General features: G+C 36.7%; 12 protein-coding genes across 14 annotated transcripts; 8 read left to right on the forward strand and 4 right to left on the reverse strand.

Annotated features, from left to right (window-relative positions):
* The first annotated feature begins 10,047 nt into the window (after positions 1–10,047).
* LOC106649256 lies at positions 10,048–11,312 on the forward strand. The gene is made up of 3 exons (XM_014366565.2): positions 10,048–10,207; positions 10,280–10,394; positions 10,455–11,312. Exons 1-3 carry the CDS (start codon positions 10,182–10,184, stop codon positions 10,914–10,916), a joined length of 603 nt encoding a protein of 200 aa, XP_014222051.1. The 5' UTR covers positions 10,048–10,181; the 3' UTR covers positions 10,917–11,312.
* An 887-nt stretch (positions 11,313–12,199) lies between these two features.
* LOC106649209 lies at positions 12,200–15,038 on the reverse strand. Its single transcript, XM_014366500.2, has 3 exons — positions 13,555–15,038; positions 13,450–13,491; positions 12,200–13,085 (listed from the first exon to the last, which is right to left on the reverse strand). Exons 1-3 carry the CDS (start codon positions 14,795–14,797, stop codon positions 12,409–12,411), a joined length of 1,962 nt encoding a protein of 653 aa, XP_014221986.1. The 5' UTR covers positions 14,798–15,038; the 3' UTR covers positions 12,200–12,408.
* A 329-nt stretch (positions 15,039–15,367) lies between these two features.
* On the forward strand, positions 15,368–16,192 carry LOC106649039. The gene is made up of 4 exons (XM_023458142.1): positions 15,368–15,481; positions 15,553–15,667; positions 15,757–16,030; positions 16,113–16,192. Exons 1-4 carry the CDS (start codon positions 15,456–15,458, stop codon positions 16,190–16,192), a joined length of 495 nt encoding a protein of 164 aa, XP_023313910.1. The 5' UTR covers positions 15,368–15,455.
* Positions 16,193–18,057: 1,865 nt separating this feature from the next.
* Positions 18,058–23,174, reverse strand: LOC106649205 (alpha-tocopherol transfer protein-like). 2 transcript variants are annotated; one of them, XM_014366497.2, is made up of 7 exons: positions 22,658–23,174; positions 19,755–19,909; positions 19,514–19,673; positions 19,239–19,419; positions 18,966–19,151; positions 18,744–18,849; positions 18,058–18,659 (listed from the first exon to the last, which is right to left on the reverse strand). In XM_014366497.2, the coding sequence occupies exons 2-7, from the start codon at positions 19,891–19,893 to the stop codon at positions 18,499–18,501; spliced, it is 933 nt and encodes a 310-aa protein (XP_014221983.1). In that variant the 5' UTR covers positions 19,894–19,909; positions 22,658–23,174; the 3' UTR covers positions 18,058–18,498. The 2 variants fall into 2 exon arrangements, with proteins under 2 accessions (XP_014221983.1, XP_014221982.1); XM_014366496.2 differs by having other exon boundaries at positions 19,755–19,906; positions 22,658–23,173.
* Positions 23,175–29,203: 6,029 nt separating this feature from the next.
* LOC106649305 (venom allergen 3-like) lies at positions 29,204–30,500 on the reverse strand. Its single transcript, XM_014366643.2, has 5 exons — positions 30,288–30,500; positions 30,027–30,197; positions 29,812–29,893; positions 29,598–29,733; positions 29,204–29,512 (listed from the first exon to the last, which is right to left on the reverse strand). The coding sequence occupies exons 1-5, from the start codon at positions 30,414–30,416 to the stop codon at positions 29,329–29,331; spliced, it is 702 nt and encodes a 233-aa protein (XP_014222129.1). The 5' UTR covers positions 30,417–30,500; the 3' UTR covers positions 29,204–29,328.
* A 211-nt stretch (positions 30,501–30,711) lies between these two features.
* On the reverse strand, positions 30,712–34,022 carry LOC106649307 (venom allergen 3-like). Of its 2 annotated transcripts, none has more exons than XM_014366646.2 (5): positions 32,165–32,360; positions 31,821–31,973; positions 31,497–31,578; positions 31,279–31,414; positions 30,712–31,205 (listed from the first exon to the last, which is right to left on the reverse strand). In XM_014366646.2, exons 1-5 carry the CDS (start codon positions 32,165–32,167, stop codon positions 31,025–31,027), a joined length of 555 nt encoding a protein of 184 aa, XP_014222132.1. In that variant the 5' UTR covers positions 32,168–32,360; the 3' UTR covers positions 30,712–31,024. The 2 variants fall into 2 exon arrangements, with proteins under 2 accessions (XP_014222132.1, XP_014222133.1); XM_014366647.2 differs by lacking the exon at positions 32,165–32,360 and adding an exon at positions 34,000–34,022 and having other exon boundaries at positions 30,713–31,205; positions 31,821–32,105.
* A 68-nt stretch (positions 34,023–34,090) lies between these two features.
* LOC106649306 (venom allergen 3-like) lies at positions 34,091–36,192 on the forward strand. The gene is made up of 6 exons (XM_014366644.2): positions 34,091–34,220; positions 34,990–35,192; positions 35,258–35,428; positions 35,504–35,585; positions 35,665–35,800; positions 35,880–36,192. Exons 2-6 carry the CDS (start codon positions 35,070–35,072, stop codon positions 36,061–36,063), a joined length of 696 nt encoding a protein of 231 aa, XP_014222130.1. The 5' UTR covers positions 34,091–34,220; positions 34,990–35,069; the 3' UTR covers positions 36,064–36,192.
* A 77-nt stretch (positions 36,193–36,269) lies between these two features.
* Positions 36,270–37,876, forward strand: LOC111693501 (venom allergen 5-like). The gene is made up of 4 exons (XM_023458208.1): positions 36,270–37,056; positions 37,148–37,400; positions 37,481–37,622; positions 37,696–37,876. The coding sequence occupies exons 1-4, from the start codon at positions 36,775–36,777 to the stop codon at positions 37,874–37,876; spliced, it is 858 nt and encodes a 285-aa protein (XP_023313976.1). The 5' UTR covers positions 36,270–36,774.
* A 5,088-nt stretch (positions 37,877–42,964) lies between these two features.
* Positions 42,965–45,123, forward strand: LOC106649040 (ancylostoma secreted protein-like). Its single transcript, XM_023458143.1, has 7 exons — positions 42,965–43,273; positions 43,351–43,603; positions 43,684–43,825; positions 43,909–44,287; positions 44,365–44,617; positions 44,692–44,833; positions 44,940–45,123. Exons 1-7 carry the CDS (start codon positions 42,965–42,967, stop codon positions 45,121–45,123), a joined length of 1,662 nt encoding a protein of 553 aa, XP_023313911.1.
* A 2,781-nt stretch (positions 45,124–47,904) lies between these two features.
* Positions 47,905–49,945, forward strand: LOC106649042 (venom allergen 5-like). The gene is made up of 6 exons (XM_023458144.1): positions 47,905–47,940; positions 48,015–48,347; positions 48,426–48,681; positions 48,773–48,920; positions 49,655–49,836; positions 49,917–49,945. The coding sequence occupies exons 1-6, from the start codon at positions 47,905–47,907 to the stop codon at positions 49,943–49,945; spliced, it is 984 nt and encodes a 327-aa protein (XP_023313912.1).
* Positions 49,946–51,493: 1,548 nt separating this feature from the next.
* LOC106649043 (venom allergen 5-like) lies at positions 51,494–56,112 on the forward strand. The gene is made up of 8 exons (XM_014366311.2): positions 51,494–51,571; positions 51,642–51,759; positions 53,011–53,093; positions 53,150–53,292; positions 55,121–55,226; positions 55,312–55,567; positions 55,648–55,792; positions 55,874–56,112. Exons 1-8 carry the CDS (start codon positions 51,494–51,496, stop codon positions 56,055–56,057), a joined length of 1,113 nt encoding a protein of 370 aa, XP_014221797.2. The 3' UTR covers positions 56,058–56,112.
* A 3,644-nt stretch (positions 56,113–59,756) lies between these two features.
* LOC106649044 (venom allergen 5-like) lies at positions 59,757–60,622 on the forward strand. The gene is made up of 3 exons (XM_023458146.1): positions 59,757–59,891; positions 60,086–60,221; positions 60,291–60,622. The coding sequence occupies exons 1-3, from the start codon at positions 59,757–59,759 to the stop codon at positions 60,620–60,622; spliced, it is 603 nt and encodes a 200-aa protein (XP_023313914.1).
* Positions 60,623–60,948: the final 326 nt, after the last annotated feature.

The following is a 60,948-nucleotide window of genomic DNA, read 5'->3' on the forward strand; positions in this document are numbered from 1 at the left end:
TCTCGCGTCCGCATAGGCCAATGCTGCTGCAGCGGGTGTGCGCGCAGCAGCGGTAGTAGTAGTAGTAGTAGTAGTAGTCGGAATTGCAGCACGCGCCGAGATTCTCTTATCTGTGTAGGTGTCTGTGAGTATGTGTAAGTACTTGTACGAATAAGCGAAAGCTCCGATGAATGAACCTGTGACCCCGCGTGTCACGTGTGCCACAATCGCACACACACACACATTTATTATAGGTATCGTATTTACGATAAAGGTAACAATTACAATAAATACATAAAGTAAGTTTGAACTTGTACAATTATTTTCACTTTGCCACTTGCAGATTTTCACGTATAAAGGTACTCGCCATCTAGCGGTGGCAGCTAAAAAGTGAAATCATCTTATTCGAATTTTTGTAACGTTATATTTGCTATCGTACCCGAAAAGTCCATCGTCGTGCGCTGATATTTTTCTGCAACGAGACGCGCGCAGAGAAAGCTTTATGAAAGTCGACGCGCAATTATAAAATTGCGAGCCGGACAAATTTCGGGTGACGACCTGTAATCGCTGCGCTGCTTCTTAAAAACTTTTGACTCGGGCCGAGTGGGACGCGATTCAAAAGGCTCGCTCGAGGCGACTATTGTACTCTATAGTCTTCAATTTAATAATCGTACACACAAGGGACTCGTATACCATTCAAGGGCGTTATACACATAAATTAAAATCAACTTTTGCAACGTATAATCGTAATTTTATTTTTTTTGCCATTACACGAGCCAAGTTATGAAAAATAAAAATAAAGAACTTTGTTCTGTCACGTTACGGAGCCAAGACAGTTTCTTGGCTATGCCTATATAGCTTTGTGCACTTTGTACAAATCAATAAAACATTCCCGCGCGGCCGAACTCTTTATACACACATACACTCGGTCTCATTCAGCGGCAGCGAGAGTCGGTTATATGAATGGAAATATGTGCTATATATAACTTGCATTTTGTACGAATCAATAAAATATTTCCGGCCGAACTTTACGCTTTCTCTCTCTCTCTTTCTCATTCAGCGTGTATATTATATAGGCAGCAGCACGGAGTCTGTTGCATGAATGGAAAAAGGCGTGCGTGCAGACCAACGATCGAAACTCATCGTTTTCTTCTCGGGCTGTTATTATATATATACATGCACATGCACACATCGAGCGCTTTGGCCCGATAAGACACGTGAGCTTGAAAAATTTTTCAAGGTCGAGACATTGCCGTGTGTGGCTTTCGTTCTCATATATATATTTTACAAACAGATATGTACGATATGCAGATTTAGGTAAGGAATTTTCGGGCAGTCGAGAATTATTGATCGAAATTTGGCAAAGGAGTTCACGTGTATAGATACAAGCATGTGAGTGCACGTTAGTTGCGTGTACATGGATCATAGTATGTCTTTATCATCCTCGCTTCCAGAATTATTTGTCGTGTGCGAACAATTATTTTCATAGCAAGGCAATGTTTACTTTGTTCACCAATTACTTGGCCTATATTTACTTTGAAACGTAATGGTAAAGAGGAAGCCATATTCGATTGAAAATCTTAAAAATTTTTTTAAAAATTAGGATTTTTCGTCTCTGCTCAAACTAGGCCCTTAGGCTTACAATGAACTTATTCAAAACCGTGATATAACTTATACAATTATTTTGACTTTGCCACTTGCAGATTTCACGGATTAAGATTCTCGCCATCTGGTGACGCAGGCTTAAAGCGATATCATCGTCTTTAAAGAGCTAAAAATAAAAATTGAATAATAATTATTTTTATTTTGAGTTCGAATCAGGGACAATTTCGTTTGATGGTAAAATAAACGGAAACGTAATCCTGACTGATCATATGGTAAAAGTTTCTGTATTTTCAAATGATGATTAATGATAAATATTCCGAATTTGAATGAAAACTTAAGCATGAGAAACCAAGTCAGGTTGAATGTAGAACGTCAATGAAATTGCATTTTTTAACTCAAGTTTAAAGAGCATCAAGAATGAACCCTTTTTCAAACTATGCTTTAACTGATACAATTATTTTAACTTTGCCACTAGCAGATTAACTTATAAAATTTCCATCTAGTCTGCCATAAGTTGTCCGTGTATGAACAAAATAGTTAACGCACTTTTCAAATTTAAGCAAGTATTTTTACTTTGTCACTTGCAGATTTACAGATAAAGGTACTCGACATCTAGTGGTAAAGGTTTGAAATGATTATATCGAATTCGAAGTTGTTGAAAATTAGTCTAAATTTCTTGAATTTTTAAGTCATTCAAAATGCGCTCTAAATTTGTGACAATTGTATCAAAGACAAAAATTCCAAAAACCGGTCAATTAATGGTCATTCATTTAAAATTTTTATATACTTTGTTTTTGGTCCTTTGGCCATTATTTACGTTGAAAACTTCTATCAAGGAGAGTGTCGATGTTTATAAAAATTTTATGTAACTGTAACTTGAATAGCTTCTACTATAATGGAGAATTAGCCCGAGTAATGTAAACAAACAAAATACCGAGGTTCGGTAAATTATTCAGTGTACGAGGATATTTTGCCGGGGCCAATGTTCTCTTCAAGTAGCTTCTCTCTCAGGCTTTAACATAAGTGACATGTGTGTTCCTTTATCTTAAATAAACACGTTGGCCATTTTTACGTTTTATTGTCCCTCGAAACTCTATTATCTCATAAAACAAGTAATTACTAGACAATTGAGTTTGATTTACCCCAGGCTAGATTCTCCAAAAAGGATCGACTCCGTCTGCTATATTAATTTGAAAAATTGTACGTCACACCATTATCTTGAGGTGATAACTCTCGCACCAAGCAACATCGTTAGAGCAACTTCTCTGCAACTAAAGGTAAATAACTATCCTTGTAATAGTCGAAAGTTGAGAAACTCATATAGTTATTTATTGGGCCGTACCTTTTTTCTTAGCAATTAAACTGGTCAGAAACGATCAAAGGTAAAATTAATTATCCGGGTTAGGAAAGTCAATTTGAAAAAATGTAATATTGCAGTAGTTAAAGACGGTATTGCTTATTGACTATAGAGTAAAAAATATGTGAATAGTGATCCAAGAAAAACAAGTGTCAAAAGTTAAATAGCTAGCATGCATGCTAATAAATGTAACGCCTAGAATGCAGCAATTCTTTTCGATTCTTTAAATAATATTTGATTTTTCAATCGATACTTTTGAGTACTCAATTTATTTTCGCTCTATAAAATCGGTACTTCTAGTCATTTTTGGTTTCTACTTCATTTGTATTAGTAAGAGAATTTTCCCTCGCAATATAACATTTCATTTTTTTCAAAGTTTATTTATTATATAAAAACAAAAGTATTTTAAAAATGATTGCCTGAATTATAAATCTGAGTCTGGATTTGGAAGTATCGGTAAATGTACAATCGATTATCGTATTACCTGAAATATCTCAATAATCTACAAATTAAAACGTTGACATATAATGAAATTAATGTATTATCGTTCACAGGTTTTTGTCTTTTCATACTCGAGTATTCTTTTAAAATCGTTATCTTCGATATGTATTTTCGATCCCTAAAAACGTCTTCTGTCAGCGATCAGCTACGAAATCAGCTGACGGCTGCGCGCGCAGTTTAGCAGTTTTTCACATGGTTTATAGCAAAGTAGGACAGTATGTGCCTGAATGAACTTGTCTATACTTGAGCATAAACTGGTCGAGATATGACGATGATATTTACGAGGGTGCCAGTATTAGAAAAAAAAACATAATAATAATTCTTTTGAATGAATGATAAAATATTATCTAGAGATATTTCATTACAGCTGTTCCCCATTTGTTTTCTGTGCAACCATAGATATCAAATTAATTAATATTTTGCAATTTAAAAAGTATGCGTATTCAATCAATAGTTTTTCCAATTATCAACACATTATTAATTTTCTTCAAGTAATTGAAAATTATCGATTATTACAGATGGAATCGGACATGCAAGACGTATTTCGGCGTCTAAATGAAATTGCTTTGATGGCTTTGAGTACTGACTATGACGATGTATTTGATGAGGTAAAAGCGGCAATTTCATGGCAAACTCAATAATGTTCTTTTTAATGCTTATAAATGATTGATTATTGCAGTTATTGGATGACGGCGAAATAATGGAATTAATGGATATTAGAGATTTGGAAGGATTTCAGGAGGTCATGGGCGCTATAATAGAAATTGCTAAGAATGCGCCTGACGAAAATGACGACGAGAAATTTAAAACGATAAAAGCTGCAATTTAGGCAAGTTATGAAGGAGAAGAAACAAAGGCGTAGTACCTGTGGCGGTAAAAGCTGCAATTTTGAAAAAAAGTATACGTAGATCGCGTGCCAACGATACGAGAAATGATCAACGTTCGTAAAAATTCGCTAGCGCGTAGACTTTTTTATAGAATTATTCAGTACGCGCACCGTCGCCTAATGTGATAGAAATTAAAATACACCGTAATGACAGTATAAGTGAGACTGACTTTGATGTAATTTTAGCCTATACCTATAAGCGTAAGGTATAGCCTACGATTTAGTCTAGTAAGAAACTAATAATTAAAAGAACATGATAATAAACACTGAACATTAGCATTCTAATTTTTGGCTCTGCCTCTTCCTCTTCCTTTGGCGCTGCCTCTTCCTCTTTTTTTATCTCCTTCCATCGTCATCTCCTCGCTCAGCATTGCTGTCAGGAATTTCGCGTATTGAATTTAAGTATTGTTTAATACAACGGTATTACGACTGAGACAAGATAGACCATTTAAACGATAAAAGTTTTTCTAAGCTGACGCGATGATAAAGGTCAAACCAAGATGTTTCCGCTGTAAAAGTTAATTTTGATAATGGGATCGAGATAGATTCTTAATCGCGAGAAATAGAAAAACAGGATACGCCATGATACATATTCCAAGTTTGAAATAAAATTTTGACATGAGGGTACTATTTATCAATTGAAATAGTTTTACGGTCGTGAGAATTATAAAAAAATTGAAAAAATTATCCGATATATGAGATCGACTTCATCTGCTATATTGATTCAAAAATTTTCTGTCGTACCATCTCTTGCAGTCATAACTCTTGCATCAGTTTAGTGTCAAGGGCCGCAGATAATGTTTAAATAAATCAAACAAATAATATCGACAATAGGCCCCGTCGTGTTAAAGTTTATAAGGCGATAAAATAATAACTAGGCTTACTAGACGTAATTTTGTGTAAAAGTGAAAGGATGTACAAGCTACAGGATGTACAAGCTAGACAAGCAGGATACGTGCATTGGATAAGCTAAGTTTGAATCTCAAGCCTAAATTAGAATATTTGAATATAATTAATTATAATTGGTTTGAATATAATTATGAGGATATGTAACGAAAATCAAAGAAACTAACGATCAAAACGTCATTCGATAGCAGGGCAAAAACAGCCTAGCTGAGAAAATGATATCGAAAAAATTACACGGTCGTCTCTGACGATCGAACGAGTCTTCCTCGAAAATTATTTATCAACGGTCGCGCGTTGATGGAGGTGGACCATGCGCAACGTACATTGCACGTATCTCGCAACAACTATCGTATTATAAACGAATTTTTCGTGGTGAGATCGAGGCTTCGACGATCCCACAGTAAAAAATTGGGAAGCTGGAAGGAGAAGTTTGCGATCCGTATAAATATAGGCCGGTCGGGTAGACTCCGTGTCATTAGATTTTTTTGTACGAGTACGAGTGCATACGTGAGAGTTGTATCTTTGAGTTTACAGTTCGAATTAATACCAGTCGTGTACGCTTCGATTAAAAATTGTGTAACTTATATTAGTGCAGTCAGTTCGCTCGAGAGTACAATCACTCGATATTTAAACAGTGCAGAAGGTCTAGTTCAACTGGAACAATTTCGTGTTGGGACAGTAGTTCTAATCATCGCCGAGCCTACGTTCACCTTAGCAAGCGTCGTTTGTGCGATAAATCATAAATGTAAGTTATCTTGTAAGATATTTTTTCAATTTTCTCTCGCAATTAATTTTTGAGATACTAATAATAACAGAGATTTATGTCTAGTCCCTTTTCGAATGACACTAAGAAGTAACATTGCTAGAGCAACTTGTAATAAGTCAAATTTAGAGTATATCAATTAAAAACAGATCAAAATTTCATTGTTTTACCGTCGACTGATTTTTTATTTATACCTTTGACACTCGTTAAAGATATTATTTAAACATTAGGCATCTAATCATAAAAGAATTGACAGTTCAAAATCGAGTATTTAATAAAAGTTTAATCATAAGAAGCAATATACTTTTTATAGGTATTTTCGATCTCTAAAAACGTATTGCAGCAATGGCCAGCTGCGAAATTAGCTGACGGCTGCGCATGCACTTAAGCAGTTTTTGACCATTTTTATTTCTAATATTATGTTGTTTTTTACATGGTTTACGGTAAATTAGGACAGCACGTGTCTAATAAACTGACCAATACGACTCAACTAAAAATTAGAAGCATAAATTGTTCAAGATATGCCCATGATAATTATGCGGGTATCAATATTAGAAAAAAAACATTATTTTGATGTTACATAATTATTCATAAAATATATATTAACCAATAATATTTCATTGCAGCTCCAACTCACTCGTTGTCTTCTACGTCTTTGGCGCTATAGTTTGACATTAGTTAATTTCTTGCAAACTTAAAGGTATGTGTATCCATTAAATAGTTTTTTAAATTGTAAACATGTTTTTAATTTTCTTTTAATAATTTAAAATAATGGGCTGTTACAGATGAAATCAGACATATCAAGCTTTCTTGAGCGTCTAAATGAAATTAGTAGGCTTGGAGCTATTGAACTTCAAGCAAAATTGGCGGCAATGACTCCCGAACAGCGAGCACAATATGACGCAGAAGAAGACGCGAAATTGAAGGAATTGGAGGCTGATCTTTGGGCGCAATATGACGCAGAAGAAGACGCGATGTTGGAGGAATTGGAGGTTGATCGTCGGGCGCAATGGGAAGAAGAACAAAAAAAAATTTATGATGATCAAATTCAGTCAATAATTAAAGAACAAAAAGAACAAGAGAGAATACATGATGATTAAATTTTCGCAATACTTAAATCAGAAGAAGAAGAAGACAGATTGAAGGCTATAAAAAATGCAGTTTAGGAAAGTTGCTAGTCGTGCCGAGACAAAGTTCACACAATATTTTCTATTCGTTAATTTTTTTCCAAACTAAATGACAGATCGAGCATATAATTGTAAACGAATTTTTTAAACAATCTTGAGCGCGACTCCGACCAATACGGACCTGAACTCGTTTCTCTGCATTCGTGCCACGACGCCTCCAGCTGTCCGTTTCCCCAATGCCTAAACAATTTTGTAATCAATGAAAATGTAAATTATAAATAATAATATACATATTTATTTATTTAAAACTATTGCTTCTAATTCTGTACCATTTATCTTGAATGATGTAATATTACAATACAATTTCCTAAAATTTTATCACTGATCCGAGGCGATCAATAGTTTACTATTTCGCCTCGTGGAAAGTGACCCCTCATCCTTACGACAATGAAAATGTACGCATCACCCGAGAATATTGTAACTATAACGACAACCAAAATATAAATTATAATTTACTAAAAAGTGCAGACAAGTTGTAACATTGAATGTCTATCTAATCAATATGAGTGAGTGACAATAGTCGTGTATTATCAACTCACAAGGAGAGCCTTTCATCTGCGGGTCACAGATCCTTTCCAAACTTGTTTGGGGGTCTTCTTGTCCATAATAATGAAGCCCCCTATGGTTACTTCATTCCAATAGGCCCTGGAAACCATTATAAAGCACCATAAAGTATATATAATATAATATAATGTTTAAAATACCACTGATTGGTATCAGGCCTTGTACGGTCAAGTCTAACTGTCTCAAAAATATTTGTACATGAACTTTTATGGATTCTAAATACTTTTGCAAATAATAAACAATTGAATTCAATTGGTTTGCTGAGTATGTTTTAAAGAGCGCACCAATTTGAGCTAAAATTAACGTACCAAACAATAAATATTGATGTAAATAATATGAAAATGTTTTTTATTTGTATAACTCATGTATCCCTTCTCTTCACCTATTCCTGATACTCATCTGGAGTGAATTTACATATGTTTTGAGTGCCAGAAATAGGTGATAAAGAAAGAACAGTAAAGTTTATAAATGAAAACATTTTTACATGATTTAATATAAATATTAGTTGATAAATGCATAAATTTTAGCTTGAATTGATTCGCTCTTTGAGAATTTCAGTAAACCAATTGAGTTAAATTGTTTATTGATTGAAAAGGTGTTTTGGACTCTAAAAACTCAAAGTATAAATACTTTTCAATCATTTAGACTTGACTGTGTAAACCAGATATTATTATACTTTAATATATGGTATTTTATACATTATATTATATTATATACTTTATGGTGCTTTATAGTGGTTTCCAGGGCTTATTGGAATAAAGTAACCATAGGGGGCTTCATTATTATGTACAAGAAGATCTCTAAACAAGTTTGGTAAGGATCTGTGACCCGCAGATGAAAGGCTCTCCTTGTCAGTTTAAAAAATATAAAGTCGTCATTGAAAGTAGTTATTTAGATATTGATACAAAATGTGTGAATCTATATACTGAAAAATCTTTACTGAATTATTTGTGCGAGGCAATGGTTTCATAACATATGTACATAAGATGTTATACAAACATTTTTTAACTGATACAAGTTATTCATACAAATTATTATAATAAATTGTTTTTAATTGCAATAATAAATTTTTCATGACTGCATTTTAATAGTTCATATCTAATCCTAAAATGATTTTTAGGGATATTTTTTCAAGAGTAGACGACGCTGACACCTGACGAATAAATTGCATTCGATTAGAGTGGGTTCTTTTTCACTTTTGTGTACATTTTTCATCTCATAATACTGTTACAGCCTGTGATGCAACCTTTTACTATAAAAAATAATTATAAAAGAAACCAATAAAACTGTGAGAAGCAGCTAGCTCAAATTTAATGTATCTCGCGCATCTTCTATGCATAATTTCGATGACACACACGACAGTTAAAAAGTAACATCATTTCGGACACGCGCAGCCAGCCGAGTTGAGCGGCCTAAAACTATCACCTATTTCAGAGGTTTCTGTTAATTAAACGCTTGCAGAAACTCTTACGAAAATACAATTCGCACGACAAAGAAATGTACACGTGCTGCCGCGAGATGAATGAATGTCGTAGAAAACCTATAAAACTGCGGTGGCCGCGGCTCCACCGATTTCGGGAAGAGCGTGGCCCTGGGGTTTTTTAAGGTACACGCGCATGCAAGATATGTGTGAATTATTGACACATATCGAGCTGACGATGTACGCTGCACCGCTAGGGCGGAGGCAAATTTAGTCGTATATAAGCTACGGTTAAAGAGGAACAGTCCTCCTTAATATCTACGAAATCGCACACTACCTGTCGAAGCTTGTAATCATTCAACTTAAATCAAAGTTATAAAATATATCACTTGTATTTGTAAATGCATTGTATGCATATAATTCGAGTAACGTCAACTGTGTAAATCAATTGTAGTAGCTTCATAATAACTGTGTGTAAACGAATTGTACTGTGTTTGTGTGTGCCACACCATCATCGGCGAATAAATAAAGAACTGTAAGTTTATTATTATATATCTCTCTGATATTATACTTCCTTTCGACCTACCCCTACGCAACAAGTTATAATAAATAAATAAAAGGGTTTTCTGTTATAATTCCGACTACGGAGTATGTAACAGTACATCGCACGCACGAGTATAGAAAATAGAGCGCCTGAATAAGAGCAATTTTCATTACAATTTTTGCGTAGTTTTAATGACAAGTGAGTGTCATTATTATAGTCGAAGGTAGAGGGATCTCCCTGCATGCACATAGGAGTATAGCATTCGCAAAGGAGCTATCAAAATTACGGGGTAACGGGTAATTGGGCGCTTAGTCGCTGACGAGGAGCTGAATTCCTGTGACAAGCACGAGTGTTTACAAATTATATCAGTAGTGGGGCTCTAAAATCGTAGAAAAGTGTTGACTACTCGAGGCGCATAACCTCGAATATTATTTAGGTACAGATCGTGAAAATTAATCATCATCAAATAATGGAAGACGGAAAAAACGCAATTAGGTATAACATTTGTTGTGCATGCCATGATATTTTTAAAGCGTTTGATTCATAAAACTTTATCATGCTTTTCAGAGTTAAGGATGAACCAAACGATACTTGGCCAGATGCAGGTAACGAGCATATTTTTGATTCGATGAACTTTTGCAAATCCGAAAACTTGAAAATATTCCCGTTTTATAAATCACAAGTAAGTTCAGAAATATGTAAATCCGCTATCGAAAAATATTGCACAATTTTAATTTTATAGGGTGTCAATCACGTGAATAAGGTTAAAGCATCAGAGGAAAAGTTAGGAAAAAATATATCAATAGAATTTGAGTGCAAATACGTTAAACCCGAAGTGAAGTTCTTATCGAAAACTATCTTCAAAACTGAGCAAGACAGTTGTCTACCCATTGTTAAGATAGAAAATCGAGTTGAGGTAAATCACTTGCCTGAAAAAAGTCTTGTGATTTTGATAAAAAAAGGGTTCGATTATTATAATAATTGCCAATTTCCAAATAATTCCCGATTGAAACTAGACGAATTCGAGGAATTAGAGGAAGGAAGAATATTCGATAAAATCACTTGGACCAAATTATCCCTTGATTGTAATTTGCGGAAAATTTATAAAAGAGATGAGAGTCGAAAAATACATATTAGTACGAAACAAGAGAACATTAGATCATATAAATGCAACATTTGTCGCGAAGCATTTACAGACAAATGAAACGTCGAAACTCACGAAATGACTGTACACAATCAAACCAAGCTCTTTAAATGTGAGATTTGCCACAAATCATTTCGACTCAGAGGTAACTTGAAAAGACATGTGAATGCAGTACATGATCGTAGCAAACCCTTTGAATGTGAGATTTGTCACAAATCATTTGGATACCAATGTGTACTTAAAAGGCACACGATTACAGTACATGATGAGAGCAAACCCTTTAAATGTGAAATTTGTCAAAAACCATTTGGATTCAAGGGAAATCTCAATCAACACAGAAATGCAGTTCATAATCGGATCAAACCCTTCGAAAGTGAAATTTGTCACAAATCATTTGGACTAAAAAAGATCCTTAAAAGGCACATAACTGCAGTACATGATCGGATCAAACCCTTCGATTGTGAGATTTGTCACAAATCATTTGGACAACAGATTAATCTCAAATCTCACATAAAAGCAGTACATGATCATATCAAACCCTTTGAATGTGAAATTTGTCATAAATCATTTGGACGCAAGAGTGATCTCAAAACTCATATTCATCAAGTACACAATCAGAATAAACCCTTTCGATGTGAAATTTGTCCCGCATCATTTGGATGCTCAAACCATCTTAAAAGGCACATAAATACAGTTCATGAACGTAGAAAACCCTTTGAATGTGAGATTTGTCACAAATCATTTGGACTAAAGGGTAACCTCAAAAAGCACTTAAATGTAGTACATGATCGGAGCAAACCCTTGAAACTACATAATCGGAGCAAACCCTTGAAACTACATAATCGGAGCAAACTCTAGAAGAGTGAAATCTGTTTTAAAAAATTTGGACGCAATTAAGCAATCGATATTGTGACAACCACAAACTGTGTACTAGCCAAGTACGCCATAAACACTATTTCGTTACACATTTGAGCTTGTAAGAGCTGCCCTAGGAAGGACCACATGATGATTGATCTTAAGATTATTAAAACGAGATATTACGCCAAAAAGTCTGTTCTCGAAATAAGCTATGACAACATCGATACAAAATGCGTCTATCTTTTGTCTCGAGTAAGCAGTTCTTCATGGAATGAAATAAACGAATCGGCGCAAAATTATGCCAATTTTTATGAGACTGTAAAGGCTATGGCATTATACAAGCTATTAATATGAATTATTAATAACATTCAATATGTAAACATGAAAGATTTTATAATTATAACTAAGAACAATTTACGTAAATAATTCATATTAATAGCTTGTATTGTTTGATATTATTTGTATAATTATATGCACACATGTAATAATTGAGTAAAAATTCATTCATTGGTACTAAAGATCTTGTACAGTTATGAATACAATTATGAAAAAATGTACAACTTTTTATGTTTAATGATTTCATGTATACTTATATAAGGAGAACTATTCTTCTCATAATAGATTAGATATAAACAATATTCAATAAATCATGTATAATTTCGTTGTCATTCAATACTTCAATAAAATGCCGCCTTCAAAATTTCGGCTCCATGTCCATGAGGTCCAGCAACTGCACGAACTGCTCGTACTCGTAGTCCCTCGGACTCCTTGCGGCGCTATTCGCCGGCAGCGACTGCGCCGCGCACAAGTTCAGCATGTCCTCAAGTCCGAGCTTCTCGACGATCATTTCGCCGGCCAGTATCGGCAGCGAGTCTCCCGTCATCCTCAGCAGCACCTGCACGGCGCCGGACCTCGTGTAGTCCGCGATGGCGCATCGATTGATCTGACCCAGCACGACCTTGTGCAGTATCGGAAATTTCTCCTTGAACTGGACCGACCAGAGGGTCTTGCGCCAGGTGCGGCTCGGCGACAGCAGCAGCAGCGACTCCTTCAGTCTATCGGGTCGGCTGCTGACGATGTGACGAACCGTCACCCCCGCGACTAGTGGCGTCCGCCCGGCCAAGTCCCACTCGTGCTTGAGTCGCTCGGAGAATTCTTCGCTCGTCGCGAATGTAGATTCTTCGTACATATCTAGCGTTTCCGACACCAGATTGTCGTAAAACGTCTTGAGCTCTGTGTCTTGGTAAACGCCGAGGCTCAACATCGCGCGATACTCGCCTAGGATCGGATGTAAGAACTGCTCCCAGGAGGGGTCGATTTCCGTATTCGGCCAGTGTCTAATGAAAAATTTGTAGATGCTTTCGGGGGGACCTATATTATTTTTTAAAAATTTCATCTGATTAACAATTCTCATTGGTTTTGAGTTAAAAAAAAAAAAACAATTCATAATCTTTTGTAATCTTTTAAGTGGACACACCAGTATTAAAACCTGAAATGATTAATTTGGTCCATTATGATTTTTTCCACTCAAAATGAAGCAAAAAAAACATGGAAAATTTCTATATTTATTGAAACTTGATTGATGCATAATTGTACACCTATTAATCATTTCAGATTTTAACACTGGTGTGTCCCCTTAAATACTTCAATAAAATGAGGTGTATGACAGTTTTTAAAAGTTTATAATAAATGTTCACTAAATCGATTTCGGCAAAAGTATCATGAATGATCTTACCAGAAAGTAGCAATGCCCAGACGTTGGCTTTCGTCGCAGGATCTGCGTGCAAGAAAAAAATTTCTCAGTTACTACCAACCACAATACATCGCACAATTTACTCACCGTGTAAATCCTCGTCCTCGATCTCGAGATCCCAGTCGTTCAGGAAGCCCAACGTCGAGAGGTACTCCGGTCCTTCCAATCGGTAATCCGCCTCCTTCGTCAGCATCTCGACTATAGACATGATATTCTGCGTCACCTCCCACGTTGGCAGCAACCGTCCTGACCTCCGTTGTCCGCTGAAGTACCCGAATTGGAATCGCAGCCGGCCGAGTTCCGGATACGTCCGAGCCCCGGCTCGTAGCAGAGCCTTGACCGTGCGCGGATTCAGACTGCAGCAGGCGTCCTCGAGCGGGCTCTTGTTGTACTGGTCCAGGGCGTTGGGATTGGCGCCGTGGCGCAGCAGATACTTCACGATCTCGGCGCCCTCCTCGTTCTTCGGGAAGTAGGCGAATCGCGACTCGTCGCAGGCGTAGTGCAGCGCCGTCTCGTGGGTGACGTTGTGTCGGTGCCTCACGACGGCCTTGTTGGCTCGCACGAGTTCCTTCAGCGCCAGCAGCTGATTGCCCAGCGTCTCCTTGTGCTTTATGTCGCGCCGGTCGAGTAGATGCAGTATCGGCGTCATCCCCGAGTGACATCTCACCATCAGCACGTGCCGAGCCATCCACTCGTTCGTCAGCAAGACTCTCAGAGTTTTCAACATCGGCTGGAATTTTTTCGGCTCCACGTCGCCGGCGAGCTGCCGACATATCGTGTGCAAGAGCCAGCAGCCCGTCGCGGGGTCGCGATAATCCACCGGGCAGTTGTGCTTCAGCAGCAGTTCCAGCAGCTCGGCGTGGAAATTTTTCACTGCGATCCTCACCGGAGACACCAGAGAGCTCATCTCGAGCCGAGGCTCGTGCTCCAAGAATCTCCGCACCGTCTCCAAGTGGCCCAGCTCGAGGGCCAACATGTAGTGAGTCTCCACGTCGGCCGGGGTCGATCTTTCGATGTCGAAGTGAGCGAAGAACACCTCGCAGGCCGCGGGGAAGTTGGCGTCGAAGGCCGCCTCGATCGCCTTTTTTTCCTCGTCGACGTGGTACAGACACGGCAGCCGCAGCTTGGCCAAATTTCGGACCACGCAGATATTTTTTTTCGACAGGGCTCGTTTGAGCATCCATCGGAGGCGATCTTGGTCGTGCAGGATCTCAGCCGCGTGGAGGTAATACAAGACGTTCGTCGTGGGTTGATCCTTGGAAAGATATTCGGCCAAATCCTTGTAATCGTCCATCATTTTGGATTCGTCGGCGTCCCTGTTATTATTCATCACTTCTACACTCGTTCACCGGATTATCGATTTTTTGGATTATATTTTACAAAACAGCTTGTATTTCACTTCCTTTATTCGGATTGCTTTCTCGTGCAATCGTTTTCGTGTAGATAGTATGCGAAGCCGAATGATTGCGTCAGCGATTAACGAGTTGCCTAGACTGATAGTATTATTGATTCCTTGTTTATTATTGTACGTAACAGAATCAGCGAACGAAAGAAACTTTACTCGTTGGAAATGGAAATCCAAAATTGATTATTTCGAAAATATAAAACTAGCGATTATAGCAAATTGAATCAAAACAAAATACATTATTAAATAGTAAATTGTGTACTGATTTTGATTATTTACAAAGTCAATTTGTGCAAAATATGTTTCGTTAAATTATTCAAAAATCGCACAATTTCGACGTAGTATCAACGACGAACGAGTGAGGGTACATTATCGCTGTACGTAACTGCGTATGGCTAATCGACGGTGGAGGGGGAAAGTATCCCCAAAGCATCAACCACAATCGCGGGATAACCTCACTTATATACGAGTAGTGCGTTCAGTGGGTGAAAACGTGGCACAAAGTTGACTACTCGTGGTGTATTTATCAGTGCGAATCGTGAGAATCACCAGTGATTCCGTATATATTATTAATAAGTGAGCGATGGAAAATGCAGAGGACATTGAAAGGTACGATATTTTTTTGTGCACTTAATGATATTTTTAAAGCGATTGATTCATCAAATTTCATTAATCTTCAGGGTGAAGGAAGAGCCGAACGATACTTTTCCAGATGCAGGTGACGATTACAATTTTAATCTGGTAGAATCTTGCAAAGCCGAAAACGTTGATACATCAACGATTTGTGAATCATTGGTGAGCTCAATAAATGATCAAAATTATGATCTGTTTTTCCAATAATTGACTATTATACTTAATTAAATATTATATAATTTTAATTTAAGGCAAATCACATGAATGAGACTATGGGGTTACCGGAACAGTTAGATGAAAAAATATTGATTGATGTTGAGTGCAAGCATGTTAAACCTGAACTGTCATCTCTATCGAAAAGGATCTGCAAAATTGAGCATCAAAATAGCCAATCGATCGTAAAAATGGAAAAAAAATATCAGACCAATGACACGAGTCAAAATATATTCACTGATGTTGAATGCAAGAATGTTAAACTTGAATTGAAGTCATCGTCGACAACAATTTGCCAAAATGAATATCAAAGTACTCTACCGATTGTGAAAATTGAAAACCATATTCAGACTAATTATTTATGTGATAATGATGTAATTTTTTTGAAAAAAAGTTACGATTATGATAATAATTGTCGATTTGAGGTTGATAATCGATTACAATCTGAAGAATGTGAGGATAGGGAAATATTAAGAAAACCCTTCGAACGTGAGATTTGTCATAAATCATTTGGACGAAAGCCTCACTTGAAAAAACACATAGAAACAGTACATGATCGTAGCAAACCCTTCGACTGTGATATTTGCCACAAATCATTTTCGAGCAAGGGTAACCTCGATACTCACATAAGCACAGTACATAATCGTAGCAAACCCTTTGAGTGTGAAATTTGTCGCAAATCATTTGGACGAAAAGGTGATCTCAAAACTCACATAAATACAGTGCATAATCGAAGCAAACCATTTGAATGTGAGGTTTGTCACAAATCATTTGGACACAAAGGTACCCTCAACTTGCATATAAAAACAGTACATGTTCGTAGCAAACCTTTTGAATGTGACATTTGTCACAAATCATTTGGACACAGGAGTGACCTCAAAATTCACATAAATACAGTACATTATCGTATCAAACACTTTGAGTGTGAGATTTGTCACAAATCATTTGGACGAAAAGGTAACCTTAAAAGTCACTTAAATGCAGTACATGATCGGGGCAAACTCTTTGAATGCAAGATTTGTCAAAAATCATTTGGACATAAAAGTAACCTCAGATCGCATATAAAAGGAGTACATAGTCGTAGCAAACCTTTCGAATGTGAGATGTGTCTGAAATCCTTTGGAGAAAAAGGTAAGCTCAAAATTCACATAAATGCAGTACATAATCGGAGCAAACCCTTTGAATGTGAGATTTGTCACAAATCATTTGGACAAAAATATACGCTAAAAACTCACATAAATGCAGTACATGATCATAGCAAACCATTTGAATGTGAGATTTGTCACAAAAAATTTGGACAAAAATGTAACCTCAAAACTCATATAAATGCAGTACATAATCTAATCAAACCCTTTGAATGTGAGATTTGTCTGAAATCATTTGTAAACCAGACTACACTCAAAAGTCACATTAACGCAGTACATAATCGTATCAAACCCTTTGAATGTAATATTTGTCAAAAATCATTTGGACAAAAAGGTCACCTCATTTCTCATTTAAATGCTGTTCATAATTTTAGCAAACCCTTTGAGTGTGAAATTTGTCATAAATCATTTGGATACCAGAATGTACTAAAAAATCACGTTACGGCAGTACATGATCGAAACAAACCCTTTGAATGTGAGGTTTGCCAAAAATCATTTGGATATCAGAAAAACTTAAAAAATCACAAATGCAGTACATAATGAAATCAAATACTTCGAATGCGACTTTGTCGCAAAATATATTCATGCGAAAATAACCTCAATAAATACAGTTCATTATCGCAAGTGAAAACTTTAAAAGCTGGACATCTTTCCAGAGACATTCGGACTCACTTAGTACTTTTGACATCGTACGAATAGGCTATAAAATTTACAAAAACATTCCACTATAATTTCCTTCAATTTTTATGAAGAACAATAAAGTATGTAATAATGCCATTCATTTTGTATTTATTATGAAAAAACCTCTCATTCATCTTTATTAATTGAATAAATATTACATACAACAAATATACAAAAAATATATTATATTTTCTTAGAACCGCCTCCCTGTCGATACTTTGTTAATAGTATCTTGTCCTAAAGCATGTATTTCTAAACCTAAATTTGTGTTGAATTAATAATCAAAGTAGTTACTTTTCTTCATAGAAAATCAATATAATATTGACTCAAAGAAAAATCATACTCACTCAGTTGTAGGAAAAGAAAAGCAATTAAACTATTTTTATGATTAAATAAGAAAAATGATGTTAGCACTGGGTGTAGTACGATGCACGTTTAACGTGCGAGCAAAGCGGGAAAACTGTTTTTAGGCTCATGTACGGAGGGAATTCCGAGATAAAAAGACGTCGATAATTTTAATGGTAAGATATACAAATGTTTTTATTAAATCAAGCATGTAAAGTTATCGTTAAGATTACTCGTAAATTTCTGTCTCAATGGAGTAGCAATTTCGATTTTTATTTTTTTTTGGATTTATAATTTACAATATAAGATTTTTTTGAAATATAGGTATACGCTGGAAAAATACTTGATAAATAATCTCCCACACTTCTAAGTACAAAAGAATATATTAATAAACAAAATTAATGATCTACATGATTATTATTTCTTTTTCCACTCGATTTAAATTTGAATGGCCTACAGCTACGAATTATCATTTACCGCTCGTTAGTCGCGTTATTGCTTCGAAATAAAATAAATTAAAAAAAAAAATACTACGTGATTTTACGTTCCATCGCTATCGATATCTGGACACCGATTAGTCTCTCGAAATTGGAAAACGTCATCGCGCGTCTAATCGATGTTCAATTTTCTAAAGGATCCCTGCACACCCTCTAACTCTTTCAGAATGGTCGATCGGCTGCTGGGCAGTCGGGCGCTCTCGTTCGTTTTGCTGAGTTTCTCCTCGCGCAGGAACCAGTCGCGATTCTTCTCGATCTTCAGTCTCCACGCCTCTGTTGGATAGAACAAAAAAAAAAAGAATAATAATAAGCGAATTTCACACAAGCGTATGTACGCGCATAAATGTGTGTACGCACCGTTGAGCTCTTGAAAGGTGCCGGCTTTGCCGCCCCACTCGCACGGCAGTATGTCCTTGTCCAGGTAGGCGTGCAACTCCTCGCCTCCACCGGTGTGAATTCGAAACTGTAGGCGCATCATCGTTGCAGAAAGAGAATGACGGGTTGGAAAAATTATAATCGGCAATCGTGAATCGAGCTTCCCATCATATAGCCCCGGAGTATATACAATAAAAACAATACCTTGGTGATGAGCTTCTCCTTCAGCAGCGGATAAAATATGTTGAGTATGCTGTTGATGAAGGCGGGCGCGTTGAGGTAGTGGACCCTGTGCAGCCTGAACGGCATACTGTCCTGCGTGGCGAGCATGGCCTTCTTTACGATCGCCTGCGTGGGACTGCATTTCGCAAAGTGGCCCGCTGTGAATCCCTGTTGAATAGGAGACAAAAACGAGTAATTTTCTCGTTGGTGCAAAAAATCGTGTCTCGCGGAGGCGATGCTAGCCACATTTATTACCTTCAGGTCGAAAATCATGATGTTGGACAGGGACGGCTCCTCCTGTAGACGCACGTCCAGCACCATGAGTATGCGTCGGGTTATCGCTGTGAGGGAGAATCTCTCCAGAGCCGTGTCGTGCAGGCGCAGTATCGTCACGCGGTAGCCGTCATCGGTCACTCTCGGCAGTACGAAGTACTCCCTGTGGACATTTTTCATTTTTCCAACTCATTCTCTCTCTCTGTGTTCGTTCGTCATTGAGCCATATAGAGGAAAGTATATACGACGATAATTACACAACGTCGCAGCTCTGCTGCACGTCCCGGGCGAGGGGATCGCGCGCCGCGAAGAATTCCGGCAGGGCCGTGCGAGCGCTGAAGTAGGTCTCGAGGATCTTTTTGCATCGCTCCACGCTGTTCTTGCAGCCGAACAGGAAGTGCTCGAGTCTCTTGTCATCTGCGACGATTAAAAAATGGTTCGCGCGAACGTTGAATTATTATTACGGGAAAACGAACGTGTCGAGAATTCGATGCATACCCATGTGGTCCGGCAGGTGAGGCTGCTTGGCGAGCCACTCGCGTATCGCGGCGATGTCCCTGCTCCGCATCTCGGGATCCGGCGGCAGTTCCTCGTCGATTCGCCTCTGCTGCTCCACGGTCGGCGGTAACAACGACATGATTCGGTTTTCACTGCTTACAAAGAATCACATTGAAATTAGTATATAAAATCGGAGGCATTTTTTTCTTGGCGAAGATAAATTTAAACTTATGTGAAAGCTTTTAAATTGTTGTAAAATGAGGGAAATCATGAAGATGAGTTTTTTGAAAACCGTGCTTTGACTTATACAATTATCTTTACTTTACTACTTGCAGATTTACAGAATAGAGTTACTCGCCAGCTACTGGTAGAAACTTAATCTTAATCATAATAGCTTAAATGGTAGCTTTACTGTCCTCTCTTAAATTACAAAATAAAGTTTGGATTATGAAAAGAGAGAGAAAAAAAAAAAGGGCAAACTATTCATACAGCGATTAATTCGTGCTTTGACTTATACAGTTATGTTTACTGGTCCACTTGCTGATTTGCAGTAAAAAGGCACTCGCCATCTGGTGATGAAGGCTGATATTAATAATGATTCAATTTCTATAAATTTTATGGGCCATTCAAGCAAAAAATAAAGCAATATTAAACCACCAATTTTCATCAAATTGTTCAAATTTGAGCAAAGAATTTGATCTTTGTTTGTCATTTTGCACTAATAATAATGAACGCAATTGCACGTTCCATGAATTTTTCGTGCTCTTATTTTACATTAAATCTGCATTAAAACATTTTTTTTAACAGTGTAGTTTTATCTACGCGCAGACAACGAGAAATGAGAAATTAATCATCGATACGCGATAAATCGCCGTACCCAGCGAATTAATTGTATACGCTTAAATACATAAGCAGTATGCAATTCACTTGGCTCGCGGATTTTGCCACACGAACAAAGGGTTATAATAAAAGAAGAAAAAAAAGATCTTCGCACGAGCGTATATATATAGTACGTACGAAGAATCGCACGACAATTAACGACGGCGCACCGCGCGAGCTCGTATAAAGACGCGTATGAAGCACACGCGGGGCAAGGCAATCGCGCGCGCGCGCTCGAGCCCCAAGGTTTACCAGAGACTATCCGCAGAAAGTCTCGTCTTTTTACCTTTTGCGGCCGAGGCGGCGACGTCGTTAGCCTCGTTCTTTCGATTCGATTTTATAACCTACTCCTGTGCAACGTACGTATATACGTGACTTGTGTATCGATTTTTGAGACTTCAGTTACTCAAGATTTTTTTTCTTTTTATTTTGTTATTTCATTCACGTGTCAACGAAAAAAAAAATGAAGATGCAATACCTGCCTACTATCGTCATTGTCATGCATCGCGCGACGAAATATACAATACACGCGTGCCGCATATATCGAGTAATTGCGGCGTATAAGATCGGCGTCGCGTTTCGATTGCAAAAAGTGAAATTGCACGTGCGCGCGCGCCAGCGAGGGCGTAAGCCACCTGCATAAGTATCGACGCCGATCGCCGCCGATCGATGCGTGTCGCGGCTTTTCGTTTCGATTCGAGTAATTGTATACTTAGCGCGGAGAGCCTGTATAAGGCTGTTCTTTCTTCGTCTAAATATGTTTAGTAAGAATTTGATTATAATTTTTCCTGCGATTATTGTTGTCGAGAGAATATAACAAAGGCGAAAATCACGAGTCGCGTTTAAGCCGTCTCTTACGTATTACACGATATTGACCGCGGGATTTACATACCCTCGTTGGACTATTACATATTCCAAGCACGAAATGTCTCTTCGTCGCTAAATGACTTTTTAGCGCTCGTGTATATTATGTAGAGGCACTTGCATCGACCACAGATATACCACGCGCTTTGCCGGTTTCGGGATGAATTTTCATTCGTATAAATAAATCTCTGGATGTGTACTACTACTTTACTGGCTAGCCTTCGATCGCGCGCCGTATTTGTTTTTCTATAATTGCCTAGACCGCGAGTGCATTCGTGAGGGAATTATTTATCTTTCAATTTAACGTCAGTAAAGCGTGACTGAAACATTCGAACATATTTATGATATGTTCATCGGGGAATAGCGTCGATTTTTTGGAGTGTATGGTATTGTCATAGTCAGTTGAATATGATGTATGATGAAAATGGCTATGATTGGTAGTCATTTAACTATCGTCTCTTATTATAAAACTATTTACTATAATTTTTTGAGAGTAACACAACATACAATTGCCCAATTCTACTATGTTGCATAGGAAAACTCGTGACATCGTTTAGATTGATAAATCGACAATAGATGGCGAACGACGATTTTTAGCGAAACCCGCAAGCGGCAAGATATGTTTGAAATGAATATATATATATATAAGAATTTTTAAGCAAATTGTAGCTCGTGTAAATTGTTGTTCTCAGACATTTTTTGTTATTCATTATTTGAAATTAAATATAAATTTCTCTCAGTATCACATAATTCTCGTATATTTCAATAGGCAAATAGTAAAAGCCATGAGTTTATTATGGGCATAATTTCATTACAAGCAAGTTTACAGTTGGACGAATTAAACACAGCTTGGCCATACTACACTGAAAAAACTGTTGTTGTGCTAAATGCTGGTTTATTTGAACTAAATACTTTTCTTTTGAATATTGAAGTTGAAACAAATATTTAAATAATTGAAATGGATATTTATTTGATATGAATTATTTTTCAGTTAATTAACAGGTCATTTTGACGTATGTCACTCACGAAGATTAAGTTCACGTCTGGATTACGATTTACAAAATGACGTTTATGACAGATAAATAAATGCATCAAAGCCTCAGGTATGAGGCTAAATCATAATTTTATGAATCGAATGAATATCTTGAGAACGAACTTACCCTGCTGCCAATTGATTAGTGTACCAAAAAAGATAATCGGAGATCAGCCGCGCGTCCGGTATACGCACTGATGACCCGAACGATCGCACATTCGCTACTCGCGGGCTCCTTCAACGATTCCCTCGTCGCGGATGTACGGTGTACAAAATTTTCACCGCCGAAAAATCGTAAACAAGCGACGCAACTCGGTCATCGTATTGTAACAATAATGATAATGCAATCGTAACGAGGAAACGAAATTTCGATAACACACTCGGTTATGATTGTTGATAAACTTTTTGACGGATGGACTCCCAGGACGGATACGCGCGCAGCACACACACCACCGACTCGGCGAGCGAACAAAAAGTCTCTGCGAGAAACGATTTGTTTATATTTTTTCAATCGCTCCGAGCTCACAGATGCGTCCGCTTGCACATAAAAACATACATACTCACACACTCGAGCGTATGTGTGCGTCGTCGTTCTCGGAAAAAAACACGTCTGCCTTGAGCCGCGAGTCGATGCGGAGTAACGTCGGCGCGCAACGAGCGAAATACTGCACACACGCAGGATCGCGTTCCGCGCTAAAAAGAACAAAAAAAAAAAAAAAATACCTCGCGCGACTCGTGCCCCCCCGCGTACGCGATGCATGAATGCAATTGCGCGAGACTCCTGTGTATACGAGTGTGTTGTCTCTCGTGGCTTCGTTGCGTTGCGTACATACTCACTCCCACCTGCGCGTAAACATGCACGTACTCGCGCCGCCGATCGCATAAAGTGCAATTTTCCATTCTTTCGGTGCGTTCCCGCGCGCGCACGGTGCAGACGCCAGACGCGCGACCGTGTTCAGAATCGGCGAACGATGTTTGGAGTAGATTTTAGTCCTTTTATAATTATTACTATTTTTCTGTATAATACGTTGAATGAACGATTAATTAATCAGTGATTATACCACACACGGGATAAATTTTATGAATAATTTACAACTTGTTCTCATGTTTTAAATGATAAATGAATCTAATCATAGGTACTTACAACCTAGGATGAAGAAGAATGAAGATACAATTATTATACGTTTTATGATTGTTTTATGACGTTTAATACACAAACTTTATTATTTCACTTTCGGAATCGATCATGACATCTAGCGGTTAATTTCAAAGCTCGTCACCAATGACTGAAAAGCCCAAAAATATTAAAACTCACAGGCGAAGTGTTTTTCTAGCCATTTTATTCAATCTAGCTCATATTTTATCTCAAAATTGGCAGTTAATTAAGCAAATATTATTAATTAATGAAAGCACCATAAAAAACGCTGTAGATTCACATTGCATGTACTAAAATTTTGTACTAATTAACCCTGCAATTCATCAGTGAAGTTCATCAGTAATTTCTATTACAAAATGACTACAATTTTGACTTTGCTTTAAAAACAAACCAACAAGTATATTTCTTTTTCACGCGAAACGACAAATTGACATCGAGTAACGAGAGCAAATGTCCTTTAACGTGGGAAGGCATGCAGTTCCGAGCGTCATCTTTTATAAAAACGAACGAAAGTTTGATGTAAGCAGAAAAAAAATCGGACGCAACCTTGTCGCGTACGAGCGCGAATGAGTAGCAGAGAGAAGAGTGTCGCCGTCGCGGTGCAAATCAATTACAGCTGTTTGCGAAATTTCTTAATCGATGGGTAACGCGTTGTGTACATGTAAATGTACACAGTCGTTCAACGGCAACGTATTGATAAGCCAGCGTGGACTCGTTTCTTTTTCTTCGATTCCTAGAGCAGGTGCTCTGCGATAGGCTCGAAAAAAAGTTTTTGAACCAGTGAATTTCGTTTATATGTAATAAAACTAAATTAAATTACCGACAAATTTGAGTATGAACGTATATGTTAGTAACAATATCTTGAAAATGAAATATTCAATTACAATGGATAAAAATTTTTATTTTATAATTTTAACTATTGTAATTTAAAATGATCAAATCAATGTATAATTTGATTAAAAATTGAATAAAACATATGCGATTGATTACATTTTTAAGAATAAGCTCGTTGCCGAGGTATTGTCAGCGGTTTGTTATAAGTTACGTCCAGAAAATTAAAATTATTTGTTTCAATCTTTCGAATATGTTTTTTTAAACAGTGATCGTAAAAAAGTATAGCAGAGCATCAAATTCAGACCAACATCAGGTGAATTCACATATAGTTTTCTCCAGATAATTTCGGGTTTATTGGATTTTTAGAACAGTTTTTTTAGAACACTTGCGTAGTAAATGTAAAACAGAGCAGGTATAGTAAGATTTTAGACTACGTACGTAAGTTTAGACTATATTATTTTAAAAGTTAAATGAGGGAAAAAGAAATTGATAGTTTATTTTGGTTTTTAATATACGACAATTGTTTCATTTTTTTGTCATTATTACTTTTCTATATTATAAAATATAAATCGAAGTTGAAAGTTTTTCGCGTTTATTCGCAAAAGCGCGTCTTGTACTGAAAACTCAAAAATATAAAACGTTCAAGAAAAAGTTCATGAAGCTCATCTGTAAAATTGTAAACAAAGCGAGAGTGACGTTTTGGAGCGATGATCGATAGTATTTTGAAGACGAATGTATGAGTCGATACTGTCACTGGGGTCAAATAGAAATTGTTCTGTTTTGAAAAAATTAATTGCATGGAGTATAGCATCGAATATATTGAATACAAATTTTTTCAATTTTAGGCAAGGTTGATGTTTTTAAGAATCAAAATCCAAGTTGTACAAAATCTCCGGCGCAGACTGTAAGAATAGCAGGTAAGTTTATCGGGTAATCAATTTACAGGGGGAACTAGTTATCACGTGACGTTCATGCAATCTTTCGGGGGACTTCATTCATACATTAATGCGGTTTCAGAAACTGAGAAACAAACTCTGAGGTTCATTTTATTTTATTATTCTAAAGAAGCTATTTCTTTGAGAAAATATTTTATCGAAAATTCAGAAATTCGATTGTAATTATATTTTAAGTATGATTAGAGAATCACGTTAATATGTCATAACATTTTCCTTTTCAAATCTCACTTGGATTTAAATATTGTTTTATATTTGTGCACACGAGCATCGAACGATTTATGTTTTTTTAGGCGATCGATTCATATCTACTTTCGCACGTGTCGTCTGTAACTGCCAAACGTCCCGCGCGCTTTAACCAACAAAATCGTAAACAAGAAATTTTTGATGATATATTACAGCATCAATATCGTATGATTGTTTTCAAAAAATTCGTGGTATTATCACTTATTAGCTCAAAATTTTGCATACCGAGTCGACGAATTCGTTCTAAAAATAAGTAAACATGGTTGACTGTCTGACTCTGTGCAACACTAGCTGCTTGGCCTGCATCTGGTGCTTTTTACTCTCGCTCTGGTGAGTCGCCATACATTTGAATCGATCGATTCATTGATTAGCGTTGATAATATAAGTCTTATCGGTAATGGGATAGACTTTAATTTTTTTTTCAATTAAAATATTAAAGTCAGTGAATTTCATAGTTTTCCAGGGCACTTCACCAATTTCGACGACGCCAACTCCGACACGTGCTCTTTGCGCGCGATGGTGAGACCGAAGAACAAATGTCGAAACAACGTCACGCGTCGTCGAGTCTGCTCGGCTGCCAATTGCAGAAATAAGGTCTACAAATCTTGCAACGGCACGAAAAAATAATAGAGCTAGTCGATTCACTCTAGAGAACGGATATTGTGCATATGAATGATAAATAAAAAAACATTTTACAGCGCAGACAAGTTCGTATTTATTTATCGAATGAGATTATTTGCGTAGAAGTGATTAAAAAAATCTTCGCTGCTCAATTGTATCTCCCTGTTCGAAAAAAAAAAATATATTTCCAGTCAAAATAGAATTTTAATCGTATTAGATTCGATTAACACATTTGACACAGTAAAGAGTCGTGATAGATAAGCCAGATAATCATGCAAATTTTATATCTGTATCCAAGGCAGGCTGGAAAAGAGTCAATGTCAATAAAGTTTCTCTCTTGAAACGTACACAAGGTAGAGTGCGTGATTCTTACTACCTTTCACCGCGTTGTGCATTAATCATGATTGGGGGCCTTTATCGATATTTGTTTGACAGCGTAGATTTCTTAGTAATATCAATACAGTGTCATCGGTTCGATATTTATATTTTATTAGAGAGCAAAAAAAAATTACCCAATTTTAAAGAGATACACAAAAGACATTGTTACAGCGTTACATTCTTACAATCAGTAATTTTTAAATCGTTGAAAGTCATTGAACGAGTAGTTGTTGTTGTTGTTGCCGGTCGATGCATTACTGCCAAGGCCACAGCCGCCGCTCGGTCGTTTGCCTTTCGCGACTGCAACAGTGGGATACAGTACCAAAAAGTTAATGGCCACACTTCGATCGGATACTTTTTTTTTTTCGAGTTAATGAAAAGCACCATATGTACCTTTCGCACACTTGCCACCGGCGACGCTCAGATCGGCATCCTCGAAATTCAAGAACGAGCTAGTCTCGAGATAGGCTTTTCTCTTGGCTTGCTGGGTGCAGGGAGAGCAGCAGCTGAAGTACTTCTGCTGTTTCTCGGCGCACGGGCAGCGACTCTCGGATCCCGAGTCGCATTTTTTAACCGCTCGCGAAGACGATGGCTGCTTCTGTTGTACCGCTACTCTGCTGCTTCGATTGCACGACGACGGCTTCGAATAGCCGCGACAAGATTTTATGTCATTTTTCCGCCTTTTCAGCGCTGAACAGGCCACCTGAATTACATACACACACATACAAGACTCGTCAAATAAATTAACACAATTATCAAACGTCTGAGAACTTACGATCGTCGTGGTGCAGATGCAGCACAGGTAGGAGATGCAGGCGATGCATATACCGACGCCGAAAGCGTCGATCATTTCATATTTTTCGTATCCCCCTGCACCGAGTAACACCACATTAGATTCGATATTTTAGAACATTTTTTGGCATTAATGAACTTGTAATGCGTTGTTTTGATTGATCTCCGTATACATGACGCAATGGGAGGTTAATTTTTTTTTGTCGATCTATACCGGTAGCGGCCGGTCGGAAGTCGGCCGCGAGTGTCATTGACCGAGATCCGAGGGGGATTTAAAAAGTCATGGTCATTATTATAAGAGCATAGAAACTCATAAAAAAATTTAAATAACTCCAATATAAGAGAGAGAGATGCTTTCTTTCGAGCGAATCGTGTCAAATTTGGACCTTGGAAAAATTCGTAGTATACGATTATTGATAATGAATACGCTCGATTTACGTAATACATATAATTTTTTTTTATCTCGCGAAACCGGCGTGTTGTGAAACTACTCGTGTAATTTCGTACGTATATGTGATTAGCGTGAATGATAAATTCTCCTAAACATACACTGGAAAGTAATTATTAATACATATATTTTCGGCGACGGTTCTCGATTATACGAATTTATTTGCTCGTCGAAAACTCATCGATCGTCAAAGGTTTACAAAAATGTCAATATCGAGTATTGTTGTTTGTCTTGGCATTACTCTCCGGTTAATAATTTTTTCCTCCTTTCGGATAATTTTTACAATAAATCAAATGGCGCGATACCATTTTAAAAAAAATATGTAAAGATAGTTTGTGCAAATATTACCGTTCATCCGTGTATTAAAATGATCGAGCCGTGCGCACGTGTGTGTTTGATTGACGCATCGATCAGCATCGAAAAATTCTTGCATCGTTCGATCAAAATTTGTCATCGTGCGCACAACGCGTGCCCGCTACGAACTCGAAGGTAGACAAGAAAAAAAAAGAGACGAAAAAAGAAAATTGACCGATACGTAAAGAGCAGTCAAAACAAACTTCACGAATTACGTATTATATTGTATTATTATGGTAGATAGAAAAGCCAAAAATCCCATAAAAACATTCGCATTCGACCCTTCGCGCGCAAACCCCTGGGGCAGGTAAAGGTAGTGCTTGCCACATACAAAAGGCCGAGAAGACGACACAATTAAGCGACACATTGTATACTCGGCCGCGTATAAAGTTCGCCTCTTTCTCTTCTCGGCATCGATCACACGCGCGACGCGCTTATGAATATGTGCCGCAAAATCTATAATAAGGGTGGATAAATCAAGGCCGGATCCACGGGTGGTCCCTCGCGCGCGAATCCAAAAGGGGAGTATATATGGGTAGTAAAGTCGCCGCTCGAGGTGAGTATACGTTATAGTGTAATTGCAGCGCGATCGAATGACAGATAAGACGAATTTGCCATTGAGGCATGTGGAGATGTCCTTCGGTTTTCATATCATTGTTGCCGCACTACTATGATACTGATGCTGCGGTTTTCGAGGTATATTTGGGGTCGACGTATAGAGAAATACGTTAACAACAGGCTAAGGAGATATAGGGGATGTTTCTTATAAGAAAATATTCGACTCAAATTTACAAAGATTAAGAATTAAGTTTATTGTATAATATTTTCATTTTTTGTACACGTGACCTTTCGTACGACAATTGTTTTGACTCGAGTCTCATTGGCGCGCGCGCAAACACGCAGATAAGTCGATCTCGATGATTTATTGCTACGAAATAATATATTGTTTACATTGTGTTCGAGCGTCGCGTCGGAGTTTCCGCGCGATACGCCTCGTACTATTTTGTTATACTTATTTATTGCACTTTGTACACGGGCTCGCCGAGCCTGTTGCCGGCCGGTCCGTAATTGCAGACTAGATAGACGTGATTGAAACGATCGGGCTTGTGCCTCACCACGCCGCAGCCGATCTTGTCGGTCTCGCCCCAGACGATCTGGGTGTAGGTGCCCACCGGTTTGCCCGTGACGCTGTAGGATCGTCTACGAAAACAAAGAATGAAATCATTATTATTTATTCTTAGTAATGAAAAAAAATCGCTTATTTTTATATAGACGTGAAACTCACTTGAAGCTAGCGACGTCGTTCTTGTCGTAATACTGGACATTGTTGTACCACATCCTGACGATGTTCTCGACCTGGATGTTGTTCACGTCACCGGTGGTTCCACTGGTACCTGCATTCTGGTTGACTTGGAAGCGTTCTGAAAAAATTATGGATAGTTTTTAGCAATTGTAAACATTGTTACTTCCGAGAAAAAATTATGTACTATGATACCCACCTACGTCATTGCACATTGGTGATTTCATCGAGCACTGATCTGCCCACCTTTGAGCGATAGTAGCTAACTCGTCGTCCCACACCTATGACAATATAAATATTTACACGATAGTAATACGTGATATTGCTAACGCGAAGGAAAGTTTGGCTTTATATAGTGCGTGACTGATGTCGAATAGAAATTTCAAGCAAAAAAATGACGCTTTTGTCACTTACCATTGTCTTCATGTCGGAAGCTTTGGGTTGGGGTCCGGGACTGCCTCGGCTCTCCTCTCCCCTGGCTACCTTGGCTCTGAGCTCGTTGTGAAGATCGACGATTCTCTTCTTCTCATCCTCGGACAGGCCGCTGCTGATCACCTGTTTGCAGACTGGCGATGCTCCTCCGGTCTGTACACAGATCGATTACATTGATCAACGATTTGTTGGGAATATTTTTTTTTTTATAGAAAAAATTCACTTCGAACTAAGAAATCTTACGGGATGAGCGCACATGACGTGCTCGGGTCGGGAGGCATACTGGCACGAGTACAGGTGACAGTAATCCGCAGCGCTGACCACGACTGCACAGCAGATGAACGCGAGGAACAGACTCTTCTGGTCGATCATGATGAAGATGATGATGACGATGATGAGGAATAAACGTTGTCGTGCAACTGATGCGATGAATTCAAATTCTTCTGCTCTTATATATATGTACGAAAATGTATCTTCGAGATACACAGCATTATTTTTCTTAATCTTATCGCCTCTCTCTCTTCTTCTTTTAATTTTTAATGCTCATCTCAAGGCTCGTTACGAGCGTCACGCACTTTGGAGAAGGAAAATTACGTGAGGGTATATAACATTGAAATTGTAGTACAAAAGTCATTAGCGATAAATTAATATTTCTCTTTTTATTTTTAAAATGTGCGTTGCAGTGCCATCTTGTCGTTGGCGTTAATAAAAGGCATTGGAATAAGCGTTACATTTGTTCGTTTTTTGGCTGCTTTGCGTAAACCCGGCGCCCCGCGTCTTATCAGCCTGTTTATATTTTCGCAATATTTTTTTCCGACTAGAACTATCTTAACAAAAAAAAAAATAAATGTTTTCTAAATTCATGGTAAAGCGGCGGAAACCGTTGGGTAAATCCAACCTGGGGATAACGATATCAATACTATACGATGGCGCTCAATGCCAGACGTATGGAAATAAAATTTGAAGAAAAAAAGAAGAGCTCAGCGCGTTTCGTAAAGAGGTTGACCCAAGAAATTGCCCCCGGGTCCGTAATTGCACACGATATAAAATTTGTTGTAATTTCCATCTCTGTACTTCACGGCTCCGCATCCCATTTTCGTTGTCTTAGCCCAGATCATTTGAGTGTAATGGCCAATGGGCTGGCCATTGGCTCCCTTGTTGCTGTAATTAAAATTTAAGGTTTTTATCTCGACTTTATGCATTGAGACAAGGGGATAATAAAAGTTTTGATTACCGAAATTTAAGTACGTCATCCTTACTGTAATGAACTACTTCGTCGTACCACATGTAAACCATTTCTTCGATTTTCAGACTATTTATGTCCCCGGTGGTGGACAGATAAGCGATATTTTGACCAACTGTGAATCTTTCTGTGAATTTTTTACATACAAGTATAGAAATTAGGATCGTACATCAATGAAAAATAGACATGTATCAAAGAAGTATACTTACTTACGTTTCTCTCACGATCGTGTCCCCAGATACATTTATCTGCCCACCTTTGTGCAACTGCCGCTAGTTCATCGTCCCATTCCTGCATGAAATTTATTCATTTTAAATGGATAGAAAAATAACTTGGACAAATAAGGTCGATAGATTAGTTCATAAAAATTAGTGCTAATAAATGTTAATAAAAAAAAGAATTTTTTATTGCAGATTATAGGAAACTCAATAAATCAAAATTCTTGAATGTAAGACTTTTTCATGAACAAAAGTATTTATCGACTACTTTTTGCAGATGCATTTTATTAGATAAAATGATATCGAAGTACTAACCAAATTCGGCATGAACTTAGCCGGCGGTTGGGGACCAGGACTGCCTCTTTTCTCTTCGCCCCTGGCCACCTTCTGTCGCAGTTCATTGTGCAAATCGATCACGATTTTCTTATCGCTATCACTTAATCCGGACTCGATTATTTTTTTCGAAAACTGCAGAACATTCAATCAAAAATATCGTGTATCGCTCGGCTTTTCATCCTGTGCATGAAACTTCGCACGAGGCACAACACAACACAAATTTTTCAGGCGAAACGAACATGTAACGACGGCTTTTTATACAAACTGTGAACAATAAACATCAAAACCGTCGCATATAACATAAATCTTGAAATTTTCCTTACCATCTCTGCGTGTGTGTGTGTGTGTTTTACTGTGAATTTTGCCGCAAAACGCAATTAAACCCCCACGCGACTCTCGACCTTTTTTGAACTAATAACAAATGCACTCGATACCAGGTGCGCTCGAGCTTATAGCTCGTAAACGTCAGTCGAGGCTCTACTCGACTTCTTTTGACCAGCAGTAAAACACAAAGGTCTTATCGAGACTCTTAAGGCTTATAATCAACAATGCAGGCAGAATTACCCGGTATATATATCGCTAAATGCGTAGCAATGACGCATAGGGCCTAAAAGCATAGGTGTATACAAGATGCTACTCTTGGACATGACAATAATATCGAATCTTCTAATCTTTGAGAGTAAAAAATATGCGATAATGTTTATTTCAGGGTTACATAAATGATGAGTATCGCACCAAATGATAAAGCGGCGTCTTGCAAATTATTTTACGAGGAGCTCTCTCGTTCTCGTTTTAATGGCAACAATATGACGCGAGGAACTGTAAAACAATGTGACGCATCCTGCAATAGCTATATTGTCATTGCAGTTAGGCTGTTACAGTTTCTGGAAAGATGACTGTGAGGCTCTTATCGAGAAAAATACAATGTTTTGATGAATTTTTGATCGTGGAATCATAGATACAGACTTAGAACAAAATGTATAAACACACGTTCTTCTTTTAAATAAACATGAACGCGCTTTGACAGTCTGCTCATCATTTATATATAATCTCCAGGTATTGTTTGATAAAAGCGATGTACCGACAGATTACTCATGACTACACTCACGCCTCGGGTTTATCGATACGCGAATTGAGTCAGTAGATACAAGCCGTTGTTTTTGCATAAATTAATTTCAGCCGACGAAAGCTGGAAAAGATGGCACATTTAAAGAAAGTTTGAATGAAATTTACATATGATTTTCTAACCGTTCTAGGTCAATTATTTTGTATAATGTTTGAATAACGATTGTAGGTGTTCTAAGATACCTGAAACAATAAATATAACAAGATTTTTTCTACTTAAAATTTAATGATGGTGGTTAGTTTTCAATTTGCATCATTTTGTGTATAATAAAAGTACTTTAAATTTAATGCAGATACTGGGAATCCCACTTTGTCTCTGTATTCTTTATTACGAATAATTTTTTTATCACATATGATGAGAAGAAGATGTGAACACTTAAAATTTAATTTTTATCTTAATCTAGCAGAATAATATTTCAAAATTTAATAAAAAAAATTGAAGGTTAAGATGTTTTAGATAATATGGTTTATCTCTGAAATAATGGTTAAAAAGTATCGTAAAAATTGTAAAATAAGATGCATAAAATTGGAGGAATTATTCGACATATTTTGTAAAAATCTTCAATACCTTGAAATGATTTAAAATTAATTTTATCGTATTTCTGTAATTTTTGACTGTAGTATATTTTTACTATTTCCAATAAAAGTAATATTGAAATTAATTGAAAAAATTTTTGAAAACTTTAAATTCCTTACATAAATTTTTTTCGTATTAGGGATTAGGTGATTATTTTTGGCGAATTGAATATAAAAAACAAACTGGCTGAAACATTTTTTGCAGTATGTTAATAGATAATTGTCAATTGTATTGTCTAAAGATAATATCTTATTGATTTAATTTTAAAAATATGCCCAATGGCACTTTTCTTTGAATTGCACATTTTTTTTTTAATACACGCTTTATTTCTTAGCCTACAGTGATAAAGAGTTTGAAAGAAATTGAAATTTTCAGATGCCGAATATAGATTTTATATAGCTCAATTGTTATTGTGCAACTTTATGACTCTTTTATTAATGTGCAAAAATTAGTTACTTGCGGAACGACCATTAACGATTTTTTTCTATTCCATCTCTTCCGGTTTGAACTGTATTTATTGAGATGAAGCAAAAAGTGGCAATAGTCTTGATTTTTCTTTTCAGTTCAGCTTGTAGTAGCAATGGAGTTGCTTGCAGTATTTGTCATAATTCATTTAACATTTCAGTCGTGCGTAGTTTAGTTTTTAGGTATACCGGCTACAATAAGGATTCATAAAAGTGAGATGAAAAAAAGTAAAAATTTATCCGTCAGAATAATAATCACAGTCCGGGCAAGTAGTTAAAAGCTTAGATGAGGAATAATACGTCTCACCGAAATGGTCGAAAAAAGTGCATTATTAAAATGAAAATAGTTACTTATTAGCTCAATTGCGTTCAATTAATGTTTGCGTAAGACGCTACACACTAGAAGGAAAAATAATCCAAGTTTTGTATTGCGAGCACTCTATTAATCGATATCACGTGCTTACGATCGGCAAATATTCACTTCGAAATTGACCAAGAACACAATAGGTAATTGATACAGCTTGATCCACAGACGTCCGACTGTTTCTTCTTGCTTTTATCTTAATTTATCGGTGAAAAAATGTGCACTAGACCCATGCGCGAGCCATTCAAATAAGCCGGGTGGCAATAAATTAACTTCGCCAGGTACTTTTATCCTCGTCATAATTTATTCACAAACGTGACTTTGTTAAAACGCAGCTACGGAAGTGTCAATCTTTTTTTTTTTTAATGCTACACATCCAAAGCTTCTAGTTAGCAGCGATTTGACATGAAGTATAACGCCAGTAGTTGAACGTTACACTTGTTCCCATGTGGCTCAACGACAAATTTAGTCCTCGGTTTTTCAATTTTGACCACTCAATTTTTGCTATACATCTTTCTTTTAGTAAAATACACATCGAGCGAAGAATAAATTATTGTTAGTAAATGTACTCAAACTATAAGTCAATAAAATTGATGAATATATTTCCTCGTTGAACAGCGAACTCTTATAAATAGTGCCGGCGTGCATAAAGTTCTACAATAGTTCGGACGCATCCACGTGAAAAAACTATTATCAAGATGACGAAGAGTCTTATCGTCTGCTCCTTGGCAGTAATTTCGTTGATTAATTTCGGCGATGCCCAAAATTACTGCAACTTGAATAAGTGCCAAGGAAATTCGCACACCATGTGCCAATATCGGGTATAACGTGAAGTAAATTTTTTTTCTTCAACGAATAATTTTTTTTTCTGTTTAACCATAATCAGTCAAACAATGCCGGCTCGAAATGCGGAAGAGTTTTATCGGCCGGTTTATCGGAAAACGAAAAGAGAACTATCGTCAATGTGCACAATCAACTCAGGCAAAAGGTCGCCAACGGTCGAGAGGGCCGAGGATTACCAGGACCCCAGCCTGCCGCTAAAAATATGCAAAATTTGGTTGGTATATTTATTTCAGTTATCTTTTTTCATAGTTCGTTAAATAATTTCTGCTTGATTTCGCGAATTTCACAGCAATGGGACAATGAATTAGCCACCATTGCTCAAAGATGGGCCAACCAATGCGACTTCAATCACGATAAATGCAGAAATGTCGGTAAGATCTCGTGAAACTTTTAGTCTTGTAATGATGCTTATCTATCCAAGATGTTAACGATATTCTTTAATTATTGTAGAAAGATACTCGGTTGGTCAAAATATTGCCTACGTCGGCACTACCGGCGATGTGAACACCCTCAAAGTTGAAAGTATGGTTAACAACTGGTACAACGAGGTGAAAGACTACAGTAAAAACAGCGTCTCTAAATTCACGTACGTTGAATTTGATTTCAATTTAAATATCTCATTTTTTTCTCTGACTAAAGACTCGCGTTTGATTTTTCTTCTGCAGTAGCCTCAAAGGACCCAATGGTAAGGACGTCGGTCATTACACTCAATTGGTTTGGGCTAAAACGAACAGAGTCGGATGCGGTGCCATGAGATACAACGACGGTCGTTTCAACAAATTCTTCTTGGTTTGCAATTACGGACCAACGGGTAACTACCAGGGACAACCCGTGTACGAAAGACGTTAATTTTTCTTTTCTATCGAAGAAAATTTTCTCGATAAGTACAAAAAGTTTATTTTTTCATTCGAGATACGTCAATAGCATTTAAACAATTGTGTACCTAACAATAACAAAATAAAAATTCTAATTGAAAAATTTCTGGCTTGTTCTTTTTCGACCGAAAAATTCCTTTCTCGAATTTGATCAGCTAATTTTTTTCAAACGCGATCTTTTTCCAAAACACAAATAAAGAATCTCAAACTGTGGCAATAGGTACGTCGACGCTCCAGCAGCAGCGGCGCGTTTATTTACTATGAATACAAGAGCCGATCATCACTTCGGCGTATTCTATGTTTTTTTGTTGACACTTATAATTCTCATATCTTATCCAAGTTAAATCTGATGTAGTCAATTAGCATAATTGGGTTAACCAGGAATTACGCCATCGTCTGTATACACTCGAATCAGAAAAGACCACTTGTAGTAGCTCTCGTGTTAGCTAATTGATAAAGAGAGTCTCGAACGCACTACTATTTTTTTTGTTTAGATTATGATCGTTATCTCGATTTGATTCACCCGATCATCGTATGAAAACCAATCGAATCGATGGCAAATGTTCGCCTCATCGAATTCGCATATAAATACGAGACACCGTGGATCGATTGAATCAAAAACAGTCCAACAGCCAGAATTCGAAGAGCGATTTTTTACTACAAGAGTGCAAGAGTGAGAAGAAAAATGATGATCAAGATTCTGATCTGTGCTCTGGCATTCGTGCTGGTCACGAGCGATTTGTCGAGCGCCGAGTGCAACGAGTATTGGATTTCGTACGAAAGGCCTCATCCTCGGCCAAACCCGCGACCGCGTCCGAATCCACAGCCTCGACCTCAGCCACGACCTCATCCGGAGCCACAGCCGGAGGATCCGCAGCCGGAGCTAAAGCCGAGTGTTTCGCACACCAAGGACGTTTGTCGTCTGTCCACTTGCCAGGGAAAACCTAACACCGAGTGCTTGTTCAGGGTACGATTTTCACTCATGACTTTCTGGAGGAGGAACCCTCGCGCTTCGTCTCCCTATAAAATATAGCTCCTGATTTTTTCATTTATTTTAGGATTACACTCCATCGGCAAATTGCGGCCGCGTTATGACCGTCGGCCTGTCCACGGAAGAAAAGAAAGCCATCGTCGACTTGCACAACGAGTTGAGAATGAAGGTGGCTCGCGGACAGGAGCGCAGAGGCGCACCCGGACCACAGCCCCCCGCGACCGACATGCAGACGCTCGAGTGGGACGAGGAGCTAGCTCAGACCGCCCAAAAGTGGGCCAGTCAGTGCATCTTCCAACACGACCAGTGCAGAGATCTCCGTAAGTATATATTATATCGGCATGTCTCGGGCTTTATCAACCTAAAATGTTATACTTTATTTTCTTGTTTAAATTTTCAGCCCGTTTCCAAGTTGGCCAAAATCTCGCTTGGAGAGGCAACACATCTAAGCAAGGGTTCTCGCAAATCACCGCTGAAATTCTCGTAAAAGACTGGTACGACGAAGTACAATATTACAACAGAAACAGCGTTCACTACTTCAAGTAAGTTTTTCATCTTTAAAAACTTTAAAAACTTTAAAATTATTTCTCAACAACAATTAATTGCCTATTGTAGCTCTCTGTACGGTGCTGGTGGACAAACTGGACATTACACACAGCTCGTCTGGGCAAAGACCAATCGCATCGGCTGCGGCGCCATAAGGAACTACCAAGGTGGCTACTACAAATTCACCCTGGCCTGCAACTATGGACCAGCTGGTAATTTCATGAACCGACCTGTGTACAGGACCCGATAAATCATCGTGCCAACGAGTACATTTTCGACAAAGGTATTGAGGATTTTTCAAAAATTTCTCGGTGCCAGCTTTATGTTAATACGTAATTTTAGGATAGTTTTAACTGTACTTTTTTATAAGAGTGTAAAATAAATAAACTCGATTTTTTAAACGTGTATCTCATTGAGCTTTTTATTGTATGATGAAGTCGCATGTCCAAAAAAAGTTTTCCCTCAGAGATATCCTCAAATTTTTTAGATTTTTTGAAATTGTCCATCACCTTTTTCAAGGGCCTGAAGTTGACATTTTTCCGAGATTCGTAAGCATTTTGAGAATTTCAAAAATTCCTAGCTTAGTGCAGAAGAACGTGATCAAAAAAATGTAGGAAAACTTTTTTGTCGGAAATTTCTCACTGCGTGCGCGAAACACGGGTTTTCTAACCTTAAAGTATCATAAAAATAGTATATTTTTTAACAACTGCGCGAAGTAGTTGACTCATCTAGGAGTTGTTTTCACCCGAGCGTAGCGAGGGTGCAAAGACTCCTGGGTGAGTCAATTTCCTCGCGGACTAGTTGCAAACGATATTTTTTAACTCTGCTTGCGAGAAACTAGGGTTTTCTGACGCTTTAAGGTTAGAAAACCCGTGTTTCGCGCACGCAGTGTTAAGGAGGTTCGGGGGTCTCAGAGGGGGACGAAGCGGGACGCGAGGGGCTCCTATATGTTCATCGTGTTAAAAAATCAGAACTGCCAACTTCGAAATAACACAAAATTATAGGTTTTTTCAATCAACTGGCACACAATTATGGCTATTATTATTAATTATATCATTTTGATGAGTTCTTTTCGATGTCTCAGGCTCAAAACAATATTCTATTTGACATTAGAGTCGAATGAGCACATATTTTTGTTGTTCTAGCTCATTTGTTGGTTAGGATACGCACAAATGACCCACGAATTTTTACACATGAAAATTTATTACTCGATAACTAAACGGTCGATGAACTTTTTTTGCAGTCAAATTATTCGTTATTAAATTTCCTATATGTACGTATTTTTTTCCATTTGGTTTTTTGTTTTTTTAAACTATGTTTATGCTCATTGAAAGTCGAAAATTGATGATTTCTTGTAAAAAACCATGTTAAAAAGTCAAATATTTTTTTTATCATTTTAACAAAATTTTTCGGTAAAAAGTTTAAACATTTATTATATACAGTTTCAAACCATGTAAAGTCAAATATTTTTTTTATCATTTTAACAAAATTTTTCGGTAAAAAGTTTAAACATTTATTATATACAGTTTCAAACCAAGTAAATGTTTTTTAAAATCTTGGCTGCATTTTAAATGAGACCCCCGAACCTCCTTAAAAAATAGCGTTTGCAAGTAGTGGACGAAGCACTTGACTCATCCAGGAGTTGTTTTCACCCGAGCGTAGCGAGCGCTAAAAAATCAAAACCCCAAGCTCGACCTATATTTCGACGAAAAATCTAATGCTGACCTTGAATTTCAAAGCTACAGCGAATCAAAAATACATCTTTCAAATAAAAACCCCTATTATTATTGCAGATTAGTCATGTCTTCTTGTATGTAGTTTTGGAGAATCTCTCGAAATAGTTGATAAAAAATATTGCGATTATTTTGTGCTTGTACTTCAATTTTTCAATCTTTAAAGAATTTTTTATACTTTTATTTATTAGTTATAGGTTGAAGAAGTAAAAAATTTTTAAAAAAGTAGGCATAACAGCCTTATTTAAAACCCTCTATGGAAGTAGCAATTGTGCATTTAAAGAATTCAGTACAGTATAACATAGAGCTTCTAAGCTGAGCTTTTGATACATGTAAGCTACTTGTCGAAGCATTTCAAGGGTTCACATAACTAAATTAAGTTCTATGCGGTCTCATTTCATTCGATAGACCATTGGCCATGGTCAAAAACTAAAAATTGAAATACAAGACCAACTTTAACTCCTTGCACTTACTCTATAAAAGAATATTTTATTAAATGAACTTCAACAATTATAAAAAAAAAGTTAATAAAATATCTTGTAAAATTGTATGTGCAAGTAGTTAAATTTAAGTCAAGTTTAATTTAAGTTAAGTCCTTTAAACTTTAACCATATAGAAACGCACGACTACTTTCAACTAGAAATTTCGCATTCATTAGGGCTTGTAGGTTGAAAGATATATTGTGGTGATTACCTCAAAACTTGAGTCTATTGGAATGCCCATTTTAGAATAGTCAAAATGAATAAAAATTATTTAAAAGCATGTAATGCCGGAACTGGCATTATCTGTTGGGCCGCCCTGACGAACCATCGTCGACTTGCCGAGTGTATAGTTAGTTATAAGAATAGTTATTAATAATTGTATTTTGAACATGATTTCATGTGAGCGCCAAGTGTGAAAGAATAAAACGTAAACACGCGTATACGTTGAAATACTAGAGCGTACATATGAACAGGAGAAGAGAGTCGAAGATTTGCCTTGAGAGCGAACGGAGCTCGAGTGTGAGAGTTGAGCGCGACATCCTGGGGATGTCTAGATCGGATTGACGAGTACCGCGCGGGTAGTGAGATCCCATGTCGCCGGAGTAAAGAGTGCGAGTATCGGTACGAGTCGATCCGAGTGCGCGAGAAAGAACCAGCGAATCCAACGGCCGAGCAGACCACAAGGACAACCAAGGGTGGATCTGGACAAGGAGAAGATCTCGACATCGTGTGGTGAGTCGGGCGGCCCAGCTCTTGGTCGTTGTATTTGTGAGTCGTACGCGCCGACGCGCCCACCAGGGCTACGATCGTCGCGTCTGTCGTCGACCGGGTATTCGGGTACTCTCTGAGGCCGTGTATATTGTTTGTTTTATACGAATAAACCTGGTAGTTGTTATTGTTACACGGAGTGTTTGATTCTTGATGGATGTGTGAGTGTAAAGAGCTTTCCTTTCCCGTATTGCATGAAATTTACAGGTAGACCCCGGACGTGCAGAACGGATCCACAGAGCCAAGGGAAACACGTAACCGACGAGGTACGTCGGGGGTAAGATACGAGGTTACAAGCAATAAATCGACGATTTTCTGTATGAACCATTTCACGTAAAGTTTTAAAGCGCTGTGTCAGCACGGGTATTATTAGGAAAATTGCATAATTTTTAATTCGAGAAAGCTCCCACATTAAAACAAAAATGTGCGACATACGTTTATGATGTGTTTTTTCCTTAGCTTATCGATGGTAAGGTCGAATTATGTACATATTTTTTCTCGAAAAAACATGGGATAAACATTTAAACTCGAATATCTAAAAAACGGCATTTTAAAGATTTTTTAAAACACTCTCGATTGAAAGTGAAAAAAATTCCCCATCAATATACTTTCCATCCAACCGTTCATGTAACTAGAGAATATGTCTTTGTCATGTAAGTACAACATATTGCAGCATAGAAACTTCAAAAAAGAAACCAAATAAAAAATGAAACAATGGAATTTTATAACTTAATACAAACAATGCAACAAACTTCTCATAGTTATCAAGTAATACCTTGAGAAAATGAAAATTTTCCATAAATACAGCTATTTTCCAGAAAACCGTTTTTTGATTCTCTTTCGATTAACGTTAAAAATTTTACATTTCTTAATTTTTTATTGTATATTTTATTGTATATTGTATCGTATAATTTTTTTTTTTTATTGTATTTTTTTTTGCCCTTTTTTGGCTCTCTTAAGGGCTCTAAAAAATAATAATAATGAAAAAATTAAAAATTTTATAGGTTCAAGTTCTAGACAATTTAATTAGCTTTAAAAGAAAAAAAGCATATCTTTAAGTGCAGTACTTTTTGAGATATCTTGGCGCCCGATTCTGAAAAAATAGTTTCGAGAAAAACGCGTTTAAAGTTTTAAAAAGTTAATGTACATACATACATCGTTCCCTCGTAAAAAGACAGCTTTGCTTTTTTGCCTATAACTTTTTAACCAAATCGATTTTGGTAAAACGGGTTTCGGAGGTGTATTCTACGGGACATTTGCTAACTTTGTAAGCCAAAAAAAAATTGATTTTTTGATCGAGTCTCATGAGAGCCTCCCCTTAAACATAAAACCCATAAACCATGGTTTTTTAATAACTAAAATTATCATTTATAATTTGATAACATAATGACGTTACAAAAACTAAAATTCTGTTCGTTATGTTCATGAGAAAAATAATACCCGTGAATTTTTTCGGTTTATATTTTTATGTTGCATGAAAAAAATAGTCAAAGAAGTCGATAGAATTACTTGGATTCAAAAAATGTATTGTTCTTAGAAGGATATAATAGTTTACTCACCTAAAAAATTGTCGGACTTCCTTAAAATTATAATTATACTTTTCATAAATTATTTCGATGTCAAAATAATGAAAAGTAATATGAAATTATGCATTTTAAACATTATGACAGTAAATTATCATAACAAACCCTCGAGGGTTGAGATATATACTGACACGTTAGACGCGACGAACACTTCTGCAATTGCACGAGAAAGCTCGTAGTTGTAGAAATCAATAAATTGTCTCATAATGAATATTCACTTTACAATGAAAAAAAAATGCCAATAGAAAAACGTTTTTTGTACATATTTTTGAAAAATAAGTTAAAAAAATTACGACTCACAATTTATCTGCTGATTTTTTCTCAAACTGTGCGTGGCAAAAGGTATCGACACTCTAATAACTATGAATAAAAATAATCGTCACCTCATTGAATTATGATTCTAGACAATTTAATTTTTATATCTTAGTCGTGTTAAATCCGATGAATCAAATTAACATAATTAGGTAAGCCACGGATTACGACATCGCCAGTACGCTCGGTTAAAAAGACCGCTTGTAGTATTATTATATTAGCTAATTGATATAGAGAGACTCAAGCGCACTTCTAATTTATTTAGATCATACCGTTATCTAAATTACATTTTTTCCGATCACCGATCATCGCTCCAAAACCAATCGGATGGATGGCATAATTCGTCGAATTGATTCGTATATAAATGCAAGACACCGAGGCTCAATTTGAGTCACGAACAGTTCGTCAGCCAACACTCGAGTAACAATTTTTACAACAAGTGAATAAGTGATAAAAAAAAATGGTGTTCAAGATTCTGACCTGTGCCCTGGCATTCGTGCTGGTCACGAGTGATTCGGCGAGCGCTGAGTGCTGGCATCGATACAGAGGGTCTAAAAATGGGGATACCATGCTGTTGGTTCCACCGGGCACGACCATAAAGTACAAGCCAAATGGTGTCCCAGTGAGCGTTCCTCTGCCAGAGCCGGATCCTCAGGATCAGTTGCCAACTCAGCCGCAGCCAATACCGAAGCCAAGTGTTTCGCACTCGAAGGACGTTTGCAATTTGCCCACTTGTTGGGGAAAACCTAACACCGAGTGCTTGTTCAAGGTTCAATTTTCACTCCTGACTTTCTGGATGATGAAATTTTCCCTCTAATAAATACAGTTACTTATTATCCTTTTTAGGACTTCACTCCATCGGCAAATTGTGGCCAAGTCCTGACCGTTGGCCTGTCCACGGAAGAAAAGAAAGCCATCGTCGACTTGCACAACCGTCTGAGAATGAAGGTGGCTCGTGGAGAGGAGCTCAGAGGTGCACCCGGGCCACAGCCCGCCGCCACCAACATGCAGATGCTCGAGTGGGACGAGGAGCTGGCTCAGACCGCCCAAAAGTGGGCCAGTCAGTGCATCTTCCAACACGACAAGTGCAGAGATCTCCGTAAGTACATATTATATCGGCATGTCTCGGGCTTTATCAACCTAAAATGTTATACTTTATTTTTTTGTTTAAATTTTCAGCACGTTACGAAGTTGGCCAGAATCTCGCTGCCAGAAGCACCAGTTACAGGCCAGGTTTCGAACAATTCACCACTGATATGCTCGTAAACATGTGGTACGACGAAGTACGATATTACAACAGAAACAGTGTTCACCGCTTCGAGTAAGCTTTTCATCTTTGTACCATATCGATGCATCCTTAAAATCTATCTGGATCTCTAATGAACAATTAATTGTCTATTGTAGCGGTCTGGCCGGTGCGGGTGGTGAGCAAACCGGACATTACACGCAGCTCGTCTGGGCAAAGACCAATCGCATCGGCTGCGGCGCCATAAGGAACTACCAAGGTGGTGACTACACATTCACCCTGGCCTGCAACTATGGACCATCTGGTAATTTCATGAACCAACCGGTGTATAATACCCAGCTGCAAACTCAGCCTCAGATGCAGATCCAGCCACGGTCGAATCCTCAGCCCCAGGGGCAGATCCAGCCACGTCCGAAATCTCAGCCTGAGCTGACGATTCAGCCGCAACCAGTAACAAAGCCAAGTATTTCGCACTCGAAGGACGTTTGCAATTTGCCCACTTGTAGGGGAAAACCTAACACCGAGTGCTTGTTCAAGGTTCAATTTTCACTCCTGACTTTCTGGATGATGAAATTTTCCCTCTAATAAATACAATTACTTATTATCCTTTTTAGGACTTCACTCCATCGGCAAATTGTGGCCAAGTCCTGACAGTTGGCCTGTCCACGGAAGAAAAGAAAGCCATCGTCGACTTGCACAACGAATTGAGAATGAAGGTGGCTCGCGGACAGGAGCTCAGAGGCGCACCCGGACCACAGCCCCCCGCGACCGACATGCAGACGCTCGAGTGGGACGAGGAGCTAGCTCAGACCGCCCAAAAGTGGGCCAGTCAGTGCATCTTCCAACACGACCAGTGCCGACATCTCCGTGAGCTTATTATCCTGTCTCGAATTTTGTTGACCGAAAAATTTTTTACTTAATTTTTCTGTTTAAATTTTCAGCCCGTTTCCAAGTTGGCCAGAATCTCGCTTGGAGAGGCAACACATCCAAGCAAGGGTTCTCGCAAATCACCGCTGAAATTCTCGTAAAAGACTGGTACGACGAAGTACAATATTACAACAGAAACAGTGTTCACCGCTTCAAGTAAGTTTTTCATCTTTATGACAGATCGATGCATTCATAAAAATTTACTTTTCATAAACTCTAAATCTAAAATTATTTCTCATCAACAATTAATTGCCTATTGTAGCTCTCTGTATGGTGCTGGTGGTGAGCAAACTGGACATTACACGCAGCTCGTCTGGGCAAAGACCAATCGCATCGGCTGCGGCGCCATTAGGAACTACCAAGGTGGCTACTACAAATTCACCCTGGCCTGCAACTATGGACCATCTGGTAATTTCATGAACCAACCGGTGTACAGGACCCAATAAATCGTCGTGCCAGCGAGTACATTTTCGACAAAGCGTTAATTAAGTATTTTCGGTGTCTTACTTATGTTAACCCTTAATTCTAAGTTACTTTTAACTGTAATTTTTTGTACCAAAAATAAATTATTCAATATTTTAAACTTATGTACAACTCATTAAGCTTCTACTATGTAAGTTTACTACCATTTTACATAAAAAGTATGGTGGTGCATACAACAAAACTCGTAGTTGTTGCTCAAACACCAACCAAAAATATTTTTGGGGGCAACTTAAATTTTTGGTTACAGTAACAAAATGCTAAATTTTGTTTCAGCAACTAAAAATATTATATGGCAAAAATTGTATGCAATAATGTATCGCTATTGCTGTAAAAAAGTGACTACTTGTTACTATAATCATTTTCCATGCTTGATTAAGAACTACATATTATAATCGCTGTTTTCGACCAAAATGGGGCTTTACGGCAGGTCTCAAAATTTTCTGCTTCCAAGAGAAGTTTATGAAATCCGATTTGCATATTGCTGAAAATGGCAAATATATCTCAGTAATCAAGCAAATGTGTGGTCAAGAGGGGTCTACGCGTTTTCGCCCCCACGTCAACTCGAACGACAACTCGACACGAGACAATTCGCCCCCGGACAACTCGAATACGCGACATCTCGACTCGTCCAAAAAACAAAAATTAAGTAGATGTAAAAAAAATTTATAGTAATAGAATGTGTAAAAAAAGAGTAGCAACATAGTACAATATTAACTGAAACACGACATAAATATAATATAACTCAATCAATTTTTGCTCAGTAGTGGTACTCAATATACGACGTATAATATAATTGTCATATGTAAAATGTTAAATACCGATACACACGTAATACCGATCGCAAACAAAAATTAAATTTTTTCGAAGTCGAGATGTCGCCCGGTCGAGCTGTTAAGGGCGAGTAGTCGCACCGAGCGATCAAAGGTCGACTTGACGCGGAGGAGATGTGGCGCGCTTCCGGTCAAGAGACCAATAAAATTCTGTAGTATCTTTACTTATGATTAAACGCGTTATGCAGTGAAGCGCATGCAGTTTTATTCGTTTACACAGATTTAGGGAAAATAAAATATGCCTGAAATAATTACTTTTTAATAATTAGTTTCAAATAATTTGCTCCTTGAATCGAAATATTGAAATTCCGCGCAGTTTCAGTTATCGAAAACAATCACCGCTCATTCGTTCTGACGTTTCGCTCAGATTTACGACCATATTTTATATACAGAACAATTTTTCCATTTTTTTTTAAATTACCTATGTTTTCAAACGGCCCATGGGAAAGAAAAAAAACTCCCTCCACAAATCCAACATGTTCTTTTATGTTGAATTTTACTTTAATTGTTATCGTTATAAATAAGGCTTGGAAAAACAAATTGACGCCTTCCACCATTAAAGGGTGTTTTATGAGAGCTCAAAAAGTTCCAACTTCTAATTGAAATATCTCCAGATTTACCTTAATTATCGACAAAAGTAAACATACCATAATAACTAGCATTGTTTCATTCTTATGAAAAATTTCTTTGCTTAAATTTAGTGCATGGCAGCCTCTGTAAGGTGACAGTAACGGCGTGGCTCGACGTATAGATTCGTGATACAAAGTCCCAGAGTACGTGTAATTAGTGGCCGATTCCAATGAACACCTGCCACTGGGGGCTTGTTTTCGCAGCGTAGGCCTGCAGTATAGTATTTTTCATAACCAGTGGCCCGAAACCAGGGGGTGTAAAAAGAATTGTTTCATCTACGAAGTGCTGCGTCGCCTTATGTACCTGCTGCCTTTATGTATAGTATAGTATACACAGTATGTACAACGATTCGACTTTCTGACAATTCTGCAATAGCGAGAAAACGCAAATACAGCGAAGTAGAAGGATTCGTCGATGCTCTTCAACGACTGATCTTTACTTCGCTGTATTAAAGTTTTTTGCTATTGCTGTTCAGTCGATAGTGGAGTACGAGTAGGGCAGTGTGTTCAATCCCTATTGAGAAGGGGGAATTATTTTTAATAAATTTTTTGAAACCTTATGTTCCTTCCACACTGATACAGAAGCAAGAGGACTATGCCCAAAAATAAGGTAGTCTAACCGACTTTTGAAGACAAGTTGACTATTTATTTTCCTTTAGCACATACATATTAAATGCAACCAGTTAAGAGTTCAAGGAGTTTTAACGACCCCGTTGACTACTTTATTTTTATACACCACAAAAGTAAACCAATTAGCATGAGTATAATTTTTTATAAAAGATATTACGCGTTGTTTCAATTTTTGTAATAAAATCATTTAATTTACATGAAAAACCATGGTTTATGCCCTAATGTTTATATATGTGACTTATGCGTGTATGTGCTAAGTCATGAGACTACCGATATATTAGCAATAATTCCTAATTTTTTCTCGAATGCAAAAAACGAATCGCAAACTGTAGTTATCGAAATTCAAGTAGTGTCACTTACATTAATAATGAATACTAGTAATCGTCACCTCAATGTGCTATGATTCTAGACAATTAAATTTTCATATCTTAGTCTGATGAAGCGAATTAATATATTTAGGTTGGCCGTTGACTTCGCTATCGTCTATACACTTGTACCAGCTGTCATATTAGCTAATTGATAAAAAGAGACTCAAGCGCACTTCTAATTTATTTAAATCATACCGTTATCTAAATTAAATTTTTTCCGATCATCGATCATCACTCCAAAACCAATCGAATGGATGGCATAATTCGCTTATACGATTCGCATATAAATGCAAGACACCGAGGCTCAATTTGAGTCACGAACAGTTCGTCAGCCAACACTCGAGTAACAATTTTTTTACAACAAGTGAATAAGTGATAAAAAAAAATGTTGTTCAAGATTCTGACTTGTGCCCTGGCACTCGTGCTCGTTATAAGCGATTCGGCGAGCGCCGTGTGCTACCTACAAGACATTGAGGATCCAACTGGGTCAACTTATCGCATGATTCCGTCGTACATGACCCTACGGCAATTGGCGGATGCTCAACCCCGTCCACAGACCGAGTCACCACCGAAGCCGACCGGTCCTATACTGCGGCCCCTGCAAGTGTTACACAAGGATGTGATGAAAGATACGGAGAGTATACGATACGTTTGCAGTCCACGAAAGAAATATGATGTTATGGAAGTAATACGGTGCGAAGGACATACTCACACCGAGTGCTTGTTCGAAGTAAGTTTTCTTTTTCAATTTTTCTCGAATCAAAAGCATTTCATCCTCTACAAACGAGAGTCGTTGATTATTTTTTAGGACTTTACTCCAGCGCCGGATTGCGGCCGCGTAATAACCATTGGCCTGAACAGTACAGAAAAGAAAGGCATCGTCGACTTGCACAACGAGTTGAGAATGAAGGTGGCTCGTGGAGAGGAGCTCAGAGGTGCACCCGGACCACAGCCCGCCGCCATCGATATGGAGATAATGGAGTGGGACGACGAGCTAGCTCAGACCGCCCAAAAGTGGGCCAGTCAGTGCCGAATAGGAGTACACGACGAATGCCGATCATTACGTAAGTATATCAGCGTGTCTCGTGCTTCGTCGATCTATTCATTTGTATAATGATCGCAATCGTCGTATCATTTGTCTTTTTGAATATTTAGCAAAGTTTGGTGAGTTCGCCGGCCAGAATATAGCTGGCCACCGATGTAAGCTTGAAGAGCGCCCCGCGGAGGCATACCCGGTAGAATTGGCAAGAATATGGTACGAAGAAGTCAGATATTACAATGGAAGCAACGTTCATAGACACACGTAAGTTTTTCTTTTTTTTATATCATATATATATTTCGATATTAAAAAATATATCATTGTTGCTGCTACCTGCTCGGGAAAGCTAGCTTTATATTTTTCTTTGGTTTTTTAAAATGTTCTTCCGTGTTTTCAATGTTTTTTGTGTTCTTTTGTTTCTTCATCATTAATATATTAAATATATTAAATTAAATGAATCAAATAGACAAATAAATTTTAGAAATTGAACAAATAATTAGTTTAATAAAAAAATGCCTTCAATGATAATTTTTGGGAGAAAACTTGATTAACCATGAAGAGGAAACTATGCTAAAGTAAACCTCTACCTCCTGGGTAATATGGAAAAGTTTGGACATTTTTTGTGTTGAAATCATGCAAAAACGAAAAAAATCATGTCAAAATTACTCTCGGATCTCACTTTTTGCTTTCAGTATTACTTCATAATGCACATCTTGAGACTTCAAATAATATTTTGTTCGTAATTATTAACTTTATAATAACAAAACTATAAAAATTTTGTTCCATTCATTTTTTAAACTTACTTTTAAGGAATTATATAATTTGTTCCGTTTTTTTGGATATTGGTATTTTTAAAATTATTATATTTACACATTTATCCGTTGAGAGAGACGAGGTGGTAGCAACCGGAGCAGGGAGGGGGGTTCAAGTTTTAGCCCCCTAAAGGAATATCTCTTTTGTTATGTAGACAAGTATAAATAATTTATTGTAAATTACAGGACAGACGTTAGTGAAGATCATAAGGCCATCGGACATTATACACAGTTCGTCTGGGCACAGAGTAATCGCATCGGTTGCGGCTGGATTTATTATTACCAAGATGATTTGTACCAATCAAACCTGGTCTGTAACTACGGGCCAGGTGGTAATATTATGGGTTACCCCGTATACAAGACCGCGAGTACGAGACCCAGTATATCAATAAATCGCCAAAGGGGAAAATTTTGACCAAAGGATTATGAATTTTCCAAATTATTCCAGGGCCCTGCCAGCCCGATAATGGCACTTAATTCTAGGATTAACATAGTAGGATGTGTGTATATATATTCAACTTAAATTTCCATAAGAGCGTAAATAAATTACTTGATTTTTTAAACCTACACATTTCTTTGGAGTTACTTTTACTCAATTTCGCAATTCCTTCATATATAATTCACCTCGCGATTTTTCTGTTTCAATAGAAATTACTGAAATTGGATTCACATATTGTTTGAACATATTTATTTTATCATCGAGTTTAACATCGAGTTGCTTAACGATACTATTTTAGAAAAGATGTTCAAATTTCGAAACTTTAATACCGTATCTCCATGCCGCCATGTACAAGCGGAAGTATATGATAGGCGTCAAAGTGACCCCTACCTACCTCTGACACTAGCCGATTACTATATATTCTAATAGTACTGAGTAATCGTATATAATACTATTATTGAAAAATTTTTCGGAGCAAACTAGTATATTGAGAATTGGTAGCCAAAATTGATGAACCATCGTAGTGTTAGATTTTTTTTTCATTTTTTCGAAAATTTTTCTAAAAATCTTTTCAGAAGATCGCTTCATAAAACTTGAATATTCTTCAAGGTAAAAGAATAACTGATTGATATTTGGTCAGATGCAGACGAAGATTATACTCTAAATCCGGTAGGCTCTTGTGAAGTTAAAAACGTTATAACATTCACTTTTTATAAATCATCAGTGATGATTTTAATCGTATTCCAATACTAAAAATTATTGCCCAATTTTAAGTTTAAATCACATGAACGAGGCTATTGCATTACATGAAAAGTTAGATGAAACAATATTCTTAGGTTATCAGTGTCAAGATGTAAAACCTCATCTGACGTTTCTATCGACAAGCAAGCGCACTTAGATAGATAATAAATATTTTGCTTGCCTATAGAATTATAAAACAAAAATATGAAATAGAGACATTTTGACCGTCTATACAGAGAAACTTTGAACACATCAAAGTAAAGAAAAAAAAGCTCGAGTTTGCGGTTTATGCAGCTATACATATTTTCTAAATAAAGATTTTATTCTGACAAAGAACACTCGCTGTACAATTTCATTTCATTTTTATTGTTTGGAACAGGTAGTGAAAATTATTAATCGTGGAAGCTATAAGTGACACTATTGTCGATACTACAGGTTTTGAATCTCTAACATATTATGTTTATACGTTTATTGCGAATTAAAATTTTTTAGAAAATTTCAGGAAATGGATCTTAATTAAAATTTTTAGGAAATTAAAATTATCAGAAAATGGATCCTATGGAAGCTGCGGTAGAAGAAGTTGACGCTGAATTTTATCAAGGGAATAAAATACTTTATCAATTATGCTTTATTTGGCCGTATACCAGACGATCATTTCAATATTGTGGACGGATCATATACATTGTCAATTTTTCGTACACAATTTACGTTACGGTAGTATAAGCTTTTAATTGATAAAAATTTTATTCGAACGAAAAAGCCTTTTCATGTTCAAAAATCGCTGTCGACAGTTTTTAACTACGTATGGAAAAGCTTTCGTAACACCTATTAATTGGGAATTGGCCATGCAGAATGTATTCGAATTGGCCTTTATTTCCGTGATATTTCTCATGTACATTCAATTTATTCTTATGGATAAAGAGGTATTGTTTTGGTTATATTATCATGGATAACGCGAGATTACATTTTATTTTCATGAATGTTTTTATTGAGATCAAAGATTTGCTAGAAAAAGCAGTTTTATATCAAAACAGTATAACCAATCCTGAAGAAAGAGAACTTTTATACACAATGAGTAGAGCTCATTCTCCAATAATTTCAGCAATAAAAGGTACTTTTCAAAACAATTTAAACCCACAAGTAAACTACATGACAAAATTGATACAATCATAATAACTCAAGAATAAGTTGAGGAGTATGTAAGAATTTAGCTATCATTTTGAGATTTGTTAAAAATTTGTATTACATCTAGAACCCCATAAGATAATCGTAATTACTTTTTAACAAATTCTATTGGGCCCTATTAAATTAATATAAACAATTTGACGATTAGTCACCTGAAAATTTTCAGATTTCATACGGTATCTTTTTTACTACTTATTGTGAAGAGTAAAGTTCTTATTTTTGATTTTTAGTTTTCGTATTCGGTTCTTTTTGGAGTTTTTGGATGCTCCCTGCATTGATCCCATCTATCCTAAATGTTGTTTTATCTGGAGATCATAACTACACAAAAAAATTGTGTACCACTGCAGAGCTGACATTTCTTGATCCTGACAAATATTTTTATTTTTGGTTTATGTATACATTTATTGTTTTGACAATGGCTGCAATAGTTGGATCTTCATTGTGCATAGCTTCGACATGCTTTATCTCAGTTAATCTTAAAAGATTTAGTTTACTGACGTAAGTATAGCAGTCATGCACACCAAGAAAAAATTATAAAAAAAAAATTTTGCCAGAGAGATATTTTTAGTGCATTTAAAATTTTTAAAACGTGTTTAGAATAAAAGCTAACCGATGAATGTATTAGCTGTCCAAAACCATTAGTCGTTTCGAACATTTTTACATTACATGACAGTTTATAATTTAATATAACTTTTACTTTTATTCTTAGTTATTTTTATAAATTTTTAAATTTTGTTAGTTTTTAGTCGTATTTTAATTAATCCTTGATAGCTCCAATAATTTTTACGAAATAGTAATGATTACGAAAATCCAAAACACGGATAGTCTTTATCGGGAAAATTTCAAGCTTGTGATACAAATAATAAAAATATAAAGCATTGGAAAATTTTTTTTGACAGATCTCTTTTTAGTTTGCTACCACTACCAGATTTTGTTACCAGTTTGAACAGTTTGTAAAATTACTTTAGTTTCAGATTTTCTAAACTCAACAAGCTCGTTCAGAACGAACAGTTCGTTTTTGATGAGCCCTTAGGTGAATATATTCACAACGAAATTGTTTACCTACACTGCCAGCATAAGGAAACAATTGAGTTACGTGACTAATATAACGATTATTGTTTTTAAAATTGAGCAAGTTAACTAGAATAAACTAATTCGAAAAAATTCAGATTTACAGAAAAACTGGATGAAATTGGACGCAAAGTTTTGATTATTTTATCTGCTTACATATTATTAGGATTAAGTTCTACTGGTTGTATGGTAATATTTTCGAAATTATGACAAGATTTTGCCTTTACGATTATGTTTATTTCCAGATTTTGTATGCCAAGAAAATTAATAATTTATTTTTACTCATTGAAATGGTAGTGTCATTTGAGTGCGTATTATTTTTTGCTTTTCTCTTCGGTCATTTTGGTCAAATTTTAAGCGATGCCAGTACTGAAGTTTTTTACGAGTGGTAAGAATAATAATTATTGTAATTTCATAGTTAATGTTTGAAAAAGAGAAGAATTATTGATGACAGAAAAGATTTCAAAGTTATTTCAGTGGATGGTACAATTTTCCTTTGAAAACACGACCATATATTTTATTAATAATGCAGCGAGCATCATATCCATTCGAGTTAGCAGCAGGTCCATTAGCAATTTTAAAACTTAATTATGAAAATTTCACAGCAGTGAGTATAAAAAAGTTTCCTATCTACGTTAAATTAATTGATAAACCAGTTATTGTTCAGTCAATTTGCAGATAGTTCACACTGCAGTTTCGTACATGACTGTAATGGCTTCACTTATATAATTTCGACAACGAAAAGTTTCTATTGACCAATGTCGATTTTTTGCCATTTAATATTTTTACATTAAAAATTTAATTCGTCAATGAATAACTTACAATTATAAATCTCAAAAATTCTATGCTAACCAAGCGTTTAAATATACTTATAATAATATTTTATAAAGTTTCCTAAATTATTCGGAGTTTTTATTATTTTTTACATTTAATAATTATTAATAATAATCATTAATATTTCTAAACTTAATTTACGACAATTTTACTTTTATTTTCAATTTTTAATAAATGATGAATCTTTACCAAATCTTGTGAATAATAATGAGGAAATAAACTATTCAGCTAGACTTTAAGGTCAGTAGAATGGTTACAAAAATAAAAGAGGTAAAAAGTTAGCGTTATTGTGGATTGGATTATAACATATTAAAAATAATCATAAAAAAAGTACGTCGTTCTTTTATTTTGAACGTAAGTTCCAAAAATCATTCGTCATTGAAGCAATCGAAGAGATTATTATTGTGTATTTTAAAGTAAATTTAAAATATCTTTATACTAAATTAATACTTACAAAATGGGTGCTACATCAAAAACTCAATTTTTAGCTCTTCAAAAATCACCCTCATGGTAGAAGCTAATATCCATAACATTGTGGAGAAAAATTTATATAAACTTATAAGCTTTACTCGTGGCCAGTCACGTTACAGTGTCAAAAAAGGATATTTTCGATAAATTTTCTGGATTCACTCCGTCTTATCTAACTGTCAGAAAAGTATTGAGTTATAATCTTGAAAATAAAAAGCTGACAATATGCAGATCGATGCGACTCATTTCGGCATCGCTCGGGCACATGAAATTTAGATAACGAAGACAATCGAAAATATGGTGTGTTCGATTCTCTTTATCAATTAGCTAACGTGATAACCATTAAAAACGATTGTTTAGTTACTATTTACTCGAAAATGGCGATTATCAAACAAATATTATAACCGAAGAAAATTTTATAAATTCGAGCGCTAGAATTTTAGAAAGGACAATTTCGATTAAAGAGATTTCGGGTGCAGATATGGATAAAAATTAATCACGTACAAAAGATTTTTATTAAAATGTAACGCAATAATCAAAATAACAAAAAAAATTATAATTGGTATTTGTCACATTTTTATTTACATTTTTTACAGTTGAACTGGAGTCAAATATCAATTGAATATTGTGCATTTACGGGACACAATCGGTTGAATGATGGATTGTAAAAGTTCGTACATCAATTAGTTGGTGAAAATAATTCAACGCCCTATTGTTTCGATTGTATTCTTTATCTTAAAGTAATAAGCTGTGATCCTCATGCGAAGAACAATCGGATCAATGGCAATATTCGACCCATCAATTTGTGTATAAATTCGGGCACTGCAGCTCGATCGAATCATAAACAGCTCGGCAAAGTGAACAAAAATGTTGTTAAAAATTCTGGCCTGTGCTCTGGCACTCGTGCTCGTCAGCGATTTGACGAGTGCCCAATGGAGGTGGGGGCCGGTACAGCCCCAGGTGCAGCGGAAGTGGATCCTAGATCCCAACCGATGCATGGCTTCGAACAGTCCGTTCAGGGTAAGATTTCCATCGACGATTTATTCTTTCTCAGAGTACATTTTTTCTTACAATCGCATTTGTTAAACGATGATTTTCTTTTCAGAACAACTACAGTCCAACGCAGCGTTGCGGTCGCACTGTCTATGATGGCTTGACCGCTGAAGAAAAGACAGCCATCGTCGACGAGCACAACCGTCTGAGAATGAAGGTCGCTCGCGGAGCGGAGCCCAGAGGAGCACCCGGACCACAGCCCAAACCTGTCCGTATGGAAACGCTAGTCTGGGACAATAAATTGGCCGAGGCTGCCCAAAAATTGGCTTACCAGTGCGAAATGAAACACGACAAGTGCAGACACTATCGTAAGTATCAGTGTTTCTCGTTTTGCACCGCGTAAGTCTTACTTAGTTGACCATTTTTCAATCATGTTTGAAATTTTCAGCGGAAGAATCCGTAGGCCAAAATCTGGCTAGTAGAAAGCGTAGTGACCCGCAACAAATCAAAGGCCTTTCAGTAGTCAAAGAAATGGTAAACGGATGGTACGAAGAAGTCAAATATTACAACAGAAACAGTGTTAAAAACTTCAGGTAAGTTTTTTCTTTTTTTTCATATCGATATACTTTAAAATGTGAATGTATCTTTCATAAACAATTAATTGTCTATTGTAGCTCTCTTTACGGTGCGGGTGGTCAGCAAACCGGACATTACACTCAGCTCGTTTGGGCTGAGACCAATCGCGTCGGTTGTGGCGCCATGAAATATTTCCAAGGTGGCTATTACAAAATGTTATTGGTCTGTAACTATGCCCCCGCTGGTAATGTGCAAGGTATGCCCGTCTACAGGACGCTCTAAGACAGCCAACTGACAAACATCTCGTCGACGCCGGAATCAATGATTTCGACAAAAGCCTTCAGTATCCGCTTTTTGATAAAACTTAACTTTAAGTTATTCGTTACTGTTATACTTTTTTTTAATGAATGAAAAATAAATAATTTGATTCTCTAAACTCATACCTAATGGAGATTCTTTCGATGCGAATTCATAAATATACTCGCTTTCGAGTAAGATTAAACACCCAATCGTGGGACACTTATCGGGACAGATACTTCAATTTGGTCATTTTTTATAGTAAAAATTAATTTCATGTATGCATAGAGGTTTCAAGAATGCGACTGAGTATTTTTCAATATTAGTAGTAAGATGGAAAAAGTATAATGTATTTCAAATAATGAAAATTAATTTTTTTTTATTGACGCTCGGTTGAGGCTGTCGATATTTGGAAAACTCCGAAAAGTAAAATCAAAACTGTAAAATAAGATAATGGATTGATAAAAGTACTTAGTAAAAAGAATTAATCTTTTGTGAAAAGTAATAAATACAAGTAGTAAATACTTAACATGCAAAAATGGGTTTTAAAATGAAATACCCACCACCATACTTAAAAATACAAAGTTCAAGTAAAATAAAATCATACTGACACAACTTTTATTCAAATAGTAAGAAAAATCGTACTTGAACGTCTGCAGAAGTTTCTACTTACAATTGACAAAAAAAGTTAGCACTTTTCATTATTTTACTAATGAGATACATGCTATTCTCTGAGGAATTATTTCAAGTATATGACTACAATGAATTAGATACAATCTTATAAGCAATGAATTATTCATAAAATTATCTGACGTAAATTTTGATGCAATTCCGCATATTTTTGATTATGAGAAAAAAACGCTTCAAAGACTTAAAAAATTAATAGTAAATTATTACAAACAAAAAGTATTATCATACTAAACATTATTATTAGACAATTAGGTGATCTAATTATGGAAAATATAAATTGGCTCCAAAAAAAATTTTGGAACTTGATCCAAAACATTTTAAGAGTCAATATATTCTAGAACATATTTCCGGTATTTATATTTACCATTGTAACAAATCTTACATTTTTCATTGAGTTTAAAACTGAATGTCATGGATTGCTATTTGATGTTTAATCAAATTACTTTGATTCTCAAATTTTTGTTCACATTTTTCGCATGTGTAATCTTTCTGACCTTCATGAACGGCCTGTTGGTGTCTGAGCAATTGATGTTTATGCCCAAATTTTTTCTCACACTTGTCGCATGGGTAATCTTTGCGACCTTCGTGTACTGTCTTTTTGTGTCTGAGCAAATGCGATTTTCGTCCAAATTTCTTATCAAATTGGTCACATGCGAAATCTTTACGACCTTCATGGACTATCTTTTGGTGCTTATTCAAATTTTTTTTCTCTCCAAATTTCTGATCACACTTGTCGCATATCAAACCTTTACAACCTTCGTGGACCCTTTTTTGATGGAATAGGAAATAAGACTTTATTCTAAATTTCTCCTCGCACTTATCGCATGCAAAATCTTTACCGCCTTCATGCACTGTATTTCGATGCCTGAGCAAATGATGTTTATGTCCAAATTTCTTTCCGCATTTGTCGCATACGTGATCTTTGCGACCTTCATGGACTGACTTTTCGTGTCTAATCAATTTCGTTTTTTCTGAGAATTTTTTCTCGCACGTGTCACATGCGTAATATTTATGACGTAGGTGAACAATTTTTAGATGTTTCCTCAAATTGCTTTGATTTACGAATTTCTTCTCGCATTTGTCGCATCCATAATTTTTGCGACCTTCGTGGACTGTTTTTAGATGATTCAACAAATCTGCTTTTCTTCCAAATTTCTTATCACATTGGTCACATGCGAAATCTTTGCGACCTTCGTGTACTGACTTTTGGTGGATAAGCAAACTGAATTTTCGTCCAAATTTCTTCTCACACTTGTCGCATGCAAAATCTTTGCGACCCTCGTGGATTATCTTTAGGTGGGTGAGCAAATGGGATTTGTGTCCAAATTTTTTTTCGCACTTGTCACATTCGAATTCTTTGCGACCTAAGTGGACTGTTTTTATGTGCAAGAGCAAATTAGATTTATGTCCGAATTTTAACTCGCACTTGTCGCATGAATAATCTTTGCAACCATCGTGTATTGTTTTTATGCGTGTACGAGCAACCTCGATTTTTTTCTGAATTGCTTCCCACAATGGTCACACGAGTGATCGTTAAAGACCGTCTTAATATTGAAAAGCAAATCTTTGCAACCCTCATGGACTCTCTTAATGTGCATGAGCAAACTATGTTTATTTCCCAATCTCTTGGCGCACTTTTCACATAAGTAATCTTTGAAAACGTCGTGGAATATTTTTTTATGTTTGAGTAAAGTTGATTTATTTTCAAATTTCCTCTCACACTTGTCGCAAGTTAAATTTTTGCGATCTTTGTGTACTAATTTTTCGTGCGTGAACAAACTCGATTTCTTAACAAATTTCTTCTTACACTGATTACATGCAAAATCTGTGCGGCTTTTGTGTTCTGATATTTGGTGTCTACTCAAATGACTTCGGAACTCAAATTTCTTCTCGCACTTATCGCAAGAGTAATCTTTTCGGTCCTTATGAATTGTGTCTCTGAGGGTTATCATGCTCGATTCTAGAGTAAATGCTGCTTGGCAAATATCACTAACGTATTGTTTGTCATCTGAAATAATAATGTCATGTTCGCTTGAATTATTTCCCGAGATAAATTCCTCGGATTTCTTCTCACTTTTATTCATTAGGGTGTCTAAATTAAGCTACGGAACTTTCTATTTTGTGACACAACAATTTTTATAATTAAAATTTATCTTTTGCTAGTATAGCTTATATCGTCGTGTAAGGCGACAAACAAACTAATTTATTTTTACCATAAACAGGATCAGTATTTGAGGGACCATGTCAATATCGTTTATGATGGTTGTTTACACCGATCTATCTGCTAATACTTTGCCCTGATAATATTTGAATTAGTTTAAATTCTATCTTGATGACGACTTCTTCGAGGATTCTTTTTAGCCTTCTAAAACTAAACATACTTCAAAAAACGTACCGTTATGTCGAATCCATAGATCTAGAGCAGTATTTAATGATATATTTGATAAGCTTCTTTCTCAAATTTTCAATTTTGTTTTTAAATTTCAAAAATTCTTTAATTTCGCTGAGATAGAGCTACTGATCCCTAATTTTTCAAACATTATCCCAGAAAAGTTTATTTAATTGGGGGTAAGCTAAGAAATATTAAAAAGAAAATATTAATTTTTGAATGTTATTAAAATGTAAAATCGGAATGCTCAAAATGGACGTGTTATTCTTTTTTTAAATCCGCAGGATTAGCATTTAGAATATAATGAAAAAATTATAATTAAAAAAAAAAAAAACCAAAACAACAAATCAATATCGATCGAGAGCGGTGCTTTTTCGGAAACAATCGGTTAAATGATCGATTGTAAAAGTTCGTTCGTCAATTAGTTGGTGAAAATAATTCAACGCCCTATTGTCTCGATTGTATTCTTTATCTGAAAGTAATAAGCTGTGATCCTTATGTAAACAACAATCGGATCAATAGCAATATTCGACCCATCGATTTGTATATAAATTCGGGCACTGCAGCTCGATCGAATCATAAACAGCTCGGCAAAGTGAACAAAAATGTTGCTAAAACTTCTGGCCTGTGCTCTAGCACTCGTGCTCGTCAGCGATTTGACGAGTGCCCAATGGAGGGGGCGCCAAGTACAGCTCCAAGAATATCATGATGTCTGCATGGCTTCGAACAGTCCGTTCAGGGTAAGATTTCCATAAACGATTTAATCTTCTATGAAATAGATTTTTCTATACCCTTTCTTATGTAGACAATGACCGCTGACTTTTTTTCAGTTTTACAACTCGCCAGTAGCGGCGTGCGGCCAAGTAATAGCCGCCACTCTGTCGAATAAAGAAAAGAGAGCTATCGTCGACTTGCATAACAATTGAGATTGAAGGTCGCCAATGGACAGGAGGCAGGACAGCCCGCCGCCACCAACATGAAGATGCTGAAGTGGGATGACAAGCTGGCTCGGACTGCCCAAAATTTAGCTAACGCTTGCATCTTCCAACACGACAGCTGCCGACACTATCGTAAGTATCAGAGTGTCTCGTTTTACACCACGTAAATCTTACCTCATCGTAACAACTTCAAATTTCTAGCGGATCTCCTCGTTGGCCAGAATATGGGTTGGAAATGGATCAACGGAAAGATCAATAAAGATAAACTGTTAACACTGTTAGGCGGAAAAATCGAAGAATCTATAAACGATTGGTACAACGAAGTCCGGAATTTCAATCCTGCTAACGTCATAAGTTACCAAAAGAATCCGGCAGTTGGTCATTACACGCAGCTCGTTTGGGCCGAGACCAATCGCATTGGTTGCGGTGCCGTGAAGTACTCCCAAGGTGTTAAGCACAACTTAATGCTGGTCTGTAACTACGCACCATCTGGTAATATTGGAGGTATGCCCGTTTACAAAACAAGTAATTGAATCAAAGAATCAACCAACGTTGACGAAATAACGGGATCGAGGATTTTTACGAAGACCGCCAGAGCCCACGCACTTCTCGATGAGACTTAATTTTAAAATATTTTTTACTCTTAATTTTTAATGATAAGTGATAAATAGATTTCTTGATTTTTTAAACTCATAACTCATTGAAATTCTTTACGTGTAAATTTACAAATGCCCGATATCACATAAGATAAAACAGACACTTTGATAGTTGTTTAATAGAAATAATAAATGGCCATTGCAAATGAAATTTTTTTATTGCTGTGGGCTCGCTTCTCGATAAGACTAGATTTCAAGATATT

Source organism: Trichogramma pretiosum, unplaced genomic scaffold (genome assembly GCF_000599845.2).
Source record: "Trichogramma pretiosum strain Unisexual culture from Peru unplaced genomic scaffold, Tpre_2.0 scaffold17, whole genome shotgun sequence".
NCBI classification, from domain to species: domain Eukaryota; kingdom Metazoa; phylum Arthropoda; class Insecta; order Hymenoptera; family Trichogrammatidae; genus Trichogramma; species Trichogramma pretiosum.

What these genes read in the sequence shown, in the direction of transcription:
- LOC106649305 (XM_014366643.2), bottom strand. Translation starts at nt 30,416, where the DNA reads ATGATCGACCAGAAGAGTCTGTTCCTCGCGTTCATCTGCTGTGCAGTC. An exon ending in ACCAATGTGCAATGACGTAG is followed by an intron (nt 29,734 to 29,811) that starts GTGGGTATCATA and finishes TAATTTTTTCAG; the next exon opens with AACGCTTCCAAGTCAACCAG. An exon ending in AACGACGTCGCTAGCTTCAA is followed by an intron (nt 29,513 to 29,597) that starts GTGAGTTTCACG and finishes TTGTTTTCGTAG; the next exon opens with ACGATCCTACAGCGTCACGG.
- LOC106649307 (XM_014366646.2), bottom strand. An exon ending in CGATCGTGAGAGAAACGTAA is followed by an intron (nt 31,415 to 31,496) that starts GTAAGTATACTT and finishes AAAAATTCACAG; the next exon opens with AAAGATTCACAGTTGGTCAA. An exon ending in GATGACGTACTTAAATTTCG is followed by an intron (nt 31,206 to 31,278) that starts GTAATCAAAACT and finishes TTTTAATTACAG; the next exon opens with CAACAAGGGAGCCAATGGCC.
- LOC111693501 (XM_023458208.1), top strand. Translation starts at nt 36,775, where the DNA reads ATGATGATCAAGATTCTGATCTGTGCTCTGGCATTCGTGCTGGTCACG. An exon ending in ACACCGAGTGCTTGTTCAGG is followed by an intron (nt 37,057 to 37,147) that starts GTACGATTTTCA and finishes CATTTATTTTAG; the next exon opens with GATTACACTCCATCGGCAAA. An exon ending in AACAGCGTTCACTACTTCAA is followed by an intron (nt 37,623 to 37,695) that starts GTAAGTTTTTCA and finishes TGCCTATTGTAG; the next exon opens with CTCTCTGTACGGTGCTGGTG.
- LOC106649039 (XM_023458142.1), top strand. Translation starts at nt 15,456, where the DNA reads ATGGAAAATGCAGAGGACATTGAAAG. An exon ending in AATGCAGAGGACATTGAAAG is followed by an intron (nt 15,482 to 15,552) that starts GTACGATATTTT and finishes ATTAATCTTCAG; the next exon opens with GGTGAAGGAAGAGCCGAACG. An exon ending in CAACGATTTGTGAATCATTG is followed by an intron (nt 15,668 to 15,756) that starts GTGAGCTCAATA and finishes TTTTAATTTAAG; the next exon opens with GCAAATCACATGAATGAGAC.
- LOC106649205 (XM_014366497.2), bottom strand. Translation starts at nt 19,893, where the DNA reads ATGTCGTTGTTACCGCCGACCGTGGAGCAGCAGAGGCGAATCGACGAG. An exon ending in TCACCTGCCGGACCACATGG is followed by an intron (nt 19,674 to 19,754) that starts GTATGCATCGAA and finishes TAATCGTCGCAG; the next exon opens with ATGACAAGAGACTCGAGCAC. An exon ending in AGGAGAAGCTCATCACCAAG is followed by an intron (nt 18,850 to 18,965) that starts GTATTGTTTTTA and finishes ATGCGCCTACAG; the next exon opens with TTTCGAATTCACACCGGTGG.
- LOC106649042 (XM_023458144.1), top strand. Translation starts at nt 47,905, where the DNA reads ATGCAAGACACCGAGGCTCAATTTGAGTCACGAACA. An exon ending in CGACGAATGCCGATCATTAC is followed by an intron (nt 48,682 to 48,772) that starts GTAAGTATATCA and finishes TTGAATATTTAG; the next exon opens with CAAAGTTTGGTGAGTTCGCC. An exon ending in CCCCGTATACAAGACCGCGA is followed by an intron (nt 49,837 to 49,916) that starts GTACGAGACCCA and finishes AAATTATTCCAG; the next exon opens with GGCCCTGCCAGCCCGATAAT.
- LOC106649044 (XM_023458146.1), top strand. Translation starts at nt 59,757, where the DNA reads ATGTTGCTAAAACTTCTGGCCTGTGCTCTAGCACTCGTGCTCGTCAGC. An exon ending in CTTCGAACAGTCCGTTCAGG is followed by an intron (nt 59,892 to 60,085) that starts GTAAGATTTCCA and finishes TTGAGATTGAAG; the next exon opens with GTCGCCAATGGACAGGAGGC. An exon ending in CGACAGCTGCCGACACTATC is followed by an intron (nt 60,222 to 60,290) that starts GTAAGTATCAGA and finishes TCAAATTTCTAG; the next exon opens with CGGATCTCCTCGTTGGCCAG.
- LOC106649043 (XM_014366311.2), top strand. Translation starts at nt 51,494, where the DNA reads ATGCAGAATGTATTCGAATTGGCCTTTATTTCCGTGATATTTCTCATG. An exon ending in TTATTCTTATGGATAAAGAG is followed by an intron (nt 51,572 to 51,641) that starts GTATTGTTTTGG and finishes GTTTTTATTGAG; the next exon opens with ATCAAAGATTTGCTAGAAAA. An exon ending in AACAGTGTTAAAAACTTCAG is followed by an intron (nt 55,793 to 55,873) that starts GTAAGTTTTTTC and finishes TGTCTATTGTAG; the next exon opens with CTCTCTTTACGGTGCGGGTG.
- LOC106649256 (XM_014366565.2), top strand. Translation starts at nt 10,182, where the DNA reads ATGGAAGACGGAAAAAACGCAATTAG. An exon ending in GACGGAAAAAACGCAATTAG is followed by an intron (nt 10,208 to 10,279) that starts GTATAACATTTG and finishes CATGCTTTTCAG; the next exon opens with AGTTAAGGATGAACCAAACG. An exon ending in TCCCGTTTTATAAATCACAA is followed by an intron (nt 10,395 to 10,454) that starts GTAAGTTCAGAA and finishes TTAATTTTATAG; the next exon opens with GGTGTCAATCACGTGAATAA.
- LOC106649306 (XM_014366644.2), top strand. Translation starts at nt 35,070, where the DNA reads ATGACGAAGAGTCTTATCGTCTGCTCCTTGGCAGTAATTTCGTTGATT. An exon ending in CTAAAAATATGCAAAATTTG is followed by an intron (nt 35,429 to 35,503) that starts GTTGGTATATTT and finishes CGAATTTCACAG; the next exon opens with CAATGGGACAATGAATTAGC. An exon ending in AACAGCGTCTCTAAATTCAC is followed by an intron (nt 35,801 to 35,879) that starts GTACGTTGAATT and finishes TTTCTTCTGCAG; the next exon opens with TAGCCTCAAAGGACCCAATG.
- LOC106649040 (XM_023458143.1), top strand. Translation starts at nt 42,965, where the DNA reads ATGGTGTTCAAGATTCTGACCTGTGCCCTGGCATTCGTGCTGGTCACG. An exon ending in ACACCGAGTGCTTGTTCAAG is followed by an intron (nt 43,274 to 43,350) that starts GTTCAATTTTCA and finishes TATCCTTTTTAG; the next exon opens with GACTTCACTCCATCGGCAAA. An exon ending in ACACCGAGTGCTTGTTCAAG is followed by an intron (nt 44,288 to 44,364) that starts GTTCAATTTTCA and finishes TATCCTTTTTAG; the next exon opens with GACTTCACTCCATCGGCAAA.
- LOC106649209 (XM_014366500.2), bottom strand. Translation starts at nt 14,797, where the DNA reads ATGAATAATAACAGGGACGCCGACGAATCCAAAATGATGGACGATTAC. An exon ending in CGAGGACGAGGATTTACACG is followed by an intron (nt 13,492 to 13,554) that starts GTGAGTAAATTG and finishes TCTTGCACGCAG; the next exon opens with ATCCTGCGACGAAAGCCAAC. An exon ending in CTGGGCATTGCTACTTTCTG is followed by an intron (nt 13,086 to 13,449) that starts GTAAGATCATTC and finishes AAAATAATATAG; the next exon opens with GTCCCCCCGAAAGCATCTAC.